This window comes from Malus sylvestris, chromosome 11 (genome assembly GCF_916048215.2).
Source record: "Malus sylvestris chromosome 11, drMalSylv7.2, whole genome shotgun sequence".
Classification (NCBI taxonomy): domain Eukaryota; kingdom Viridiplantae; phylum Streptophyta; class Magnoliopsida; order Rosales; family Rosaceae; genus Malus; species Malus sylvestris.
Genome location: NC_062270.1, coordinates 14,794,038 through 14,866,126, shown reverse-complemented (window position 1 = coordinate 14,866,126; position 72,089 = coordinate 14,794,038). Strand labels below are relative to the sequence as shown.

The window sequence follows — 72,089 nt, the reverse complement described above, 5'->3', positions numbered from 1 at the left end:
TAATATGAATTGGTAGATGATTGTTGATCCAAAGGGTTGTTGGGGCTTGATCTTAGGATGAACGATGAACGAAGAACGAAGAATGAAGAGAGCTTTCTTGATTCTTCGGAAACCTGGATGCTTGAGAGCTTCGGAGTTTCATAGCTTCAGAGCTTCAAGAATTTTGCCTAATGATTTTGGTTCCTTTCAAATGAATGAAATTGGCTTCTATTTATAGAATTTTCCAAGGCCTAATTTTGAATATAATATTCCAGATGAAATAAGTCATTTCTGCCAGGTGTTGACACGTGTCCTGTTTGATGACTTTTCCAACTTATTTCGATTTTTTGTTTAGACACATGCTACGTATAAAATTTATGTAATACATGAGCGTTGAAACTTTGATTTATCGGTCAACATTTATTTACCGAAATTTCAATGTCTACAATTATATTTATTAAAACTCATTCTAAAGTTCTGAAACTTCATCTTCTTCGTCTGTAACCCCCATTCTTCTAAATTTTAGTCATTAATTGAAAATGTCCACCACCTTCTTCACCGTCAATTCCCAATCATGTCGGTTGTGCACTCTCAAAATCCCCAAATATCACCATCTTTAGAGTCTCCATCGCCAAATCAACGACGAGATCTTGTCGTCCATCAAATTCCCCACCCTTCTCACAACCTAGAATCGACGGCATTGCATCGTCTCGTCCTTTATCGCTTTCTCTCTGTCATGTCCTTGGTCGAGTTGTCCACCATGCGTAACACCAACAAGGGCTTGAACCCAGTAAAGCAAAAGGGTTTAAATGTTTAGTAGTTGGGTGAATCTGTGAATCTACAAAGAAAGAAAATAAAAAGGGTGAACCTGTGAATCTACAAAGAAAGAAGCTGAACAGATTAAGAAATTGATGGAGTTAAAACTTTTTTTGTTCTTTTTCCAACCGTTGAAATGTTTAATTAGAAAACAAATTTGTCACATGTCAGATGTTGATTGGGTGGTACTCCAGCTGTCTGATGTATCAAGTACTTTAAAAAATTTCTCCTTGGTCAGGTAGATACATGTGGCATATCTTCATAGATCGTCGTCGGGACTCAACGATAGATGAAAACATCGCAGGTACTTCAAATATGCTCGACAAGAACTCTCAACCATGTCTTATGTGGGGTAGATCGTGGAAGCAATATAATGACAAATGGGTCATATTAGCTTTGGTTGGTGATGAGCCAAGTGACAAGTGTATTATAGCTTATTAGTGTTAACCAAAATATCCCAAAAATTAAATAGGTATGGTTATAAATCGGGAATGCCGAAAATTGGCATTAGGTCAAAAAATTGATGCAGCCCAGCATAATTGGGCTAGCTGCAGTTCACGGGTACGCCCTGCAGCACGGTTGCAAGCCTTTTGGGTCATGGGGATGCTACCGGCCTTTGGGGTGTGGGTCTGGGATGAGCCCAGAAGAAAAAGCTGTTGGAATTAGGCCAGGTGACGGGAGCAGGCTCAACATGTGGCTGGCCTGAGTGGGTGCACGACCAAGTGCAACTGAATGCTAGCTTCGATTTTGGGCCAAGGCAAGGTGAGCCTAATAGCACAGCAAGTCGAAGGCTTGTTTTAGGTGGGTCGAGGTGCAGGGTGAAGCTCAGCAAGCTTCGAGCTTGCTGCAGGCAGGCCAAGACAAAGGGACAAGCCCAACAAGCACATGCTTGTTGGTTTTAGGCTAGAGGCTCCAGTGAGAGGTCCAACAAAGGTTGCAGGCCCTTGAAAACCCTAAACCAGGCCTAGGGCCTAGCTGTCTGTGGTGTGCAGCAAGCTCAAAGGGCTTCTACATGTGGTCTAGAAGTCAGAACGACGTCGTCCAAGCACGACGTAGCTGCAGGCCAAATGACGTTCATTGGTGCCAACAGCAGCTCGGTGAGGAACCGCGGCTCAACTGCAAAAATCCTAATTTTTTAATATATATTGACAAATATATGAAACATATACAATATATATATCGGAAGGTAAATATAAATGTAGGTGGTTCATATATCATGGGAAATGTTTTCATGCTTCATGGTCGTTTCAAATAACTTACTTTATTTTATACCTAACTGATTGGCAGAAAACAATTAAAGCCTTTGAATATGTAGAAGATCTTTCTCGAAAAGCTGAAATTGCATCTTCATTGCGTTGTATCACGTTCAACACAAAAAATTAAATTGAATCAACATCATGTAGATTAATTCAATAAAATAATAAATTAATAATAATGATTAAAATATAATATTCCCTTGATTGAAGATCAAACTTTCTTTAGTGCAGCGTCAAGAGTTGATGATAACGTGTTGTAAACCTAATTTACTAAACAATATAAATGACAGAGAGAGGGGGTGCAGTGGCAACAGAAAGAGGAGAGATATGTGTAATTGTGAGATGTGTGTTATCTCATCCATTGTGCCTTTATTTATAATAGTAGGGAAAGTAAATTTTTTAGCCCAATAGGATTACAATTCTAATAGGATGATAACCAGTCTAAGAGATACGGTAGAATTTGATAAGGATATTCTAGATATGCTAAGATTTACACAATCACATTTCTAATCTAATAGGACTGCAACATCTATTTTATTTTGTATCATAACTTAAAATTTTGACATTATTTATTTATTTTTTTCTAAATGCTTTTACTTCGAACTCTTGTATAATTATAGAATTGACCATAATTCAACACGAATACATATGACATGTTTAGTTAGAAATAATTATAGGTCTTTCTCTCCAACACTGTGTTTCACGTTCTAATTTTCCCATCTTCTTTCAGTATAGCTTAACTTAAAAATATCACTTATATTTAAACGATGAATTTTAGTATCTTAAGTTATTTTTTATATATAGTATTCAAGTTAATTCCCTTTCAAAAAAGAAGATTCTTTCCCGTACATATCATGGTTAACAGAAGGGATAGTGTTAAAAAAAATTGTTAATACCCAGAGTGATGGTTAACTAATGTTCAACCCGAACGCATGACAACAAAAAACGTCAACCCAAACCACTATAAATTGCACGCTCGTCAGATATCAAACATCGCCTGCGGCCTTGGACTCAACTTTGACGGCCATGCATTAGCTAACAAAAAAAAACCAAGTGGATACTACAAATTAAATAAATAATAATTTATTATGCATGCATGTGAATACAAACACATTTTCATATACTTTACACACTAAATAGTATTCTGCATTCTATACAATTAAAAATATACGAGAAAACAAATATGTTTTAGAGTGGCCTCTTTTTGCAAAATACGACGTCCCTCTCCCTATTTCCTATGGATGCACGCCATATTTGAATGGGGAATGTTAAAGCTACCACGTAAGTGAAACTCCAAAACAAAGCAATCTGCAGGGAAAATCTGTACCTAGACAAATACTGAGCCAACTGGAAGTATCAAGTTGAAGATGATGATTCTTATTTTAAACAATAATAATATGATTAAGAGCTGTTTAGATTAATTATTAAGCAATTAAGCGGCCGCCTTGGATTCGTCCATTTGTTTGTTTAGTAGTATATAATTGTTTATAAAGTAATGCTAGGAATATTCAATTTGTAGACTAAATTTTGTAAATTAAATAACATGGAAGTTCGTGATTGGATTATTACTTAATCGTTGATAAACGTGCTCATTTTTTATTGGTGACATCTCATTTGGTTTGCTAATTTAGTCTACAAATTTAGTCTCCTTAGAGAGAGATTTTTCAGTGTGACCGGAATACGAATTGGTACATCACATGTCATTATACAAATGGTGATATATGTGTGTTAAAAAGTTAATAACTTAAATATTAAAATTTTCTACCGTTTATATAAAAACACGTGATGTACCACTCGTGTTCAGATTACAATGAAAATTTTCTCCTCTCTAACATTACTCTTGTTTGTATTTGTCAAGATTGTATTGACAAAAGGACCCCACGCAGATATGACCTTTGAAAAGGATCAAGTCGGAATCGGATGGCTATCGACGCGATATCTAGTCAAAACTATCTGGCTCGGCAAACTTGTTGCCAAATACCAATGCCCGCTCTTCTTTGTTTATTCATTTCTAGAAGGCGTTGAAACTTATCTGGCTTACCTATACATGCTTTGATTCATTCAAATCCAACGCATCTTGGTTCATATTATTAGATCATTTCACTCATAAAGTTGTATATCAACGGGGGATATTTGTTTACATGGTAATTAGTAGGTAGGCATGAAAAGCAAAGGAAACAAATATATATCAATGTGTCTTGGTCACATGATTATATGTCTAAATCATCATAAAGTTAAAAGTTCTTCACATTTAACTTGGTATTTTCTTCATAATAAACCTTTACTAAAATGGAATTTGCATTTCTTTTAGGATCTTGGCTGCTTAAAAAATCATTCTTAATTACTTGAAAATAACAAGAGTACTGGCACATTTGCATAAACTGCTAGCTTATTAAAACGTGCACAATATATAAATATATGAGTCCTAATCCAAGTCCCTTTACTTTTTGGTCAAGCAAGCCATAAATTTGGTGATGGTCAACTTCAATATCTATAAATTATTTTTAGAAAAAGAAAGGGAAATTCATGTGTAAAATAAACTTCCTAGTATTGATTGATTCATAAATCATCCCAAAGGTATTTACAACAATAAAACCACGTGACCCTTTTTCTTTCTGTACACATTATTGTTTAATTATGTCAATTGTTTTTCTTGAATTTATTTAATTTGATATACAAACAAAAAGAAGTGTGTCGGAAGCTAAAATTTGTATGTAGTTTGATATTATTTCGTGGAATCATGTCTTTTGAAAGGCCAATTTCCTCGCGGATGCGATTACTAACGCTGGTCTTAGCTTCAGCAATCTGCATGTTTGGGATAGAATGTTACTCATTTGTACTCATAAAGTTGTTCTATTTGATTCTGTAAACTCTAAACTGGTTGTATTCGTAGGCAGTCTCTTTAATTAAATGTTCTTTTCCATAAAAAAAAAATGTAATTTTTAGTTCCCTAAAATTATTTCAAAGGTCCCATCAGTATGGGATAGTGTCTTACCTTTGTGTGATTAAATACAGCAACCATGGACGGGCCAATGCATCCTGGGGGCATGTGCATCCTCTCAAACACAAACACACACACACACACACACAAAACTTTAACAAATATCATAAAATTACTCAGAGAATTTATTTATTTTTATAAAATTATTTCAAAAATTCTGAAGTTCCAACCCCACCTTTTCTTTTTTTCTTTCATTACATGTTAAAATCCCCATTCAGATGCAGATATTTTGTATGGGTATAAGATTATTTCACTTAACAAGAAAAGTAAAAGCAGAGAAAATGACCAAATTAAGTGTGATTGTGTAAATTCTAGATTAGATTTGATTCTAGTTATTCTTTCCTATATGGACTTGTATTCCTTGGGGATAAAATATTTCTTCTTCCTCTTATCACTATAAATAAAGACACCACATAGGGGGATAACATATCCTCAACACACAAATTCCCCTACGATTCTACAAACACATCTCTCCTCTCTCTCTTCCCTTGCCGCCGGCCCCTTCCCTTTAGTCAGATAAAATAAGCTACAATACGTTATCAGCATGCTTCTATTGATGCCCTTAGGAATCTGACATTGAAGCTTTTTTTTGCATCAAATCAGTTCATCCATATCATCATGCAATCATGTTCTTCCAAAACAACAATTTTTATCTCGATATTTTTTGCAACCCTGATAGCATGAACATTCATCATAATGCATGACCCAACTTTACGTTTTTCGAATTTTAGATTCTACATAAATTGTGTATGCATTATATTCATAATTGTTGAATTATGTGAATTTGATATTGCCATGAATTGTATCAAATATATGTTCATTCATTCAAATTGTATATGCATTGAATTAAATTAATTGAAAAAAAAGGGAAACAATCGGAAAACACTAGGGTTCTTCAAACCTGTGACCTCGAGCCGCTCGCCCAGGCCTGCAACCTATGTGGATAAGCAGTGTTGAGCCAAGAACCACCAAGCCATGGAGCCAGAAGCTCCGAGCTTTGCAACCCAAAAAAACCCGACAATATTGATGGTGTCCTTGTCCACGTCGACCACGGGCATGGCTTGTAGCCACTGCCCTGAACCCTTGGTTCTTGTCACCGACGACCAGCAGTCGTCCTTGACGGAAATTGGACAGAGATTCACTTGAATCTCATCGGAAATTTTCAAGAATCCGATTCAAAATTTTCTAGGGTTTGGTTGTTATAACGTTGAGATTAAACCATATTCGTTCACCACCGTGGTCGTCAACGATCACTATGACTCGTCCTGAGTCCTAACAACCCAGACATGTCACCAGAAGCAGCGGTGTCATGCACTTCTTTCGATGTGGACACCAGCACGCTGGGATTTATGTTCAATCTAACACTCGGCCCTTTGAGCCTAAATCCTTCTCGGCCTATCAGCGAAAAAAAATAATTTAGGCTTGTGAACCAAGCCCAGTTGCTGATCCCTTTGACCTACTTGTGACACTAGCTCAATTGGGCTTGGGTGTCCCCGTGTGCCCATTGCATCTTATCCATGCCCTTCAGGTGCTATCTTGGACCTCACCCAAAACGTTGGGCTTGCTCCTATAGCCTAGAAAAACCTGCAGCCTTTTTTTTGATGGCTCAGCCCATTCTATACCCAGCCAATTTTAGGCTTGGGCCACACAGTCAAAATTTACTTAGCCCACCCGTGGGCTTTGGTCCAAGTTTTTGGGCCCCGAGTTTAATTGCCTAATTATTTTAGGCTCAATAGGTTTTATATTTTAGGGTGAAGTTCTATTTGCATATTTTTCTTGTTGCATATTTCTATGTATATATTTGCGTTTCTCTGCAGGAACATATGAACCTGAAGTTCATAATTATTTCGAAACCTGAAGTTTCTAGAAACATGCCTTGTTTGAAAACCTAAAGTTTTCCTTAAAAACATCACCCATGAAAACTCGAAGTTTTTTCATGCGAATTTTAACCAATACATGTCTATTAGAACCTAAATTTTATACTCACATTTTGTCCTTTATTTTGTGATAGGAACATGTCGAATTTGAACAAACTCGACTTCACCGCTTTGGAGGTCTATAGAAGAAACTACCTCAAGTGGGTCCAAGATGTAAAACACCACCTCACTGCAAAGAATTTGCATCCCGCCATTGAAGATGAGACGGATAACCCTGTTGACAAAGCTAAGAAAGTGACTGCCATGATCTTCATCCGAAGACATATTCATGATGCACTGCAAACTGAGTATCTTGCTGAGGAGGGTCCATAAGCATTATGGGTCAATTTGGCTGATTGCTTTGATCACTAAAAGGTCATCTATTTGATTAGATAATGTTGAAGAATTCACATCTAAAACTTTTGATGACCATTGCATGTCGGTTGAGGTTGAAGTTGAACATCCAGTACCCCATGTTGACACCCAAAACGACCTGGCAGAGGCATTCATTAAGCGCTTACAAATGATTTCTCGACCGTTGGTCATACGTACCAAGCTCCCGATCGCTGCTTGGGGCTATGCAATATTGCACACAACCATGTTGGTCCGCCTGAGGCCTGTTGCGACCTAACCATATAATGCCCTTAAGTTGGTTACCGGATATGAACTCTACATATCGCATCTGCGCGTTTTTTGTTATGCGGTCTATGTGCCGATTTCGACGGTTTTACGTACAAAAATGAGGCCTCAGCGAATGATAAGAATCTATGTTGGATATTATTCTCCTTCGATTATTTGTTACTTAGAACCTTTGACAGACGATCTGTTTATTGCTCGTTTCATGATTTGTCACTTCTATGAGATAGTCTTCTCGTCGTTACGAGGAGATAAGAACGTCAATGTTCTTGAAGAATGACGCGAATTATCATGGACGACTCCCACTTTGTCTCATTTAGATCCCCATACCGCTCAGTCTGAAACTGAAGTGCAACACATATTAGATCTTCAGAGCATAGCTCAGATCATGGTAGATGCTTTCACCGATCTAGCGCGAGTGACAAGATCACATATTCCTGCTGTAAATGTGCCTGCAAATATGGATGTAGCAAATGTACGATGGATTTCCTTCCTGGAGGCCCGGGATGCCAACTTTGGTGATCCACGTACATTAGTGGCTAGCCAATCATCTACCCCTATACAAAAGCATGGCAGACCTTTTGGTTCAAAGATTCACACCCCCAGAAGAGAAAACCCATAACACATGCACCTGAAGATCTTATTATGAATCTGACTATCGTTTACTCATTCTATCCAACTCATGAGGAAATTCTAGATTACAGAAGTGTCATTGAAGAGATGAATCCTCCTCCCGAGAATTGTGAGATTTCGGTCTATTATGCTAGCTTAGATGATGTGTGGTGTAGAAATGAGATGATTATCGACGATGCATTAGCATATGCAGTAGTTACTGAGATCATGTTGAGCGATGACATTGACCATTCCGTTGATGAATGTCGACATAGAATCGATTGGTCAAACTGAAAATAAGCAATCCAAGTTGAACTCGATTCGCTTGGGAAACGTAAGGTGTTTGGACTTGTAGCTCATACTCCTTCACATGTGAAGCCCATTGGCTACAAGTGGGTTTTCATTCGAAAGTGTAATAAGAAGAACAAAATTATGCATTACAAAGCTCCTCTTGTTATGCAAGGCTTCTAACAATGCCCTGGGATTAACTATGACGAAACTTATTCACCCATTATGGATGTGATTACTTTTCGCTATCTTATCAGTTTGGTAGTTTTCGAAAAACTGAGTATGAAGCTGATGGACGTAGTAACTGCATATTTCTATGTGGATCTTGATACGGATATCTATATGAAAGTTCCCGAATGACTTACATTAATTGGATCAAATATTTCCAAACCTCGGAGCATGCTCTCATTCGGCTGAGTTGTTCACTCTACGGTTTGAAGCAATCTAGAAGAATGTGGTATAACCATCTGAGTGAGTATTTAACTAGTCAGGGATATGTGAACAATGAACTTTGCCCTTGTGTGCTTATTAAGAAGTCACATTCCGGTTTTACGATAGTTGCATTATATGTCGATGACATGAACCTTATTGAAACTTCTGAAGAGCTCGCGAGAACTGTCGCGCATCTGAATCAGAATTTGAGATAAAATATCTAGAATAGATTCGATACTATCTCGGTCTCAAGATAGAGCACTGTTCGGATGGAATCTTAGTACATCAAACAAACTACACCCAGAAGGTGTTGCGCCGCTTTAACTAGGATAAAGCGAAGCCTTCGAGTACTCCTATGGTCGTTCGATCGCTAGATGCAAAACTAGATTTTGGAGCCTGAAGTTCCTTATCCAAGTGCGATAGGTGCTATATTGTACTTAGTTCAATGCACTATACCCGACATCTCCTTTGTTTATAATCTTTTGGCAATATACAGTAATGCACCAACACGCAGACATTGGACTGGAATGAAAGACATATTTTGTTACCTTAAGGGTACTACGGATTTGGGTTTGTTCTATCTCTACGAATCCTCAAGTGATGCTGTACCCACCGTTTCTCAAGTCGATTCTCGTCTTGTTAGTTATTCCGACGCATGATACTTCTCTAATCCGCACAAGGTGCGTTCTCAAACGGGTTAGGTCTTTACCATTGGATGTACCACAATCTCTTCCAGGTTAACTAAACAAACCTTAGTTGCCACTTCGTCTAACCATGCTAAAATTCTCGCTTTACATGAAGCAACTCGGGAATGCTTTTGGTTGAGAGTAGTTGTGGGCCATATTCAAAGCTCCTGCGATCTTTACCCCGCTATGGATATCCTGACGATGATCTATGAAGACAATGCAACATGAATCGAACATCATAAGAATGGTTACATCAAATGAGACAACACCAACCACATTGCGCTGAAGTTTTTCTTCTCACATCAACAATATGAACATCAGAAGATTGAAGTCACGCATATCCGGTCACAACACAATCTGGTCGACCTCTTCACCAAATCACTACCGAAGGTGACGTTTCAGAAGCTTGTTCATGGAATTGGTATGTGTAAACTTTTGGAGTTGTAACATTGCTATTTCTTTTTTGGAATTGTATCAAACTCAGGGGGAGTATCCTCAAGAATACTTGCTTGATCTTAATGTACAATTTTTCCTTACGATTAGGAGCATTTTTTCCACTGGGTTTTTGCTACCTAACTAGGTTTTCACGAGGCAAGCATTTTGGGTTGATCATATCCCTAATGATGTCCCGTAGACGTTTCATTTGACTTTGCATTACTCACACATTTTTCCTTAGACTATGGATTTTGTCCCTACTTGGGTTTTTACCATAGCCTTAGGATTTTTTAGTGAGACTTACTTCTTTATGCAAGTTCCTACCTTATTGAGAATAACATTGTTCCCAAAATCAGTGCCGACGAGTCGACTTTGTCAACTTTTGCATGATGCTGGATCTACCTGGAGTATTTACACACTCAAGGGGGATTGTTGTAAACTTTCCTAGTTTAAGTGTGATTGTGTAAATCCTAGATTAGATTTGATTCTAGCTATTCTTTCCTATATGGACTTGTATTCCTTGGGGATGATGCATTTCTTGTTCCTCTATTTAATATAAATAAAGGCACTACGTAGGGAGGAATAACACACACATTCCCCTACAATTCTACAAACACATATCTCTCTCTTTTCTCTCCTTGCCGCCGGCTTCCTTCCCCTTGTCAGACAAAATAGGCCATAACACAAATTAGGGCACTCTAAATAATTTTTTTTCGTCATTTGTCCTTTAAAAAAGGAGTTTGAGTTTTTTGAGGTGCTATGTATATTACATTTTATAACTTATTTAATAAAAGTGAGACTTACTTGTATTGATGAGTGATACAACTGTGGTATATAATAAATGTAAGATTACTACATCTACAATCGGCAAAACTGCATAAACGGGAGAGAAATGAAAGAGGGGTTTAGGGTTTAAAAGTTATTGACTTTAAAGGTTGCTTCAAACGTTATTTTCTAATCTTTTATTATGTAGACCTCATATAGAGTTATTGACCTTAAAAGTTGCTCGACCTTAGAGATATTAAAAGGCTGACCCTATATATATATATATATGTTGTGTCCTATATTTAACTAACAAGGGAGAGGGGGCCGGCGGCATATAGAAAAAATATATATATATAAAGAGAGGGAGAGACAGAGAGAGAGAGAGAGAGAGAGAGAGAGAGAGAGAAGTATTTGTAGGGTTGTGTAGAGAATGTGTTATTCCCTATACGCAATGCCTTTATTTATAGTAATAAGGGACAAAAGAAATCCTTCTCCTCCAAGGAATATAAGTTCTAATAGGAAAGAATAACTAAAATCAAATCTAATCTAGGATTTACACAATCACACTTAAATAAGAAGTTTATAGCACTCCCCCTTGAGTGTGTAAATACTTAAGTAGATTTGGCATCATGTAGAGGTTGAGGAAGTCGACTCGTCGACATTGATTTTGGGAACACGCTATTCTTAATAAGGTAGGAACTTTCATAAGGAAGTAAGTCTCACAAAAAACTCTAAGGCTACGGTAAAAACCCAAGTAGGGACAAAATCCATAGTCTAAGGAAAAATGTGTGAATAATGCAAAGTCAAATGAAACGTCTTTGGGACATCATCAGGTATATGATCAACTTAAGGTGGGTGCCTCGTCAAAACCTCGTTAGGTAGCAAAAACCCAATGGGAAAAATGCTCCTAATTGTAGGGAAAAAGAGTACATTAAGATCAAGAAAGTATACTTCAGGTTACTCCTTATGAGTTTGACACAATTGCAAAGAGAACTAGCAATGTTACAACTCAAAAAGTTTACGTATATCAATTCCTTGAACAAGCTTCTGAAATGTCACCTTTGGTAATGATTTGCTGAAAAAGTCGGCCAGATTGTCTTGTGAACGGATGTGCATGACTTCAATCTTCTGATGTTCTTGTTGTTGATGTGAGAAGAAGAACTTCGGTGTAATGTGCTTGGTGTTGTCTCATTTGATGTGACCTTTCTTGAGCTACTCAATTCATGTTGCGTTGTCTTTATAGATCGTCGTTGGGATATCAAGGACAGGGTAAAGATCGTAGGAGTTTTGAATATGGCTCACAATTACTCTCAACCAAAAGCATTCTTGAGTTACTTCGTCTAAAGCGAGAATTTTAGCATGGTTAGACGAAGTGGCAACTAAGGTTTGTTTAGTTGACCTCTAAGAGATTGCGGTGCCTCTAACGGTAAAGACATAACCTGTTTGAAAGCGTGCCTTGTGCGGATCCGATAAGTATCCTGCGTTAGCATACCAACAAGGCGAGAATCAACTCGAAATATGGGGGTACGACATCACTCGAGGATCTGTAGGGACAGAACAAGCCCAAATCCTTAGTACCCTTAAGGTAACGGAAAATATCTTTAACACCAATCCAGTGTCCGCATGTTAGTGCATTTCTATATATAGCCAAAAGATTAACAGCGAAGGGGATGTCGGGTCTAGTGTATTGAGCTAAGTACAATAAAGCACCTATCGCACTTTCATAAGGAACTTCAGGCTCCAAAACTCTTCATCATCATTCTATGGACAAAAGGGATCTCGTTTTGCATCTAACGATTGAACGACCACATGAGTACTTGAAGGCACTTTATCCTCGTTAAAGCAACGCAACACCTTCTAGGTGTAGTTCAATTGATGTACTAAGATTCCATCCGAACAGTGCTCTATCTCGAGACAGAGATAGTATCGAGTCTTTCCTAGATCTTTCATCTCAAATTTTGACTTCAGGTGCGTGACAGTTCTCGCGAGCTCTTCAGGAGTTATGATGAGATTCATGTCGTCGACATAAACTACAACAATCACAAAACCAAAATGTGACTTCTTAATAAACACACAAAGGCATAGTTCGTTGTTCATATATCCTTGACTAGTTAAATACTCACTTAGACGGTTATACTACATTCTTCCAGATTGCTTCAAACCATAGAGTGAACGACTAAGCCGAATTGAGAGCGTGTTCCGGGGTTTAGAAATATTTGATCCAGTCAATGTAAGTCATTCGGTAACTTTCATATAAATTTTCGTATCAAGATCCCCATAAAGATACTCAGTTACTACATCCATTAGCTGCACACTTAGTTTTTCGGAAACTACCAAATGATGAGGTAGCAAAAAGTAATCACATCCATAACGGGTGAATAAGTTTCGTCATAGTCAATCTCAGGGCATTATGAGAAGCCTTATGCAACAAGACGAGCTTTGTAACGCACAATTTTGTTCTTCTCATTACGCTTTCGAACAAAAACCCACTTGGAGCTAATAGGCTTTACATGTGAAGGAGTAGGAGTTATAGGTCCAAACACCTTACGTTTCACCAGCGAATTGAGTTCAATATGGATTGCTTGTTTCTAGTTTGACCAATCAGTTCTACGTCGACATTCATCAATGGAACGGGGTTCAATGTCATCGCTCAACATGATCTCAATGGCTACTGCATATGCTAATGCATCGTTGACGATCATCTCATTTCTACACCAAACATCATCCAAGTTAGCATAATGGACCAAAATCTCCCGATTCTCAGGAAGTGGATTCGTCTCTTCAAGGACGCTTCCGTAATCTAGAATTTCCTTGTGAGTTGGATCGAATGTGTAGGAGACAGTCAGATTTACAGTAGGCTCTTCAGGTGCCTGTGCTATGTGTTTCCTCTTCCGAGGGTGTGAATCCTTTGAACTTAGAGGTCTGCCACGCTTTTTTTGTAGGGGCAGATGATTGGCTAGCCGCTAATGTACGTGGATCGACGAAAGTGGCATCCCGGGCCTCTAGGAGGGAAATCCGTCGTACATTTGCTACATCCATCTTTGCAGGCACATTCGCAGCTAGAATATGTGATCTTGCACTCGCACTGGATAGGTGAAAGCATCTGGCATGATCTAAGCTACGCTATGAAGATCTAATATGTGCTACACTTCAGTTTCAGACTGAGCGATGCACGGATATAAATGAGACAAAGTGGGAGTCGTCCATGATAATTCGCATCGTTTTTATCTCCCTCTAACAATGGGAAGTCTGTCTTATAGAAGTGACAATCCACAAAACGAGCGATAAATAGATCGCTTGTCAAAGGTTATAAGTAACGAATAATCGAAGGAGAATCATATCCGACATAGATTCCCATCATTTGCTGAGGCCCCATTTTTGTACATAAAAGCGGAGAGATTGGCACATAGACCGCATAACAAAAAATGCGTAGATACGATATGTCGGGTTCGTATCTGGTAACCAACTAAAGGGCGTTATATAGTTGGGTCGCAACATGCCTCAAGCGGACCAACATGGCTGCGTGCAATATTGCATAGCCCCAAGCAGCGATCTGGAGCTTAGTACGTATGACCAATGATCGAGCAATCATTTATAAGCGCTTAATGAATGCCTCTGCCAGGCCATTCTAGGTGTGAACATGGGATACTGGATGTTCAACTTCAACCTCAACCAACATACAATAGTCATAAAAAATTTTAGATGTGAATTCTCCAGCATTATCCAATCGAATAGATGTGATCAGATAATTAGGGTGTTGAGCCCTGAGGTTGATAACCTGAGCCAATAGTTTGGATAATGCGGCGTTCCTTATAGACAACAAGCACACGTGTGACCAATGTGTGGAAGCCTCAACCAAAACCATAAAATATCCAAACAGCGCACATGGAGGATGAATCGATCTATAAATGTCCCCCCTGAATGCTTTGTAGAAAAATAGGAGGACTAGAATGAATCTTGTCAAAAGAATGGTTAATAATAAGCTTTCTCATAGAGTAGGTTTGACATGCGATTCCTTGAATCGAACCTAAACTTCGGGTTCATGGAAGCCTGTGTGATGATTTGAGGATACGGCTCATCGGTATTCATCCAGGATGTACCAAACAATCATGACAAAGTGTAATTTCGTGTGCAGTCCCAGAGGTAGGTCCTACCACATAGTGGCTTTTTAAATGGCGTATGGTTGTAGTATACATACCACTCGAGATATGCTCCATCTTTTTTAGAATACACTTTTGGCCATATTCGTAGAAAGTGATGCATAGAAATTCAACTCCATTTTCTACATAGGTTTCAGCGTGGTAATTATTATCTCTTATATCCTTGAAACTCAACAACGTTCTTCTAGAACGCGGAGAATAGAGTGCCTCATCAATGGTCAAGATTGTACCATTGGACAACATTATACATCTCTTACCGTATCATTCGATAAGGTTGGATAAGCATGAGAGGGTTGTCAGAGGTGCATTCTTAGGTATGAAGTTAGTGAAATAGATGCGTTCACGTAAAACAGTGTGAGTGGTTGCACTATCTGCCAGACAACTAACTTTCCCACTAGTTATACCTAGAAATAAAAATTAATTTGAATCAGTCACATGCATAAAAGTTCTAAAAACAAATATCCATTCAAAATAATTTAAGTATTCAAGGATGGTAATTAATTAAAACTTAATATCCAAAAACAAATCACCAACAAATAATCCAAACATAAAGAAAACTTGTTCAAAATTAAACCAAAAAACAAGGGGGGGTCGGCCATTAGGTGCAATTCGGCCCCATTGTATAAATTTCAACTAGAAAATAGTTTATGTATAAGATTCTAATCTTCCATAAGGGTGGTATCCTCCTAAAAGTCAGAAACCTTCATCTTGGTACTCTCCAGTTCATCCATTTGCACAAAGTTTGATTCAAACTTCTTACGACTAGAATGATATTCAGTTACAAACTTATGGGGAGCTCAGAAAACACGGGACCAATGGTCATTTCAACCACAACAATAACACATGTTCACATTCATTGTTTCAAGTGCTTTGCCCTTATTCTTGAAGTTTAGGGTCCTGGGAGCGAAGGCATTTCTAGGTTCCGTTTCCTCCCATAAAACCACCCCTACCACGCATATTTTGGTGTTTTGATCATTTGTTGTGCTATAATGTGCTTCAGGCACAACAGTCGCCTAGTAGGTCGAGCTTGATGATTTTTCATCAACAATTGATTCTACTTTTCAGTGAGAAGTAAAACAGATATCAAATTCGAAAACTTAGTGAACTTCTAAGCCTTATATTATTGCTACGGGACAATATTAGTAGCAGAAAAGGTCGAATAGGTCTTCTTCAAGAGATCCTTTTCGGTCAAGGTCTCGTTACATAACTTGAGAAGTGTTCGGATTCGACAAACTTCAGAATTATATTCATTCACAGACTTAAAGTCTTCGAAGCATAAATGCTGCCAGCCATGTCTTGTTTCAGGCAAGAAGATGTCATTTTGGTGATCAAAGCGATCAGCCAAAGCAACCTAGAGTGCTCGTGGATCCTCCCCAGCAAGGTACTCGGTTTGTAATGCATTATGAATATATTTTTAGATGAAGATCATGGCAATGGCTTTCTTAGCTTTGCCAACCGGGTTGTCCATTTCATCTTCAATGGCGGGACATAAATGCTTTGCGGTGAGGTGGAGCTTTACATCTTGGACCCACTTGAGGTAGTTTCTTCCAGAGACCTCTAAAGCGGTGAAGTTGAGTTTGTTCAAATTCGACATGTTCCTATCACAAAATAAATGGACAAGATGTGGTTAGTGTAATTGAGAAAAAAAATCAATCCATTCACATAGGAGTAGAACATTCAGGTTCTAATAGACATGTATTTGTTTAAATTTGCATGAAAAAACTTCGAGTTTTCATGGGTGATGTATTTAAGGAAAACTTCAGGTTTTCAAATAAGGCATGTTTCTAAAAACTTCAGGTTTTGAAATAATTATGAATTTCAAGTTCATATGTTCCTGTAGACAAACACAAATATATATACAAAAATATGCAACAAGAAAATATGCAATAGAACTTTAGGTCTAGAATTATAATTGAATTAATTATTTGGACTTCGGGCCAAATTTAAAGTATGGGTGAAAAAATTAAAAAACTCAAATTGTTAAGCTCGAGGCCCAAAAAACATGGACCAAAGCCCACGGGTAAGCTGAGCAAGTTTGTATCGTGGTATAGGCCCAAAACTTGGGCTTAAATAGACAAGGGCTGATCAGGCCCCAAATAGAATTTGGGCTGCAAGCCCAGTAACAGAAAACGGGTTGCAAGAACCAAGTCCAAAAACAGAGGCCCAGATGGGCACTAATCAGATGCAGCGCAATGCAGGTGCACCGATGCACCGGCTGCAGGTTGGAATCTTGTGCATGCGGAACACTGATGCACCAGCACAGGGCTGGGATCCCGTGCATCATGGCTGCAAGGACACCATAGCCTTACGGGCTGGTGTCACGCTTTGGGTCGAGCCGTGGACTTTGGCTGCATCAGGCGAGCCCAATCTGAACAAATTTCCATTGCAAGTCGAGAAGGCCAACCCAATTGGGCTTGGGTTTCAGTGAAAAGAACACCCTCGCATCGTTGTGTGTGGTCACCGGGGACAAAGGCCGGCGTCACGTGCTTCATAAGGCCATGTTCTGGTCAAAATAACTCGATACGAGTCAAGGGTTTGACATGGAATTCAATGGTGTGACGGAGAAAAAAAAAAGGTGAAATCTTGATGTCTATAAACCAAAAACCCTCAGAATTCGAATTTGGGGTTTTCGAATCTTAGCCAAAATTAAAGTCAGCAACGACTGCAGGTCGTCAGGGATGGCAAGGCATGGCTGTAGGCCATGCGTGGGACATCATGAAGGGCATCGGAGTTTGGCAGGTGGACAACGTTGAAATGACGTCGTGGGTCTCGGTTCCAAAGGCGTGGAGCTTCTAGCTCCGGTGTAGGCTCGAGTAATGGGTTCAAAGAACCCTAAAAATTTACGATTTTTTTTTTCCAAATAATTCAATGTATATTTAATTAAATAATTTAATGAATGAACATATATTTGATGCAATTCATGGCAAATATCAATTCACATAATTCGACAATTATGGATATAATGAATACACAATTTATGTATAATCTAAAATTCGAAAACGTAAAGTTGGGTCATGCATTATGGTGAACGTTCATCCTATCAGGGTTGCAAAAATATCGAGATAAAAACCGTTGTTTTGAAAGAACTTGATTGTGTGATGATATTGATGAACTGATTTGATGTAGAAAACTTTCACATCAGATTCCTAAGTGCAGCAGTAGGAGCATCATGATAACGTGTTATGGCCTATATTTAACTGACAAGGAAGAGGGGGCCGGTGGCACAGAGAAAATAGAGAGAGAGAGATTTATTTGTAGGGTTGTGTAGATGATGTGTTATTCCCCTGCGCAGTGCCTTTATTTATAGTAATAAGGGAGAGAAGAAATCCTTCTCCTCCAAGGAATACAAGTCCTGATAGGAAAGAATAACTAGAATAAAATCTAATCTAGGATTTACACACACTTAAATAAGAAGTTTATAACAATATATGTGTGTGTGTGTGTATATATATATATATAATGTTATAACAAACAGAAATTAGAATCACAAGGTCATTTGGTAAAAGGCTAGCAAGTAAAGAAAGAATAGGTGAAACAAAAGGTGACAAGAGTAACTAGTAGTATAAAAGTCAGTACGCATACACTATGCAGTTCGACTTCGTACTGGCTCGTCAATGTGTAGGAGGGAATGACATAGTTCTTGATGAGTATAGTAGAAGCAATGAGATATAACTCTAGTTGCATGATATTTTCTCTACCGCTTCTTAAGTTGATGAATTTAGGCGATAAAACAGTCTTCCATCATCCAATTCACAGCTAAGAGTTTCTTCAAAAGAGCATTTCAAGATGCTTTAATGCCGGTTAAATAAAGGTCGTTGAAGCATTTGAAGGAAGGGTCGCCTGGAGCTCTTGCAGGTGAGCGAACCCTTATACCTTTTTAAAGCCTAAATGGTATCTTGATTATTGTCCTTCAAACTTATTGAACCCCAAAGCATTAAACCTTTACTTGATGCCATATCCGGATCTCCTATGCTCCAAACATGAACCTCAAAGTTGGAGTGGTTAACCTAGGTCTTGGACTCGATCCCTTGAACAGTTGATCTAAATCTTGGACTTGAGTCCTAAAACTCTAGGTATATATATATTAAACATGGAGAAAAATTGTGGGTCATACTCATGGTCTAAAATATCCATAATATCCTGATATTTCCATCGAAATTTCCGTGTTTTTGGACTACCGATATTTTTTTGGACTACCGATATTTCCGATATCATCGATATTTTAGACATTGCTAAGTCACTCATGTATCTTACCATACAATGTATAAAGCGTAAAATATTGTACTAATTCATTATATATAAACGGTTATGGTGTGTTTAAACTTATTTCATTAATTACTACATATTTTCTACACTCACAATGTTTGCCAGCTCGCTATATAATCAACTTAAATCAGTTATATCTATCATGCAATGCATTTCCTTCCAATTTTTTGTGATAAACTAATAGATAATTGACTAAATAAACATCTTGCAAAGTTTCAATAAAAATTTCCAAGTTTTTCTTACAATTTCCGTGGTTTTTATTCAATTTTTATCGATATCGATAATATCCCGATATTTCCATCGAAATTTTCGTGTTTTTGGACTACCGATGTTTCCGATATCATCGATATTTTATATGATATAAATATTTTAAGTTATATAAAAAAATTTGAAAAAAAAAAAGATTTGAATACGAAACGTGGGCAATAATCACCTACGAACAACTGTACAGTACGATGAGATGAATTTCACTAACTATTTTATTATAAGGATGGTAATTAAGATATTTTCGTTACTAATCACGTAGTAATCTCATTATTATATATCACATACAGAATTGAGAATGCTTGCCAACTTCCACACAAATTGTGGTGACTGGGTACCCTCTGCGCTGTCTTCCAATGATTAAGGGGAAGGTCACCGTTGACAGTAACCTAACAGAATATTCTCACGAGCTCAGTAATCGTTAATCGCGTGGATCCAATATCCTAACATTTTCCCACCAAGACAAGAAATAGCGTTTCATGTTATAAAATAAATTACAGACAGGAATGAGCATTTATTGTATTAATTTATTTTTTCCTCAAAGAAATGTTAATTATCGAGTACAACACTGCCTAGAATTTGTCAGCAAAATACAGCAGTTTTCCGATGTCAAAATTTACGGTCGCTGGAACATAGACTTCACACCCTCTGGTATAATGTAGCCCTACGCAAGGACCAAACACCCTCACTATAGGAAGAGAGACTCTTTTTTTGGGTTAAGGAGAAAGACTTATATGATATGACATGCATAGTTATAGCGTTTTGTGTCAATTATAATTTATATATATGTTTTTCTTCGTATAATATTGTATTATTAACAAGATGATGGTAAAAAGAGTGTTTAAGTGTAGTAGCCGATTGCCTCTCAGTACTATAGTCTGATGATATTTCTCTTCACTTGGAAGTTAAATGTCTTAGGTTCGAATCTCGTGGATAGCGAATTCGATACCAAATTAGACTATCTATTGTATGGCTTTACCGAACTCCCTCTTCTCTTAGTATAAAAATATCGATGTACTAAAAAAACAAATTGTAGTAGCCGTGACCATTTGTAAATACCTCTCAGATCACACCCCTCTGTGTTAAGTGCGTATTTGTTGAATTTTTATACCACGTCACTCTCGAATATCACCCTTTTGTGTCTAGTGCGGTATAGGTTTGAAATTTTTTAGTACAGACAACCAGACCCATCGTACAATAACATATCGTAGGCGCGAAGCATGGGATGGTGGAGTTGGTCATATCTGTGCCTCCGCACATTTGCCGAACCCAACAACGGCATGAACCGATGGAATTCGTCCGAGTTTTGACTAAGCATCCATCCTCAACCATCACAAGAAATTAAAATAATAATATTATCAATTAAAAATTAATGTAAGACAAAATACAGTTGGAGAGGGACGACTCTCTCTCTCTCTTCTTATTTGTCCTGCTGCGACTTTGCTAGTCTATATAATGCTGACCTACTTCCAATGGCAGAATTATCTCTTTTTTTCTCTCTCTCTCTCTGTCTCTCTCTCTCTCCGCATTTTTTCAAACTTCACCAAAAACCAAGAAGCAAAGTGTGAAGAGTTTTGACAAGACAAAGAATAAAAACAAAAATCCATTCGTTTATTGATCATCAAATTTTCAACTTGGTCAGTCCAAGCAACTTTGAACATAGGAGTTCAATCGGTTTTCTGAAACTGGGTTCGTCTGACTTGGTTGTGTTTGTCAAACCCAATCATTGAAATCTCGAGTTTCGAGTGATTTGGTCGTTTCCGGGAGTTAAAAAAATGGCGGCGGCGTTAGCCGGAGATGATCTGGCCAGGCAGTCGAGTCTGGCCAGGCAGTCGAGCAGCCGGCGGAGCTGGCGGTCGACTAGTGTTCGGGAAATGTGGAACGCGCCGGACGTGTTCCAGCGGAGCGGGCGGCAGCAGGCGGTGGATGAGGAGGAGGAGCTCAAGTGGGCGGCCATAGAAAGGTTGCCCACATATGATAGGATGAGGAGGGGGATGCTGAGGCAGGCCATGAGCAATGGGAGGTTTGTAACTGAAGAAGTCGACATCGCGAATCTTGGGGCGCAAGACAAGAAGCAGTTGATGGAGAGCATACTTAAGGTTGTGGAGGATGACAATGAAAGGTTCTTGCAGAGGCTCAGAGCCAGAAATGACAGGTTTGTGTTCTGTGTAGTTTGTTTGGTTGATGAGAAAATCAATAGGAAAAAAAAAAGTTGGATTTAAATTTTGGGGAAAAGGAAAAGAACTATGGTTTCGATCTGAAACTTATATTATTTTGATACAACAATATATTTACATAAGGGGTGGGGGAGTAAATTGATATCAAACTCGTTATCCATGAATTATTTTTGTAAATGTGTTTCTTGAATTTGGAAACAGGGTTGGCATTGAGGTTCCTAAGGTTGAGGTTAGATTCCAGAATATATCAATTGAGGGAGATGCATATGTTGGTACCAGAGCACTTCCAACTCTGCTCAATTCCACCTTGAACCAGCTTGAGGTATTGTCTCAAAGTCTTTTAATACCGAACCTTACTTCTTAGTATAACGCTTTGCTAGCGGATCTTAGATTTCTAAATTTGTATACTCGCGAACAGGGACTAGCTGGATTGATTGGACTCTCACAATCGAAGAAAAGAGTTGTCAAGATACTCGAAGATGTGAGCGGTGTTATTAAACCGTCAAGGTACGCTCATGTTTTGCATATCTAAAATCTTTACTGGACCGGTGTAAGTTTTATTTCATCAATGAAAGAAAAACTAGTTAATCATAAAAAACAAACTCATGTTCCTGTCAGAAGAAGACGGAAGCTTTCTTTTGGTATGCTTCTCAGGTGAAGTAGTTTTGTTTTTAAATTTCATCCCTAAGCTTATTGTTTTGTTTTACAGGATGACGCTGCTTCTTGGACCTCCGTCGTCAGGAAAAACAACACTGCTAAAAGCACTTGCTGGCAAACTCGATAAGGATCTAAGGGTTTGTCATCTTCTCTATCTCCTTACATTTGACCAGAGTTATCCAATTGATTAATGCGGGGTACATGTATACATTTTCGAATGTACTGACAAATTGTGTTATAAACAGGTAACTGGGAACGTGACCTATTGTGGCCATGAATTCCATGAATTTGTGCCTCAGAGAACTTCCGCTTATATTAGCCAACATGATCTTCATTATGGTGAGATGACAGTTCGTGAAACATTGGATTTCTCTGGACGTTGCCTGGGAGTTGGAACCAGGTATGATTTGCTGGTAGAGTTGTCTAGACGGGAGAAAGATTCAGGTATCAAACCGGATCCTGAAATTGATGCATTCATGAAAGCTACATCTATGGTTGGCCAGGAAACTAGTTTGATCACAGATTACGTTCTCAAGGTTTGTTGATTCAATCATAAGATTGCATTCTTGTTCTATCATTCTTATCGTACAAGGCTAACGTCTTTTAATTTTTCTGACAGATACTTGGACTTGATATCTGTGCTGACATTATGGTGGGTGATGACATGAGAAGGGGTATATCCGGTGGACAGAAGAAACGTGTAACTACTGGTATGTTACTGATGTCATTTGAGTTATTCCACGATATTACGCTTTCTATTTGTGTTTGGACATGTTTAAGATAACGACAGTATCATTTTTGCACGTTTAATGTTTCTAATATTTTGTATAAACTTAGGCACCAATCTGGTTTCTGTCAACTGGCACTTTTACTTTTAAGAAACTGTTGTTAGTCTTGCTTCGCATGACAGGAATGATAGTTAAGATACAAAACTATTACCTGGTATTCTAATCCGCAATGTCTATTGTGTATGCAGGAGAAATGTTGGTTGGACCTGCGAAAGCATTTTTCATGGATGAAATATCAACGGGGCTGGATAGTTCCACAACCTTTCAGATTGTCAAGTTCATGAAGCAGATGGTTCATATTATGGAAGTGTCAATGGTGATCTCTCTCTTGCAGCCTGCACCTGAGACGTATGATCTGTTTGATGACATTATGCTTCTTTCTGAGGGTCAGATTGTGTACCACGGTCCACGCGAGAATGTGCTTGAGTTCTTCGAATTTATAGGCTTCAGATGCCCTGACAGAAAAGGTGTTGCAGACTTCTTGCAAGAAGTGACATCAAAGAAGGACCAAGAGCAATACTGGTTTAAGAAGAACCAACCTTACAGATATGTTTCAGTATCTGATTTCGTTCGAGCTTTCCCCACTTTTCATGTTGGCCAACGTCTTGTGGAAGAACTAAGAGTTCCTTACGATAAAAGATCAGTCCATCCTGCTGCTCTAGTGACGGATAAGTATGGAATATCCAATATGGAGCTCTTCAAGGCATGTTTTTCAAGGGAATGGTTGCTGATGAAGCGTAACTCTTTTGTGTACATATTCAAAACTACGCAGATAACAATCATGGCTACAATTGCTCTGACGGTATTCTTAAGAACGGAAATGAAAGCTGGAAAAGCAGAAGATTCGGCAAAATTCTGGGGAGCACTGTTTTTCAGTCTCATTAACGTCATGTTTAACGGAATGGCAGAGCTTGCAATGACAGTTTTCAGGATTCCTGTGTTCTTTAAACAAAGGGATGCGTTGTTTTATCCTGGATGGGCTTTTGGCTTGCCCATTTCACTAACCAGAATCCCCATTTCACTGATGGAATCTGGGATATGGATTGTTTTAACATACTACACAATCGGGTTTGCACCTGCGGCCAGTAGGTAAGCTTCAATCTTATCAGTCATATCATTCTCGAAAGCCTTATTTTTGTGCTGCTAAATAAATTACGAAAGATATGCAATCAGGTTATTCTTCAATCTGACTTATGCATATGTGTTCAGGTTCTTCAAACAGTTTTTGGCTTTCTTCGGTGTACATCAGGTGGCACTTTCCCTTTTCCGTTTTATTGCTGCCCTTGGAAGAACAGAGGTTGTTGCAAGTACAATTGGTTCCTTTACATTGCTACTGGTGTTTGTCCTTGGAGGTTTTGTCGTCGCTAAAGGTTAGAAATCCTTCTCATTTCATTGTCGAAGTAAGCTAGGACATTTACAAATTTGATACCAGCACCGTACAGATTTCTAAATAATTGCATTGATGACTGATACCCCTTCCACGTGTTATCAAATGTTCACATGTCCCATCTCATTGTGCAGATGACATCAAGTCATGGATGATATGGGGCTACTATGTTTCACCTATGATGTATGGGCAAAATGCAATTGCTATCAATGAGTTTCTTGATAAAAGATGGAGTCAAGTAAGTTCACTGAAGCGTATATATAATTCTCACTATATCTTAATAATAATTATAACAGTTTCATATCTAAATCGAACTGGTTGAGCTTAATGAAAGTTTTAATCCCTTTGCACAGCCTGTCGTCGGTGCCTCTGAAAACACAGTTGGAAAGGTACTTCTGAGAGAAAGAGGACTGTTTACTACGGAGACATGGTATTGGACTTGTATTGGCGCGCTCTTCGGATTTACTGTTCTCTTCAATCTTCTTTTTATTGCTGCACTGACCTACTTAGATCGTAAGTTAATAATTTTCTACTGTCATGAGGTATTGATACCGAAATGGCTCAAGTGCTGATTATCTGTTTTATTATTATCTCAATTTCAGCTCTAAGTGAAACTAAAACTCTAATTGAGAATGATGAAGACTCTGAAGGGAATAAGAAGCGACGATCCAACCCAGAAGGTAAAAATATTATTTCTTGTGGATCCTAACCTGGATGTTTGTTTCTAAAAGATGGCACATGCTTTACATCTCGAAAAGTAGCCTCGCTATCAAATTATTCTCTTCATCTAATAAATAATGATCAATAACAGGTATTGATATGCAAGTAAGAAATTCTCAAGGAAATAATCAAGCCAAACGAGGAATGGTTTTACCCTTCCAGCCCCTCTCACTCGCTTTCAACCATGTGAATTACTATGTGGATATGCCTGCCGTAAGTACTTCTTTTCCTCCGAAGTTTGAAGTTCTAAACAAGCAAAGCCAGAATTTAATCATTTTCCAAAGTCATTTTGTTTAGGCTAACTTTCTTTGTGTCTTTACCAGGAAATGAAGAGCCAAGGGATTGAAGAGACCCGACTCCAACTTCTACGAGATGTCAATGGTGCATTTAGGCCTGGTGTTTTGACTGCATTAGTTGGTGTCAGCGGTGCTGGAAAGACAACCTTGATGGATGTCTTAGCTGGAAGAAAGACCGGCGGGTACATTGAAGGAAGTATTACCATCTCTGGTTACCCAAAGAACCAATCCACATTTGCTCGAGTCAGCGGTTACTGTGAACAAACTGATATTCATTCACCATTTGTTACTGTATATGAGTCTCTCCTATACTCTGCCTGGCTGCGTCTTGCTAAAGATGTCAAGACCGAAACACGAAAGGTATTTTCCTGATTTTCCATTGGTAAATACTTTTAGCAACTCTAGCATTTATTCTCTTCATAAATTGTTCCATTCCCATAAATATATGCTGAGTCTCATTTATCTATTTTCTTTCCACTCTGCAGATGTTTGTTGGTGAGGTTATGGATTTAGTTGAGCTTAACCCATTGAGAAATGCTTTAGTTGGACTTCCGGGAGTTGATGGACTTTCAACTGAACAGAGAAAGAGGCTCACTATTGCTGTAGAATTGGTTGCCAACCCTTCCATCATCTTCATGGATGAGCCGACCTCAGGTCTTGATGCTAGAGCAGCCGCCATTGTTATGCGTACTGTAAGAAACACCGTGGATACAGGACGAACTGTTGTTTGCACAATTCACCAGCCTAGCATTGACATTTTTGAAGCTTTTGATGAGGTACAAACTGATTTTTCAATCTGTGACCAGTATAATTTTTCATTATTTCTCTTACGGTATTTCACCTTGATTTCATTTTGCCTTGCAGCTTTTCTTGATGAAAAGAGGAGGGCAGGTGATTTATGCCGGTCCTCTAGGTCGCCAGTCTCACAAACTTGTTGAATACTTTGAGGTAAGTTTCTACTTGAATCACTCCGGTCAATTTCCTGTAATCCAAAATGCATTTTACTCTGCGAGATTAATTGTTTGACTAATACAAAATATCTTGCAGGCTATTCCAGGGGTTGCAAAGATCAAAGAGGGTTACAATCCAGCTACCTGGATGTTGGAGGTCAGCTCGGCTGCTGTTGAGGCTCAAAATGATGTGGACTTTGCAGAAATATTTGCGAACTCTCATCAATATAGGTAAGTTGCATGCAGCTGTGTTTTCTCTTCATTTCTATCGTTGTTATCCACTTGTCTGTGTGGACTAATTTATTTTTTTTCATCCCTTTTGTTTCGTTTGTTCAGGAGAAATCAAGAACTTATCAAGGAACTAAGCATGCCAGAACCAGGCTCCAACGATCTTTATTTCCCTACCCAATACTCCCAAAGCTTTGTAACACAATGCAAGGCATGCTTCTGGAAACAACATTGGTCGTACTGGAGAAACTCACGATACAATGCCATTAGGTTTTTCATGACAATCTGCATCGGAGTATTATTTGGTGTTATCTTCTGGGGCAAAGGAGACAAGATGTAAGTTCAAGAACTTTATTTTCAGCTTGATCTTTCTCACACATTTTTCTTTGAAATGTGATTCAGTTGCATGTTTTCTCCAAACATTGCTACTTATACAATGTTTAACTTTATATATTCTTGTGAACAGACACAAACAACAAGACTTGATCAATCTTTTGGGAGCTACCTATTCTGCCGTCCTTTTCCTTGGAGCTAGCAATGCATCTGCTGTGCAATCTGTGGTTGCAGTTGAACGAACAGTTTTCTATCGTGAAAGAGCAGCTGGAATGTATTCAGAGTTGCCTTATGCATTTGCTCAGGTAAGTTATTGAAAGCCATACATGTTTATTATGTGCTTGATTTTGTACAATCATTAGAATTTTGTATCTTTGTTATTGACATATATTGTAAATTGGTGTGTTGTAGGTGGCTATTGAGACAATTTACGTTGCAATCCAAACCTTCATCTATTCCTGCCTTCTGTTTTTCATGATCGGGTACACTTTCAAGGTGGAGAAATTTTTGTACTTCTACTACTTCGTCTTCATGTGCTTTACCTACTTCTCTATGTACGGAATGATGGTTGTTGCCCTGACTCCTGGCCATCAAATTGCTGCAATTGTTATGTCATTCTTCTTGAGTTTCTGGAACTTGTTCTCAGGCTTCCTCATTCCCAGGCCGGTACGTCATTTCAAACTCGATTGTTCTTCTCATTTCGAGTTCTTTTAAATGCTATTTACCTTGTTACAGATCATCTCTATTACTGTTGTATACCTAATATAAATCTTAATACTGCAGCTAATTCCTATCTGGTGGAGGTGGTACTACTGGGGTTCACCCGTTGCCTGGACAATTTACGGTATCTTCACATCTCAAGTTGGTGACATGAAGACCGAGGTCAGTAGTCCAATTCAAGAACAACAAAGAATTGATGTATTCCTCAAGAGCTACTTAGGTTTTGACTACGATTTTCTGATCCCTGTTGTCATCGCTCATCTTGGTTGGGTCCTCCTCTTCTTCTTCGTCTTTGCCTACGGCATCAAGTACCTTAACTTCCAAAGGAGATAAGAAATTTCACTGTAACTTCAAAATGTTAAATAGATAGTTGAGTGTACAATATTACAGTTAAAGTTAGAGAGACAAAATTTGTCCTCTCTTTTTGTCGTGTTTTTTGTTTTTGGTTTCATACATTTTGTGTAATTTTGTTTGGCTTTGGATACATTTTTCATTTTAGTTTTGTATAGCTACATTGTTTTCTTGAATATTAAATGGAAGAAGCTCTGTGATTGTTCTTTAATATTGACGTAACGAATACAAAATTTATTCAACTGAAGAACTCGATAGATGCCGAATTGAGATGAACAAGAAACAACAGATTTACAGACGATTTTGATAAACTTGAGCTTTGTAGTTGCCACTAGAAAGCAGCAATTTCAGTGCCTTCGTTTTTTGTACAATGAAAAAATAAATAATATACTTTATTTTTTTGAAAACTCAGACCATAGCCGGTATATGTTTCATAGGCTTGAGTTAGTCTGAGATTGCCACAAGACAGTAGCATCAACATTCTCATCATTGCAGTAGAGAAAAGGGTGCTGCTCAAACCCTTATTCTTTCAAAACTTGTCTCGCAAGCAACACGAGCTTTTTGTTGCTTAATTCAGCCTCCTGATCCTTCAACACCATTTGAACCTCCTTTCCTCCCCTCATCTCACACTTTGTTTTATGTCTTATTATTTCTATATAAAAAAAATCAATAAAAGATGTTGACATGACATAATTATAACCATTCAAATAGGATGTTTCGAACATGCTGAGGACTTGGGTGCCTCCAACATGCTGACTGAAATAAGGCCCAAATATATTATATGACTAGATTTTGAGAAGATATTTTCTAGGCTTTGTGTTGTGACACAAACCTTTATAAATATTTACGCACTTTGGGTGTGCTGGTTCAAGTGTGCACTTTTATTAAAAAAAAAATAAAATAAAGAGAGTTTTCAAAAGTGAGCTTTTAAAGGGACTTCTAAGAAAGTATTTTCGCAAGAGAGGAGATATTAGATTTCTCATCCCTAACATCAAAATTGGCCTCTAACTAGAGTGTGCTTGCTTATCGCTTCTCTGTCAATTTCATCACTCATCTTGTTTAGAAGGTGTAGAGAGATCGTTTGGGTAAACAACCCTGAAGGTCAAGGTAGAGCTTAAAAAGGTGATGGTCTTGTTCCTCTTATCTCCTTTTATTTGATCCGTCAGAAAATAATTTTTAAAGATTCATTGTCCGGAATTTTGATTTGTATATTTTTTTCTAAACCTCGACAGTATGAGAAGAATTTTATTGATATTGAAAAAATTGTACACCTAGTCAAGAGGGACATAAACCTAACCCCTCGTAATAGAAGAAAAAAGGATAAAAAAAATACATGAAAATGAGTGTTGTGAAATCAACGCTATGTGTGGAATAAATGAAATACGACACAATATTTACGAGGTTCCTCAACAATCAGTGCAACTGAAGTATGTCTTTGGAGCAGCAGTAGTACTTTCTTTATTATCTGGAATAATAGGAGTACAAAGATAACTCTCCTTATTCTCTCCCTATTCTTTCCCTCTTCTTCCTCTCTTTCCTTGCCTCCATAACTTCATCTTATTGATGTTTTTTTGTCATGCTTTGGCCTTCATTATATAGACAAATGAATAGGTAAAATGTCAAATCAAAATATGCCACACTTACTACATAAAGAACACCACACTTACTATTTCACCTAAAACATCCACTTTGGGTGGCACGTTTACGCATCCATATGTAGCATCCACAATTAGAATTTCATAACACTCTCCCTAGATGCCAATATATCAACAACAATTGCCTTGTTAAAATCTTGATCTGTTTGTGGATGCTCCCCCTGATTTCAAATTCTTTAGGATGATGCGTGTTGATGCAATACTTGAACTTATGTAGGCTCATCATTGATTCTTTTGCTTGAGTCTCTTACATAGCAGAAGTGGAGTGCAAACTTTGCCTTTAAATAATCTTTCAAAACATCACTTCTTAGTGGCTCATCCATGCTTGACAGCTTCAGTGTAAAAAGCCAACATCATATCAATTGTTCTGAGGTGTTTGTTGTGGAAATTTGAGACCTAACAACAGTTGAAGATGACTACTCGAGAGCAATGCAATGTTAGCAATCAGTTTCAGATCGGACATTTGATTTCAGATTCCAATCGATTGCTCTCTTTCTCCTTGTCTTGCAAGTAAGAGCAAGGGCAAAGAAAAAGATAGAGAAAAAAAATATGATACGAGATACTTTTGCTTTCAATTCTCATAATATGAGATACTTTTACTCTTGAAGAATTTGATGCTGATATAAAACTTCTCAATCAAAACTATTTTCTTGCTGAGGAAATGAGTTAAACATTTTGAAAGACTTGGTTGAAGAGGTATTACCGGAAAAGAAGAAAGCTGAGTATTCAAGAGGCTTTATTGAAGATGCATTCTCAGAGAGTAGGGATAGTGAGGCATCCTTGCAGGTTTGCCTTGCCATGAAGGACAGAGGTCGACATATATAGGGATTTCCTAATAACAGGTAATCGTGTTGTTAGGACCATTTCCTTTACGCTTGTTAGCAACAATGGTGTAGTTGAAAAAGTAAAATTCACGGATTTCAACTTTGTCAGAGATCCTTGATAAAGTTGCTCGTGATATCCAAAAAAATGAGATTGCATATGAGAAATGCAAACAAACTTTGTTCAGGAAATCTTGCTTTTGAAATTCGAAGATGGTTATACATTGCTTCTTCAAAGGCATCAATTATATCTAAAAAACACTCTCAGAAAGTTGCCTTCTTGTGAAAATTGCCTCTGAGATTTCTCTTTATCCGACCTCATTTTCTTTCATCATTTCTAAAAATGGCTTGCCTATCTTACCGTTATTTTGATTTCAATATTGTAGAAGATGCAGATATGATTTCTTAGAATAATTTCTGGCAACCATCTTCCTCTAACGGTCCTCTTACGGTTGGGGATTCTATGATGAAGAATGATATAGCCGCTAGCTAGACAAGGATAAAAGGATACTTTCAAAACAGTATGATGAATTAGCTATTTAAGACTCTCTGGCTTTCAGTATTCAGTGTGCGAGCTCTGTACCCAATATGGGTCAACGTCTATTTGCTCGAACTCACCAAGTTTAATCATTAATGGCTGAGGTGGCAAGCCTTAGACAAGAAATTTGAGGGGATCAAGCACGAGAATAGAGAGTTGCACATGCTTGCAAATAATTAATCGACGAGCATGAAAAGAAAGTTATACCAGCTGTAGGAATTTGAAAGTCAGATTCGAAGTGACCATTAGAGGTTTAAAACTTTATTCCAAAGGCACCTATCGACTCCATCATCTAGAGTTCTATCAAGTACTGAGGCTTCAAATGATCAACCTTTGATGCTTTCCCCTTTTAAGTTCCGCCACATACTGAGGCTCCACATGATTAGTATCTAGTGCCTCCCTCTTCTAGGGTTTTGCCAAGTACTGGACTTCACATGAGCAACCTTTGTGAAAGCTCATTTCCTTCTTTTTTTTTTTTTTTTTTTTTTTTTGTAGTTGTAACTCACCTTGTAAATGATAAGAGTAGTGTTGGCATATTATTCGATCTGCAACTCGAGATAATATTTCTTTTAAAACTTAAATCTTTAAAAAGATTCTTCAGGAGTCACAATCTAATATCATGAACTATTGCAAGAGATTTAGTATGTTGCAACAATATCATAATTAAAAAACTCATTAAGGCAACTTATATCATCCATTGGTATTGAGTACATAATTTGTGCTTTACCTTTCTGAAACTTACTTCAAGCAACTTGAATACTTCATGGATTCTCTACACTTCATGACACATTACCCTTTTGGAACTTATACAAAACAATTTTCTCCCATGTATACTTGAGGGAATTACTTATGGAGATATGATGTGGGCATCTCACAACCTTTCGTTTATAATTCTCCATTCATATGAACTCGTTTATAGGAGTATATCATAATTTTAGGTTTCAATTAGTAACATTGTGACATATCCTGTGAGTGTTCTCACTGTATTACAAATGCCCAAATGTAACCTTCTTGTTTCAACATACTTTGACTATTTGTATTATATATAGGTTCACTTTTCCATGTTCTTGCAAAATTGTAATGGAATTGCCCCTACATTTTTACCAATAATTTTTCCTTTCATCGACTGACAAAAGAACGTGACTCAATATCAACATACCTCATTGATGAATCTAGTATATAGTAGCTACTTGTAAATTACTATTAGTTATCATCAATCCATGATCCCATGTTCTCATATGCATGCGCATGCATAAAAGCTTTTCATTTCTTTAGATATCTATTGCCTCTTCAAGGGCATTATATTGCCTTTTCCAGGACAATCATAGTTTAGAGGATGCGAATCATAATCTCCTCTTGAGAGTTATAGAGCTTGGATTTTAATCTTCACTTCCGAGAGTTGAGTTATTGGAACCTATAACTTCGTGAATTAAAATAAGACAAGGTGGGTACATCTCCGTGAATTCTCATCGTTCTTCTGGAACAGTCTTTTATCCCCCTAATGATGGGAAATCTGTCTTATCAAAGTAACAATTCGCAAACCTAGCAGTAAACATGTCCCCATTCAAGGGTTCCAATTATCGAATGATAGATGGTGAATCAAATCTAACATAAATTCCCAGTTTGCGCTAAGGCCTCATTTTAGTACATTGTGATAGTGTAATAGGCACATAGACAACACAACCAAAAAACTCGTAAACGTGTAATGTTTGGCTAATGCCCAAACACGACTTGTACTGAGGAGTATTGATGGTTGGCAACAATTCTCAATCGAACTAATGATGCATCATGTAAAATGACATGTCCTCATGTAGAAACCTGCAATTTCATTTTCATGAGAAGAGCACGGGTAATCAATTTTAGCTGCTTAATAATTGCCTCTGCTAAACTATTTTGAGCATGGACATGAGGAACATGGTATTCAACATCAATGCCTAGATTTGCAATAATCATAAAAAGTTTGAAAAGTAAATTCTCCAGCATTATCAAGTTGAATAGGATAATCTGGGAATTGTGCTAGTAATTTAATTATCTGAGCAAGGAGTATCGCAAATGCTACATTTCGAGTAGACAATAGGCAAACATGTGACCATTGAGTAGATGCATCAACTAAGACCATAAAATATCGAAATGATTCGCATTTTGGTTGGACTAGTCCATAATTATTCATAATATCTTTAATTCATATTTTTGGAATTCATGCATGTACTCAATTGTACATGGATTATATCATCATTTATACAAATCAAGGAACTTTTGGTCCTTATTTAAAGTCTATGGACTGAGGCTCTTATGCCCTATATTACAAATAAGTTGTGGCATTGCGGCATTTCAAATCTATGGTACTTATCAGGGAACTTCATGTCCAATCTTATTGTATTCTGAGGATCAAGGGACCTTATGCCTTATTTTTTTTTTTTTTATGATGATGATGACTAAGGAACTTCAGGTCCAATCTTTTATATGATGGAACTTCAAGTCCAATCATTTTATATGATGAGGATCAAGAAACTTCAGGTTCCATATATACTCATTATAACAAAATGTAAGTACAATAAATAAATTAAAGCAATAGACAGTAATTCCAATCATGGTAAATAAATTGTCTTTAAGTAAATAAAACTTGTGACAATAGCTTTGAACCAGTACCATTCATTTAAATATGTCAAAAATAGAAAGAAAAAAAAAGTGATGATTATGTCTCCATCATTTATTCTTCTTTTCTTTTTCTTTGTATGCCACTTCCTTTGTTTCATCCCTTTTATTTTATTTTAGTTTTATTTTCACAACTCTAAGTCTTTTTAGTTACCTAGGAAGTGACAGTAACAATATGTCCCAGTTTGTGTTCCTCCTCCGGTGAGTTTCGAAGGAGTCGAAACGGTTCCCGTAAATTTTGGTGTCAAGAGTAGTGTATGCACCTTATGAGATGATCAAACTGTTAGATCTGACTCAAATTTTAGTATAATATGGACAAGAGGAAAAAGAACAACTTTTGTGAAGAAACAATTTCGAACTGAGCTATTGAAAATGGAATTTTGATACTCATAAGATGGCTGTCCAATTTTCTGCAGATTAGAAATTGGATTGGTTTTTAAACATCTGCAACGATCACACCATTTGATTTTTCTGAAATTTTGATATGTTTTAGGTACTAGGCGAATGAACAACTTTCAAGAATGATGTATTTTAATCAGATTTCTGGAAGTTGGAGTTCAGACGCTGTTTGCATGGCTGTTAGTTTTTCTACGGCTTTTGAGTCTGCTTTTTTCTTCTGTGAGATTTCAACTGACAGAGGTGAGAGGTAGGTAGTGCTTCATCGGATTTGTGGCATTGTGCTTTCCTTTGACACAAGAGCTTTTTATGCTAATAACGTGTTGTGAAATTGGCGGTATGTGTGTAGTGAAATAAATGAAATAAGACACAATATTTACGAGGTTCCCCAACAGTCAGTGTAAGTGGAGTACGTCATTGGGGCAGCAGTAGTACTTTCCTTATTATCTAGAGTAATAGGAGTATAAGGATGACTCTCTCTATTATTTCCATCTTCTTCCTCTCTTTCATTCCCTCCATAACTTCATCTTATTGATGTGTTGTTCTCATACTTTGGCCTTCATTATATAGACAAATGAATAGGCAAAATATCAAATCAAAACCTACCACACTTACTACATAATGGATTCCACACTTACTATTTCACCTAAAACATCCACTTTGGGTGGCAAGTTTATGAATCCATATATGGCATCCACAATTATAGTTTCATAATAGGGTGGACATAAACCTTACCCTTCTAGAAACAAAAACAACAAAGATACAAGGAAAATTGGGGGGGGGGGGGGGGGATGAAACCTAACCCATCTAAAGCAGAACCTGAAGTTCTAAACTTGCAAAACAGAACAAGGAACGTGAAAAAGAAAAGAAAAAAAAGAAAGTGAGACAAACCTGTATGCCAAGATGAATATTAATTTAAGAAGCGGAAACTAGGAAAGCCAACATATTATCTGAAAATAAAGCAGCACGAACCGTAATCGGAGGGGAATCATGCCATACCAAAGTTGGAGAAGACAAGCCCATGTTAGCAAAAAAAATTTGCAACTACATTTCCTTCACGATATATGTGAGTGCGGTCCAAACAAATAGATCATTGTACGAAGAGGCCAAGGAGGATCAAAATCAGTTGATTGGAAAACAGAAATAACACTAGAAAGTCACTTTCCAACCAAAGACAATGCCAACCATACTGATATGCAAACTCTACACCAATAATAACTGCTGATAATTCTGCATAAAAAGAGTTGCAGTTACCAATCCTTTGGCAGAAACCACCAAGAAACTGACCATGGCAATCCCAAAAAACTCCTTCACAAGCAAGACGACCAGGATTTCCTTTAGACAAACCATCTGTATGAAGTTTAATCCAAGGAAACCAAGAAGAAGACCAAAGCACATAAAGGATAGTTGGTGCCTTGCGAGGAATAAATTGGATTCCCAGAGAAGAAATGATACGAGTATCAAAGCCCTGATAATAACTAGGAATCAAGAATACTATAAAAGAGTTTTTGGTTTCTTTCATTCATCTAAAAGCACAAGAATAATTTGGTTTCTTTCATTCATCTAAAAACAAAAGAATAATCACACAACAAATTTTTTTTTCTTTTTTTCTAAAAAAGGACCAGCTGGTGGCGTCGCCAAGGCAATCCACACTTCAGGGGGCATGGGAAGACTCACATAGGCATTTCAACCTCCCCTGGCTACCATCGTGCGATTCACCATCCCGTCATGCTATTCGCCACCCTCGCGAATCGAATCAGGACGTGCCATGTGAAAGATGGGGTTAGAATTGGTCTCCAACCACTGGTCACATGGTGGTTTACACAACAAAATATTCTAAAGATTGTATTATAATTGAAATAATCAATTAATAAAAAAAAAGAGAATATAAATTCCAATGAAAGAGATAATCATTCCAAATAAAGATATATTATCAATCCAAATCAATGGTAGTGTTTTTAGAGCATAAATAACATGATATTTTAAATAAATATGATACTTTAAATAAAAATTCAGTACCGAAACAAGAAACTGCTTTTCTTAAATAACTCTAAAACCATCTACATTTTCTCAAAACAAAATACAAAAATATTAATTGTAAGGTTGTTCATTTGCCATGGGTGTCTAAAAATATGGCCCGATATGCCTCCAATTGTCGCCAGGATATGTGAGTTCACTTAGGGTGCGTTTGTTGCACCAGGCTATTTCGGACTGGACTAACTTCCGGGACTAAGTTGAACTGGTTTGGCTTGGACTAAACTAGATAAGGATAGTGAAGTGTCTAGACTAAACTATATACTAAATTATTTTTAGGATCCAAATTATTTTTTTATCATTTTTAATTTACTTTTATCTTGGAAAACAATAAACAAACAAATTTTATATTATAAAATATTATTTAGTAGTTATTTAATTTTTAGAAGCCTAGTTAATGTTTCACCTAAAAGTTTGCCAATTACTTTTCAGAAGATGAGAACCTAGATAATTTGCAAAGTCTCTCTCTCTGCCACTTTGCAATCTCCTTCTCTGCCTCTTTGTTTCCTAACAAATCCATTGCAATTCTTAAAATAAAACCAAAGAGCAAGAAAGAGAATGAAAATTTAGGAGTTAAGGCGGGGTGCATATGTGATTAGCTCGAAGGTGGGAGATGGGGGTTGGATCTGGTTTTGGTTTTAGGTTTTCTTAGTTTCTAGCTTTTTTGGGTTTTCTAGGTTTCTGACTTTTTTGGATTTTCTGGGTTCAAATTTTGGGAGTTGAATTTGGTTTTGAAAAGGGAGAGACTGCAAAATTCCACAAAATGGGTTTACAAAACTCCATGGAATGAATTTCTTAGAGAACGAGTTTCTGAGAGAAAATGAGTTTTCTAGGAAGAGGGGTTTTCTGGGAAATGAGTTTCTGACCACAGATCCATGGCAGCTTCGTTGAAAGATGAGTTATCTGGAAAATAAAATAAAAATAGGAGTCGGCAGATACAAAGTGGAGAACTCACGAAGGGGTGAACAGAGGAGGGGCAAAGCGGAGTTGGTCTTAGCAATCCACCCAGTTTCTAGGGAGGGGGGACGGGGCTCGCTAAGACCGCCTAGTGAGGCGTTTAGTCTGGGCGAGTCCCCTTTGGTCTCATTAAACCTAGTCCCCTTGCAAACAAACATGGGATTTCATTAATTAGTAATCCTAGCCAATCTAGTGAAACTTAACGAGGCCAAACAAACACACCCTTAAATTGTAGCATCTTTTTGCATGACATTTTGAGGATAAGTTCATCTCATATGGAAGAACACATCCCAATTAATAAACACCTAAAAATCAAACCACTTAAAATAACGTGATTTGAGTTTTTTATGATGGATATTGTGATTTTCGTGCATATATTCGTGACATACATGTAACTCAAGATTAGGATCTTACTTGGTGGAATACACCGAGTTTGCTCCTCGCCTTAAGACTACAAGCCCTCCTACATGATCCTACAAACCACGAACAAGAATGCACAAAATTAGAGCTTTCATGTACAGACTTAGGATGCCGTGCGATGAATTAGCTACATAGAGTTTCCTCTAGGTTTTCCCCATAGGTCTCCGCTTTTACTGTGATGAACTGAACGTATAAAGAGATTTTTGTGACAAGGCTACGAGGGAGAAATTCCTCTATAAATTTCGATTGCAAGGAAATGCTCTAACCCTCACGTCAAAACCTCTATTTATAGTAATCATGACAAACATATAGTGTACATAGGTTAAGCTGGTTGGTGCTCAAGTCAAGTCCATCTAGTTAGCATAATTCTTTGGATACTCCAAGGAATATGAGCACATGAGTATCTTACCTCTTACGTAATCAAGGTTATATATTATGAGAACACCTTTCATTTGGGTTGGTCTCAACTATTTAATTATATAGAAAAATTATTTCGTTTAATTAGCAAAAAAAAATTATTTCAATTGTAAGACATCAATTTTAAAAGCAAACAAGACATCAAATATGGGTAAAACTTTCGCCCCTCATCAGTTTCCATACCACATTCGTGACGAGTTCAAACGCAAAGTTAAAAGAGAAATACTAAGAAGACTCTCAAAATTGACTCTTCACCACCTTTTTTTTAGTACATCAATATTTTTACACTAATGGGAGGGAGAGTTTGGCTAAGCCACATAATGGGCAACCTAATTTGGTATCAAATTCATTATCTACGAGATTCGAACCTAAAACATTTCATTTCAAAGTGAAGAGGAATACAACCAGACTGTAGTATTGAGTGACTATGTTTTTAGTACAATGTATGTTTTTATAATGTTGGCACAAAAATTATGCCAAAAACATGAAGTGACGAAAAGTCCATTAAAAGTCCAACTTTTAAAAAGTCTCCTTAATATTTCTCAAAGTTAAAATGATATGTATAGAATCACATGCAAACCAGCAAATAGAAATACATATAGTTCCAACACCAATAATTAACCACATTGCGGCATAAAGCGGGATACTCATACTTGAAAAAGAAACTACAAAGTCTCTTGGAAAGATTAAAATACAAACCCAACAACCTCAAACTGATTTTTTTTTTTTTTATGGAACTCTAACTATGTAGCATAGTCCAATTTACTTTACCATCTACAGCTTACAACATAATTTTGTTTTTTTTTCTTTTACTTTTACTTTTTTTTCTTTTTTTTTTATATGAATTTCATGTCTACACGTTCTATAATTGATTGACAAAAATGATGTTGGCATGTGGGCACCAAAATTATTTTTCCAAAATATATGATAAACAAAACAAAGTGTTAGAAATACTAGTATTCCATCTGACAAAACAAAAATGATAAATATTACTGTTGTTGCAGTTTTGATTTAGTTAGGAATATGATTGTATAAATCTTACGAAATTTTTATGGCATTCTGTCATATTTTATAATTTTTAATAATATTTGTAATACTTATTGGGTAAAGATTTTATTTTTCCTACTAATATAAATAGACACAATAAGGTGAGAAACTACACACCTCAAAATCACATCAAACTCTGCTGCACCTCTCTTTTCTCTTTTTATATTAGTCAGTTAAATATGTCCCACAACAACTATTGTTTTTGAAATGTTTTATTCTCACGCAAAAATAAATACAAATAAAGAAATGTTCTTATTAAAATTTGCAACCCACTTTTGGCTCCCATGTTATAACAACAGAGCAGTTTTGTTCATCATTATAAATTATGATATATATTTGCAATCTTATTCATTATCGTTAGATTAGTTTAAATTTTAAAATTTATGTAACAAATAGATATAAATTTTATTCAAAATCGTTTAACAATGATAAATATAATAGCAAGTATTATCACCGTTTGAGAGCAAAGAACAAAAATACACTGATAATAATCCCTCGTGAAAGATGAGTCAGTCGAAGCTTCCAATACGTTTCCAATTTGTCGGATTAAGTGCCTCCAGCTCACACACATTATTACTTATTCTAAAGTAGGGGGGAGGGCAGGCGCTATTCACCTTTGTTTTGATTTTGCTTTATTTACGACAATGCCAGCCGAATGTGGCTGGGTTGGGGGGTGATTCTCAAAAATTCAGAGGGTGATTTTGTCTTTTGAGGTCAATTCCTCCCCCCTCGATTTTGCTTTATTTACAACAAAACCGTGGGATATGGGGCTGGGTTGGAACGTAGTTATTAAAAGTTAGGAGGGTAATTTTGTCCTGTGCATTTGAGACGGATTGGGGTGGGTTTAGGTTTTGCTGTCATTCAGTGCGGGTTTCGGGTATGGCACGCCATGCTTCCTCTGAGAGATGGATAGAGACAGACGGAGCGAGAGAGAGAGAGAGGGAGAGGAAGGAGTGGGGATCTCAGCACCCTTGCTGCAGATCCTCGATTTCATGAGAGTGGGAGAGGGGGGACAGTCAGAGAAAAGCATGGGGGGCCTTCGGGACTCGCAGACCCCGCAAGAACGACACAGACGGTCTCGCCTCCGTCGTCTTACTCCTCATTTCTCTGTCTCTGGAATCGATTGATCTATTCGAAGAGGATCGACAGTTCTGAAATGGTATTTAGATTGGTAAGGTTTGTGCGTGTGCGGTTGATGATCGTGGAAGCCAGCGACACCCAGACTGCAACATCGAATCCTCTCCGATCCTTATTCCCAAAAGCTCTCCCTCTGATTTGTCATCAGGTAAGAAGGAACCTACTGGCCTCAGATTGGATGATAAACGTGAAGAAATCACACTGACCAAACCGTGAGCATCAAAGATTGATTCTTTTTTTTCCTTCAATATAAATTTTTTCGATTTCTTCGAATTTTTATTTTATTTTTTCTAAATTTTCTGTTCATGGTTTTTTTTTTCCTTTTCTTTTCAGGAATTCAACAATCCCAGAGGTTGAAAACCACTGAGAAGAAAAGATCTCTCTCTCGATCTACTTTAAAGTGATTGAAAATTGGGTTTGGTGATTTTTCTGCTGTTTTTGTATGTTTTAGCTATTAATTGCCTTATAGAGGTTTTTTTGTTGCTGTGATATTTGTTGAACTGAAAAGGGTTTGAAGGCTGCTGCTTTACCGTTCGATTTGCAGATTCCATGTTGCATGTGCTGCTTTATTGCAATTTTTTAAATTCATGTATGAGGTACAAGGAAGATAAACGACTAAAAAACAAGTAGAGGTTGGTTACTAAGCTAAAAGAACAAGTGGTATTTTTTGGTTAATTGGTTGGGTTTTTGGATGGCTCTTCTGGGTTGTTGTTAATTGTATGTTTTCTGATTGAATTTGGCATCTATTTATCCAACGGATTAGTGAGCTAAAACTACAAGTGGGGTTGTTTTGATTTTTGGGTTGTTTAATTTTCTGTTATTTTATTGAATTGGATTTTATTCAATGGGGTTAGTGAACTAAAAGTGTAATTGAGTTTGTTTTGGTTTTGAATATCAGAGTCTTACATATTTGATTATTTATTGTATTTCTCCATCTAATGCATATGTGAAAATCATGAAGTTAGAAGATCTTGGCTTAATTCACTTTATAACTTACAGTGCATGCATGCTACCAAGGTTAGAGGTAGAACACTGGAATGTCAACTTAAATTTATATATTGCTTAATTTGATTCCTTTGTTCTGTTAAAGCTCACAGAGATGGTGGGGAGGATGAATTACTTTATTTTTATTGTATTATAAATAGTCTTTTTTTTATTTCCCCCGAAAGTCTGCTTTGCTATTTAATCCTTCTTTGCAGGCAAGGATTTTAGGTTTGAATGCAAAATGTTTCCTCAAAATAGGGGGTTGTTGTTTGATGTCAATCAAGGTTTGTGTTGCCCTTATTATTGTTCTCAAAACTGCTAATATACTGTTTCAACTTATCTTTTTAGGCTATTCTGCCAGTTTTCACCTTTGAATATGTAGCCCATTACCTATAATTTCCCAATGACTAAACTTTAGACGAAAACTTTTATAAATGGCCACTTTAACTAAATGTCGTACAACTTTTTGTTAAAAATTGTCACATTTTAGTAAGCTAATAAATTATTGGTATGCACGTATGGACCGAAAATTAGATGGAATGTGGTTGAACATGACGATTGGGGGAAATTAGGCATTTTGGTGTTTTCATTTTGTTTGTCGCATTTTGTTGTTCTTGCCTAATTGTGATTTAATTAGTTTCGATTTTTAACTTTGGATAGGTGCTGTTTCACATTTTGTGCTCATTTTGGAAGTGATTCATAGGTGCTCTGTAAAGGTTAGTCTTATACTCATTTTTTAAAAACTGTGCATAGTAGTAGGTAAATATTGTGGCGTGTTAAAATCCTTGCTTTTGTGGAGTCTCTTTTTTTTTTCTTCAGATTTTGGGGCTTTTATTTGCAGGCTTCGAAGCTCTTTGTACTCAAGTAACATTGCCCTTGAGGTGAAATCTATGAATTTGACATATTGTTACTTAAATTTAATGAAAAGAATATTATGCTTGGTCCCAATTACGATGAGGAAATTAACATGACTCTGGTTTTCCTTTATTAGCTTTTTGTTGAAAGGTTGAGTTCGATGAAGAAATATGTATTTGGATTAGGCTCTGTTCAGGTGATTTTTTGTTTCATATTCGTTTCGGCCTGGCCATTAGTAAGATTTTCTATATTATTAGTAGGGAGAAACAAGTTTCTATCAGTTTGTTAATATGGATTTTCTTTGTCATTTCAGTGTAGTCATAAGCTAGGTTTAAGCCTTGAATTGGTTTCTTTGTAGTTGGATGTGCATTTAACTGCTTAAAATCTGTTTGTTTCGTGTTGAGGACTAACTAGGTTCGCTAGATGCAAGAGTTTTATTTTTTTTACATTAGAAATTTAACCTCTGTTGCATACCTGAGGTGAGAATTTTGCTTTTATAATTTTTATTTACTACATCTAATGATCTTATTTACGAATTGCAGGAAAAAGTTGTCATGTCAAGCAAACAATTGAGCCATTTAAAAAGTTTGGTGAGTATCTTATGTCTTGGTTTGTGTTCAAGCTTGGGTTTCTTAGTTAAGCATCAGTCAGTATATTGTCATTCATTTATTTAAGATGTGGTGGTACTGTTGATGACATGGCTATAAATCACAGGATTTTTTATTTCTGGTAGAAAAAGAAATTTAAATTGAACCAATTTTTGGTTTTTTGTGTTTGTGGATGTGGTGTATTGTTATAGCTTAAGAAGAAATTAAGAAAGTTTGGTCATTTGCTTCTCGACTTAAATTGGATTGGTTTTTTTAAATTTTTATTACATGGTGTTTTTAGTGATGTTGTTGCAGCTTTGAAAAAACAAATTTGAGGTTTTTATTTAGTGAGACAAATGATTTTTTATTTGGTTAAAGAGGGGGTGGGGAAGAATAGAGAAGGAGGTAAATTGTGCTAATAGCTGCTCGAATAGGTTGTTAGTATATGGATGGTTAGATTAGGAATTTTTTTATTGCATTTTGTGATTGGGATCTAATTGCAGGTTTCATGTTGTATGTCTCAATCTTTAGATATAAATTATTTGATTAATACATGGTGTTGGCTGATTTAAGAGCGCACACACTTATAATCTCTTTTAATACCATGTTAGAATACGAACGCTACCTCAAAACCAGCAACAATAATAAGTTGACAGTTGATCGTTTCAACTTATCTGCAAGGCTTTTTACTTTACAGATTTGTAGTTCATGCTCTTAACAGCTAGCAATGTATTTAGCAGTTTTTAAACATGAAGTAAATCTCTGTGTTTGAAATTTCACACTTGACCTGATTGGAGTCTAAGGTTTACAACTATATTATTTAATTGTTGAATTTTTCTTCATGGAATACCCTGCATTTTTATGCCTTTTCTTTTTACTGATTTTTTAACCCTTTTTTTTTTCTTCATGGAATACTCACATTTTTCTGCCTCTTCTTTTTTTGCTTCGGTGGCTGAAGCACCACCTTAATGGCCACATCAAAAGCAGCTTTCACATTCAATTTTATTCTCCCAAAAGCTACAAATGTAGCTCCAATGATGGGTCGAGTAAGGTCCCTCAGTCCATGATTCACTCTCGATCATCCGTTCCCTTTTGCATGTCGGATGAGTGGCTGGATTTCGAAAGCTAAGTTCAATTTTTAATTCGATTCTTTACTGTTAGCATAGATTGTCATCATTTCTGCCTTTTTGCTGTGAATTATTTCCAGATTTTGTTGCACTGTTAGGTCAGGTTTTGAGGGTTCCTTTATTTGGTTTTGGGGGTTCCTTTATTTGTTTCGTTTTCTCTCATTTTGCGGATGCATCTCTGTGTTCTATGTATTGTTCTTAAGTACGGTCAGTTTCCTTTATTTTTTTTGGGTTTTCAGTTTGTTAATCTGTGACTCTGTGTTTAGATTTTTCGTTCGTGTATGATTAAATGGGTATTGGGTTTTGGTTGTTGAAATTATGATTTTTTTCCTGCTTAAGCTTCTTGCTCATTTTTCTGGAAATGGGAAAAATTGAGGAAATTGATAAAATGGAAATGGGAAAGATTGGTTTTTTAATTTTTGGTTTTGTGTTTCTGCAGGTGAAGTTTCTTTGCCGGGTGGGAAAACAGAGGAGGGGGACAAGGACGATGGGGACACGGCGACGAGGGAGGCGAAAGAGGAGATTGGTTTGGATCCTAAGCTAGGTATAAATGTTTGATCTTTCATCACTATTTGTTTCAAATTTAAGTTTGATTGAGCTCAAATATGTGCATTTGAGTGGACACAGAACTTGGTTAGTTGAATTATATGTTTGCGAAATTGCAGATTGATGCGTTAGTTTCTTTGTATTGGAAGGTGAAGGTTGGGAACTTGAGTTGAGTTGAGGCTAGAAAGAAAGGCTCGGGACTTATCATTTACTTTTCGTTTGCATTCGAAATGAGTTTGAATGTAAGGTTTAGGGTATTAATTTAAAAACCAAAAACTGAGTAATCATACTGGTAGATTGGAGGTGTTCTTTAAGAAGTATCTAGCCGACATGGTCATTTAGTTTGTAATGTACTCATACGTTCTTCGTGTTGTTCTGTTAAGTACACGTCCTTAATATCTACTAACTTTAATCATGTGCATCTGAGTTTTCAAGATACATCCTCGGAATCCATAATTTGTTGACGGGCTGGAGGGAGAGGATTGTTGGAATTTTTGACTCGGGTGCGGGTGGGTGTGGCTGTGGGTGATGCATCGGTCAGAGGGTTGTTGGGGGGAGGAGAAGAGGGGGACAGAGGGACTGACAGATTGGAGAGAAATGGTAGCTACGGGTTTCGACTGAGTGGGAGAGAGATTTAGCTAGGTCCTCTGCCAGGACCTATGGGATTATGTCCACTTTTAGACAAAGGCCGGCAATGGTTGGCTTGGTGTTTGTGTGCACCGAGCGCAATGTCAAGAAAGAAAGGTGAGAGATATAGTGAGTGGTGGAGAGGGGATGGGACATGACGGTGTGGCGGGTTGGTGGGTTGCCAAAGTAGCGGGTTAGGTGCTAATAGCTGCTCGAATGGGCTATTAGTATAGGGATGGTTAGATTAGGATTTTTTTTGGCATTTTGTGATTGGGATCTAATTGCAGGTTTCGTGTTTCATGTCTCCATCTTTAGATGTTAATTATTTGATTAATACATGGTGTTGGGTGGTTTAAGAGCACACACGCTTATAATCTCTTTTAATACCTTATTAGAATGTGAACATCCAGCTAAAAAACAGTAACAATCATAAGTTGAATGTTGATTGTTTAAACTTATCTGCAAGTCTTTTTACTTTATAGATTTGTAGTTCATGCTCTTAACAGTTGGCAATGTATTTGGCAGTTTTTAAACATGGAGTAAATCTCCGTGTTTGAAATCTCACACTTGACCTGATTAGAGCCTAAGGTTTACAACTATGTTATGTTTTCTTCGTTTGTGTTGTCTCATGCCTAAAAAAACCCAATATATGCAGCAGGGCTGTTAAAATTGAGCGGATTTTTTTTTCAGATTCCAATTTTAGTTGGTTTCTGTAAAGATTGTAATGGTTTCCTGTTTTTAAACTCTGAAAATTTTACTTGGTTTGTTTTTAATTTTTAGTTAGGTTCTCTAAAAAAATGTCTTTCAGTGTCCGTCCTCTGTGTGTGTTGTTAGATTGGGCTGTTTCTGGATTCTTAAATTGTGGTCATTAATGTCATTTTTAGCTTTGAATTAAGTTGGAACTACTAATTTAACTAGAGTGTTATATGCTTACGTTACAAACCAGTTTATCATTTTCATAGAAAATAACTTCAATGAGGAGCGAACTTGAAGCTGAGCTGACAGGTTTGCAGCTTCAGCATGAAGATGAGTGTGAGAAGATGCAGGATGAATTGGATCTTCAAAAGTCTAAAGTACATATCTACCATTAAGTAATTGATGCTTTTGTACCTTTTACTTACAGAATGATAATTATCGCAGGAGGAGAAGCAGAGGGCATTACTGCAAATGCAGTGGAGAGTTTTGGTAATAAGCCACAAGAGGACGAAGAAGTGAATTCAAAGAAGGTTGGCTTTATAATAGATAACTCTCTCTCTCTCTCTCTCTCACACATCCACAAACACAGATTCAATTACTATAAGTTGTTTAGTTGCAGTTGATTGGATGTATTAGTTAATCTTAATTTTAGTCCACATAAATTACCATGGCTGTGGAAATTGAACTAAAAAGTACATTTCTTTTTTAAAATTGAATTTTTTTTAATGCTACCGGGAAATAGGTGGTTGCAAATTATTTACTCCACTAATGAAGAATTTGTTAAATGCTATCTGTCTCCATCTAAAATGTGCCCTTTTTTTTCTTAGATAAACAATCTTTTCACTATCTTGCATGCTTCGGCAACAAAGATTAATAAAACTGCACATCTATTATAGACAGAGAGATGTAGGGAGAAGTTGGAATTGGAGAGAGAGAGGGTGAGGGAGGGATGGGGTTGCTTTCCGAAGATTTGTTTCGAATTGTTTCTCCAATTCTTTCTATTTGTTTGGGATTGTTTCTTTTTTACTGAATTATTTTGGTCCAAAATCTGATTTATGCTATTAATTGCTGCTTAAATGTGACTTTTGGTATTAATTTTTTACCCTTCATGTTTATGCTGTGTTTGGATTCCATTCGAATCAAATAATGTCGTTAATCTTGATATGAATTCTCTCTGCAACAATAATTAGGGACTTTAGTTTAAATTATCACTAATTTGTTCTTGCTTTGGCCTTGAATCTTGGTTAATTTGGACTGCAGGTGGTTCTGATATGGAGGAGAAGCTGCAAGAGCTTATGATCTTGCTGCACTTAAGTACGACTGTTCTTTAACTCATATAAACTTTTCGGTAGGGTTCAAACTGTTAAGAGTTTTATGATTTTGCAAAAACTTTTAGTAGGAGTAACTTGGTCTATTTGCAGTTGCATTATTACACTATACAAAGCTAGCAGCAGCTTAACCCCATTCACAAATACATATTTACTTCGTCCTTGGCGTCTACGCTTATTGCTGTCACTTCTCCTTTGTACTCTTCCTTCTTTTTGACAAAATTACAGTCTGCCCTCAGTCTCCGGCTTTCTTTTGCAGTTACACCCCTGTGCTCTCACAGAGGGAAGCTCATGGCTGACACTGTCGCTTAGGGTATATAATCTTTGGCATGCCATTGTCTTTATTTAATCATTCTTTGAATGAAATTCCGATAGACATCTACGTCGTAGTTTGACTTTGTTTTTCATTGCGCAATCTGAGTTGCCCCAATATCTTTTGTATGCAATTTGGTGTAGACAAGTGGTTTTTGATGATTTGGTATCTACAATTAATTACCCGTACAAGCATGAGTTTCGATTGCGGTCTCGATTTTTCCTTCAATCTGCAATTGATTTTTCTATTTTTTGTTTGTTGCAACTGTCGATTATATGCGCATTATTTTGCTTTTTTGAAATTTTGATTGCAGTTTGCTTTCTGCTGGACGTTAAACGTTTTTGTTCAATGATTATATATAGCTTCAGATGAGGAGACTAAAGAACGAATTTTGGATCCTAATTATGGCTGCTCTTTCCTTGGAATGGGAAGTGCTTTCGATTCTTCTTCGTTTTCTTTTCTTTTCTTATTCATGTTGTTAAGGTTGGTGCATTCAAGTCCCGCGGCATCGCGCGGGCTTATTACTAGTCTTCTCTAACGGCCAAGGATGTCCTAATATAATATTATTATCTTAAATTCCAAGCATCTGGTATCATATTCTTTTTATAACTTTGTGTAAGGCCAAACAACAGTTCACTCAGATTGTTTTCAAAAGGGGCTTTATTGCTTTTTGATGTTTTGCAACTTTATCAATTTATATTTTTTTATTTTTTAATATATAATATTTATCAATGTTGTGCAAATGTGGCCTACATATTAGTGCATATTTATCACTTTAATACCTCCTCCTCGAGTTGTAGCCCAAGTGAACTTGTTACCCAAGTAGCCCAAATCAATCAAATTACGCCGTAAGAGACGATTACGAAACCCCTCCATATGTCGCTCACAATGCAGATTATCACCTTTTTGCTCATCCGCACGAATTACTTCATTAAAATCACCAATGCAACACCAGTGTAGTGAAGAATTAGCTTAGAGTTGCCCAAGTAAATTCCAGGACCTATGTCTATCAACCTCTGCAGGGAAACCATAAAAGCAGGTGAGCCTTCACTAATTAGGCTCCCTCATTCCTCCGACATCAAAGTCCAGGTGATTATTAGAGTAAGACCGTATAGACAAATTGGCCTCCTCCTTCCACATCGCAAACAAACCACCTGAACTACCTCTATTCGGTATTGAAAACAAACAATCAAAATTTAATTGTGATTTTAATCTTTCCATATGCCCTTTCGAGCTCTTCGTTTCGCATAGAAAAATCACCATGGGGTCTTTAGCAAGGACCAGCCTATTTAGTGCACGAATTGTTTAAAGGTTCCCAAGCCCCCAGCAATTCCTACTTATGCAACTCATTGGTCTCGACAGGGATGATACATGTCAGTGTCCACCGTTGTTAAACTCATTGGTGCATTTTCAACAAAACTGTTCGTGGCAGGAATATCCGTCGAGGATGACTTCCTGGCAAACGAGCATACAGCTCCCCTGGGAGGTCGGCGCCGGTTGAGGGCTTCTGTCGGGCTTCTGCTTTCTTCTCAGGCTTAGTCGGGCAAGTCTCGTCGGGCAAGTCTTGATCGGGCAAGACTCCTCGGGTAGTGCTGAAAGAGAAGGACATAGTTAATTTGAAAGGTGCCTTTGTGGGGCCTTAGGTATAGGCCTTGAGGCTTGCAATCAAGATTAACTTTGTAGGTGCTCAGGCGTGCCACTGCCATCTTCAGTATGGCAGATGTTGAATAGATGTTAGGTTTTAGTTGTGAATATGCATATTCCCGAGAAACCGTGTTAGATATAACAGGTGCCTTTGTGGGGCCTTAGGTGTAGGCCTTGAGGCTTCCTGTCAAACTAAACCAGTGCTTGGATATATCATATTTGGTCTTTATGGTTGCTGGAGTTTTATCACTATCATACCTTTGATTACCCGAGTCCGAGAGGTAGGACGAACCCAAATGGGTGCCTTTGTGGGGCCTTAGGTGTAGGCCTTGAGGCTTCCCATCAGAGTTCATCTTTATACTCAGACTATCTAGACCGCATCATAGAGTGAATCCAAATAGATGCCTTCGTGGGGCCTTAGGTGTAGGCCTTGAGGCTTTCTATCAAAATCCACTCCATACTTAAGCTTTCTATGGCAATCAGGATATAGTAGAAACAAAACTAAGAGATACGTCGATTACTTGCACCCTAAGTAACTTCGGACTTCTCGTTTATCAAGGATTGTCGTGGATGAGTTAAGTCCACATAAAGTTCTTTTTTATGCCTTGAGGCCAAGGACTTTTAAACTGATCAAATCTACATGCCCTGCGGGCTTAGAACTTGGATCTGGTTTGAACACTGAAGATATATTCAAATCAGATCTAAGTATTGAAGACGTCTTTTCATCATGATTTTGCTAGAAACAACTTGTATATAACTAGAAATATACAACATATTACTAGGCTTTTTAAAGAAAGAAAAGACAAAGACAGAGCCACGAAGGTCGGGCAAGATTAAACCTTATCAGTTAAGGTTGATCTTCTTGCAGGTCCCTATCTTTGCAGCTTTGTCAAAGGTCTGAAAGCTTTAGGGAGAGAGAGAATAACAAAAGTGAATCGATACTACCAACAAGTTTGAACAAGGTAGCAGAGCTATTACAAAGGTTAGAAGAAAAGAGTATCCCGCGGGGGATGAAGGCTGGTCCCGAATGGGATGAAGACTTTGCTGACTACAGCTTTGTTTGGAAGGCAAATCTGGCTTTGAGCAGAGTTTTGGCTTGCATTTGTTTGTTTTTTTGAGTGTTTGTTTGAGTGTCCTGAATCCTGCCTTATCTGCTTCCTTTTATAGACAACTTTGGCTTGGGTTCCTGTAGCCACAACCTTGCCCGAATGCGGTTTGGAGGTGATGACTCATCAGTTTTTTTACATGAATGCCACCATAAAGTGCTTTATTGGGCTGTGTAGTCTGATTAGCCTACACCACTTGGCCCTTGAGTAGGTGAGCAAGTGGCCCTTTTCCTGCCCCCTAAGTTTCGTCCGGGCCTTCGGTTGGGCCGACTCCACCTTTGGGCCTATAGTTCGGTTTTAACCCAAACAGTGCCCCCTTCAATTAATGTTAAGGTTGGGATCCCAAACGCCAACATTGATTGAATATCAGCATGCGTGCCCCTTGAGCTTCTCACGACCTCCGAACTACCCTCTGGTTTTCTATAAATTCCGGCTTTGGAAATCCTTCTACCCAACCAACAAATCCTCTTCATTCTGGCCTTCGACTTCAACCCATCTTGAGCATTCTTGCCTCCTCTGAGACATGGGTTTTCTAGATTTTGAGTGGTTATTTCTAAAGCTTCCTTTTCGCGAGAAAAAGAGGCTTCACCTGATAACTGCTATCTCCAACACCCTTGGTCGATCACCCCTCTATCTCCAACACCCCTGGTCAAGCGGCCTCTTCCTGATAGCTTATCCTCCCGCAATCTGTGGTGATAAGTTGGGCTTCACCATCATATATGGTGACGGTCTCGTCGGAGGGTCCTCTACCAGGCTCATGTTGGCCGCACAACCCGATCACCTGATCGGGTTCCATCCATGAAGACATCAGGAAACCAGCTGAAGACACCACCACTTTCAAAAAGGATCAAATGTAATACATAGGCTTTGAATCTTGTAATTTCACCAATTTGTCGACATGAAATAAATACTTTTTATCAATTTCTGTCTTTCTGCCCCATTTTTTGAATGTTTGACGAACAAAATACTGCATATGACACTTCTGAAGTTCGCCTTACTCTGCCCCCTCGTCAATATAGCAATCCCTAACATCCCATAATGTAGGACAATATTTTTTCAAGAATTTCACATTAATGGGGTGTTTCTGCTCATTGCCTTCGAGGTCCGCTAGATAGTATCCTCCTTTAGTCAAAACCTGACTAATAATGAAAGGACCTTCCCATGTCGGGCTCCACTTCCCAAAGCCTCGAAGCTGAGCCCCTAGCGGGAAGATTGTTTTCCACACTAAATCTCCTTCCTTGAACGATTTTATTCTCACCTTCTTGTTATAGGCTCGGGCAACAGCTATTTTTCCCTCTTGAATTTGGTTCAAGGCTTCAATTCGGGCTGCATCCAAATCCTCAACGCCTTGACACATGGCTTCGATATATTCTGCACTATGTAACCCAAATTGGTTTTGAATTCTTACGGAACTAACGTTGATCTCCATGGGAAGTACTGCATCTTGCCCGAAAGTTAAGGCATAAGGAGTTGTGCCTGTCCCCGCTCTTTTAGAAGTCCTGTATGCCCACAACCTATTTCCCAGCATCTCGTGCCACTTCTCTGGACTATCTATCACCATCATTTTGATAATGTTGACCAAGATCTTGTTGCTAGCCTCTACTTGCCCATTTGACTGAGGATAGTATGGACTGGACTGAATCATCTTTATCTTGTACTTGCTTGCAAATTCCTCGACCTCTTTTGAAATAAAAGATGGCCCACGATCCGTTACTATAGTTTCAGGCACCCCATACCTATGTAGGATCTTGGTCTCGATAAAATTCTTGACCACTGCTGAAGTTATGGATTTCACTGCTGATGCTTCCACCCACTTGGTGAAGTAATCCGTTGCTACAATTATAAAAGTATGTCCTTTACCAGAGGCTGGATAGATTTGCCCGATGAAGTCCATTGCCCATCCTCGGAACGGCCAAGGTTTGACCACTGGATTCAAAGGCACCGACGGTACGTGCTGGAGAGATCTATGCCTCTGACATTCCTCACAACCGCGGGCATAAGACTTGCAATCCTTTTCCATGTCGGGCCAGAAATAACCGTATCTTCTGAGTATCCATCTCATCTTGGTCCCTGTTGATGTGCTCCACATATTCCTTCATGTACTTCGGCCATTACTCTCATGGATTCTTCTTGGCCTAAGCATTTTAACAATAACCCATCTGGGGTCTTCCTCAGCAGATTCTTTGTGGTGCCTGCTTAACAGGTTTATATCCCTCATTGATGGGCATTCTATGTTCCACCAAGGCTGGATCTAACCCTGGCATCTCGGTATAATGCCAAGCAAAACAGTCTTTGAACTCTTGCAAAAGACAAATAATCCTGGCCCGATCTTCAACTCCTAATAAACCACTGATCTGAATTGGTCTTGGATCTTCCTCCGTGCCTAGATCAATAACTTCCAAAGGATCCTGGACTTCTGGTGGTGGCTTATTAGGTTCTGCACACAAGAACTCAACCAATTCTGGGTTCTCGGGCAGATCGTCTGGCTCGTCTATATCATAGATGCATTCGGCCATTTGAATAGCCCTATCTAACTCTTCTTTGCAAGATTCTTCTTCCTTTCCGTGCTGGCTGGTTGAAGCTTTCTCCTGCCATTCCTGCTTTTCCTTATCTAAGAGCTCATTTTCCTGTCTTCTTCCCTTTCCATACACCAGCAGTCTTTTAATCAGGGATCTGACTGCCATGACCTGATCTCTTCTCTTTTGTTCAATCATTGATGGTGTAGGGAATTTGGTATGAGACAGGGCCTTTCCCACTCCTTCTTGGTAAGGAGCATCCCTTGTTCTAGAAGCTTTTGGGCCGTCACCTTGGTCGGGCGGCCGTTCTTATCACCTCCTGAACACTTCAAGTTTCCTACGTTGGGGTTATAGAAACTTGCTTCCGCAACATTGGCTGAGGGGAGGAATGGCCGTGATTCGGCCTCTACTATCTCCCAAAAGCCTGGTCCTTCAGCACATGCTTCATGATATATAGCCACTTGTTGATGAAGAGTGGAAGGTATGGCTAAACCTTGGTGGATCCAATCTTTTCCAAGCAAGGCCCCGTAAGTGGCGGTGCAGTCCACCACAAAGAATGCCAGCATTATCTTTTTGGACCCCAAGTCCACTTCCAAAGGCAATATCCCATGAGTCCTGGTGATAGCACCTGAGAAGCTCGAGACCGTAAGGTCTGTGGGAATAAGATCTTCTATGCCTTTCCCCATCCTCCTCATTTGTTTGGCCGGTAACACGTTAACAGCTACTCCTCCATCAATTAAAATTCTTTTGAAGGGCACGCCTTCCAGGTGAGCTGAAACGTATATAGGCTTCAGATGATTGGCCAACGAAATACTCGGGCGACTGAACACCATTTCGTCTATGTAAACCCTCAAAGGACCACCTCTGGATGCTTCTGAAAGCTCAGCCTTGCCCGAATCTTCTTCTTCAGCTACTTCCACATTGACGTGAGCCATCATGGGTTCAGTTGTTAAGTAATCACCCTCCATAGTAGCGGGCTGATCCGGCTTGGCGCCAAATGTGGCGGATAATACATACGTCATGTTGATGTGGAAGTCATTAGGTTCGAGCAAATCTTCATTCTGGCTCCCAATTTGGTCCATGAATTCGTCTAACCAGGCCATTGCATCGGCTGGAAGTAATGGTTCTGGCATTCCTTCCAGTGGTGGTTGATCTATGCCCTCATACAGCGCCTGCTTTGGAACTTCACCAAAATGATCCACCAATGGCAGAGAGGGTGGCCTCCTTTCAGGTGTGATAGTTCCCTCATGGGTAGGCTCCGGCTTCCAACCAGGGGTTGGCACCATAACCAGATCTTCTTGAGCTCTTCTCAAGATCCTATATTTCCCAGGATGTTGGCTCTGTGGCACATGATCTCCCACGCCCTCCGTTTTGCTGTTGGACTTCTCCACCTCCTTCCTACTTCGCCAATGCAGCTGGCTACTTCCTCCAGATGTTGGTCTCTCCGGCTTTTGATTTTTGGAAGTTTCAGAGGTGGTGGGGGTCTTCAGGGAATTCATGTAGGCTTTGTGCTGCCTTTGAACCCTTCTGACCATAGAGGCTCCCATTGGCTTGGTGGGCTGCCCGTCCTTTCCAACTATATACCATTTCCGCCCAAGATGTGCAGGATTTGTTTTCTTAACAGGATTAGCTATCCCATCAGCTTTGTTGATTTCCCTCCCCTTTTGGCCATTCTGAGGATAATCTGTACTTCTTCGGAGTTTGGCCTCCAAATTTTCTGCTTCGTCAGAAACTTCATGGTTTCGGAACACTTCTGACAAAAACTTGGGTTGGGAATCTCCTCCTAAACGTTGAAAAACGCTTCGGGAAGTATCCTTCCTTGTTGCCTGCTTAATCTTTTCGCGGGCTTCTCTTCTGGTATCTTCTTCTTTCCTCCTGATCAATTCGGGATCAATGAGGACTCCAGCTGGGGGAACCTCGAGCTCGCATTCACACTGGCATTTACTACACATAACCAACCCTTTGATTATGGCAGCTTTTGGATATTCGGGCAGCTTGCTTATCTCCTCCGTAGGTCTTTTAGCCAGTTTTCCTTCTTCCTTCGTAATCTTCCATTTCCCTTTTTCCGCCCATGTCATATTAAGCATATTTATGGGGGCCTCTGAGAAGGGGAATGCAGGGTTAACTACGATCATCCCATCTGTCTGGCTGGTTCTTTGTCTTTTCCCTTTGGGAGGAATCCAGTCATCATCACCTTTAGAGCCTGTGTAGGCTTTCTCCAACCTTTGCAGCATTTGACACAAAGTGGTCTGTAAATCGTCTGGCATGTTTTTATCTATCTTTTGATCAGAGGATCCCACCGGGTGTGCCAAAACTATGTTCGTGGCAGGAATATCCGTCGAGGATGACTTCCTGGCAAACGAGCACACAGCTCCCCTGGGAGGTCGGCGCCGGTTGAGGGCTTCTGTCGGGCTTCTGCTTTCTTCTCAGGCTTAGTCGGGCAAGTCTCGTCGGGCAAGTCTTGATCGGGCAAGACTCCTCGGGTAGTGTTGAAAGAGAAGGACATAGTTAATTTGAAAGGTGCCTTTGTGGGGCCTTAGGTATAGGCCTTCAGGCTCGCAATCAAGATTAACTTTGTAGGTGCTCAGGCGTGCCACTGCCATCTTCAGTATGGCAGATGTTGAATAGATGTTAGGTTTTAGTTGTGAATATGCATATTCCCGAGAAACCGTGTTAGATATAACAGGTGCCTTTGTGAGGCCTTAGGTGTAGGCCTTGAGGCTTCCTGTCAAACTAAACCAGTGCTTGGATATATCATATTTGGTCTTTATGGTTGCTGGAGTTTTATCACTATCATACCTTTGATTACCCGAGTCCGAGAGGTAGGACGAACCCAAATGGGTGCCTTTGTGGGGCCTTAGGTGTAGGCCTTGAGGCTTCCCATCAGAGTTCATCTTTATACTCGGACTATCTAGACCGCAGCATAGAGTGAATCCAAATAGATGCCTTCGTGGGGCCTTAGGTGTAGGCCTTGAGGCTTTCTATCAGAATCCACTCCATACTTAAGCTTTCTATGGCAATCAGGATATAGTAGAAACAAAACTAAAAGATAGGTCGATTACTTGCGCCCTAAGTAACTTCGGACTTCTCGTTTATCAAGGATTGTCGTGGATGAGTTAAGTCCACATAAAGTTCTTTTTTATGCCTTGAGGCCAAGGAATTTTAAACTGATCAAATCTACATGCCATGCGGGCTTAGAACTTGGATCTGGTTTGAACACTGAAGATATATTCAAATCGGATCTAAGTATTGAGGACGTCTTTTCATCATGATTTTGCTAGAAACAACTTGTATATAACTAGAAATATACAACATATTACTAGGCTTTTTAAAGAAAGAAAAGACAAAGACAGAGCCACGAAGGTCGGGCAAGATTAAACCTTATCAGTTAAGGTTGATCTTCTTGCAGGTCCCTATCTTTGCAGCTTTGTCAAAGGTCTGAAAGCTTTAGGGAGAGAGAGAATAACAAAAGTGAATCGATACTACCAACAAGTTTGAACATGGTAGCAGAGCTATTACAAAGGTTAGAAGAAAAGAGTATCCCGCGGGGGATAAAGGCTGGTCCCGAATGGGATGAAGACTTTGCTGACTACAGCTTTGTTTGGAAGGCAAATCTGGCTTTGAGCAGAGTTTTGGCTTGCATTTGTTTGTTTGTTTGAGTGTTTGTTTGAGTGTCCTGAATCCTGCCTTCTCTGCTTCCTTTTATAGACAATTTTGGTTTGGGTTCCTGTAGCCACAACCTTGCCCGAATGCGGTTTGGAGGTGATGACTCATCAGCTTTTTTACATGAATGCCACCATAAAGTGCTTTATTGGGCTGTGTAGTCTGATCAGCCTACACCACTTGGCCCTTGAGTAGGTGAGCAAGTGGCCATTTTCCTGCCCCCTAAGTTTCGTCCGGGCCTTCGGTTGGGCCGACTCCACCTTTGGGCCTATAGTTCGGTTTTAACCCAAACAAAAACACTTCCTCATTATTGGTGATTCTCTTTCCAAACCTTTATCCCGACTTGTCCTCTTACCAAGGTCTGGCAATTTATTTTTTCCTCTTTTAGAGCTTCTACTTTTCTTTCTCTGGGCCACCCCAACCTTGTGCTTCTTACCTCTTCCTGTTTCCCCATCACCATATATGAATGGTGCTAAGTCAAATGGTTTAACCCCAACGAACACACGGACATTTCAGACTAGGCTCTCCCTAAATCCACATGTCTCTGGACCCCTTAACTCTTCATTCCCCATCAAATTTGGATCCAACTACAAGGCTACATCACTCAGACCTACAAGATAGGGCCCATCATGAATCCTTTGCGGTTGGTGAGATATTTATTGCGTTAATGACATACCAAAAATCCTAACACCATTAAAAGGGATAGGGGATTGCGGTACTGAATGATGGGTTGGAATGGAAGAGTCAACCTTCTCCAAGCATTGACCTGCATAATTAAAATGTGGGGCTTCATAAGGCATAATAGCTAAGGGGTTCTCACTCAGCATCTCATCATCAATAGCCATTTCATTAAGATCCAGGAGAGATTGCCTAGAATGGCGGCCTACACTTAATGCTAGATTATTTCCAAAAACAACATCTGTATTTGCAATATCTTAGGCAACGTACACCATATCAGCGGTACCCAATTCTCCCTACCGACCCAACTCTGACGCCCTTGACTCGATCAGTTCTCATCATCTTCACCCACCTCAGACCCAGGTGCCTTCATTGACTAACCTCCTTCTTGCCCGAGACCATACTTTTTCCCAAACGGCTTTCTGTAATCCTTACCTAAACCCACCTACCATAAGGTTTAGCATGATCGTCAACATAAGCACCATTAAACCTATTGCACTGTTCCTTAACGTGATCCATCATCCCACAAAGTAAACATGTAAGGGGCAACTTCTCATAACAAATGTCAACTTCCACCACTCGTCCTTCTAGTTGAATAGCCACACACTGGCGCAAAGGCTTAGTGACATCAATCTTCACATGTATGTGCAAAATACTACCATACTGCTCATCTTTCTGGCTTTGATTTGTTAACACATACTCACCCAACAAATTTCCTAGGAATGAGCTCATTTGTCTCATCATGTAGCAGAAAGAAAGCCCTTTGATTTGCATCCAAAATTCTTGAAAACTTCAAAGCAACTGTAACCGGGAGTGTAACATCATCTGCCTCATCTAGGACTAACAAAGTTTGCTTATTGTATAACCAAAGACCTCCCTTTTGCACCATGGAACGCTCTTGCCTCGAGTTAAATCCAAAAGCAAACCTATCATTCTCACGTTCGAAGATAAGAACATTAGTTTTAGGTCTCCATAGATTCCTCATCTATCATTTGAAGTTCTCCTTGTTCATCAACTTTTATGTAAGGACCGTGCCCACAAAAAAAAACCTTATTTGACTTCAAGGCCAATGTCTTCTGTTTGTCAACAAAGATCACCTTTTGTTCATCCTCTGTTATCCCAAACCTTCCAGAAACTTGTGACAATATCGTCCATAGTAATGAGGCTACTGACCACCTAGGACCACCCTCTCACACAAAACCCACAACATTGTGCAAAGAATCTCTTGATGTTATACCACACCATAAAGTAATAGGACTCACTTAGAGCCATGTCTCACCGCAACAAGGCGACAGAGTAATCAAATTCGGCGAAATCTAGAATTTCCATTGGGAAGTTCTCATCGCTCTCCTAGGGTTTTCTTAACCTAGAGAGCCTTTTAAAAAAAATATGTTCATATGAAAACAACACTTTTATGTTGTGTTTCGACGAGGTATTATCAAAGTACAAGGGGCCGTTTGTTACACCTTCTTAGGGGTTACTGACTTAAGTTGGACTAGAATCTGATGTTTGGTAAGTCACAGGCTAACAATAAATAAGACTAAGTGCGACTCGCTCGCCTTCCGTGCCTCACTAACGCGATATAGCTAGTTTCGTGCTCCCAACGGGGTATTGCTAGTCCTACCGACGCCTCTCTTTCCATCGTCCTAATTCCAAAAGCACATTTTACATCGATCCGATTTCAAAAGAAAATTTTCTATCGCCTCTCTTCCTCCCATTTCCTCCCTCTTTTGTTCTTTCTTCATACTTCTCCCTCTTTGTCTGTTATTAGTGATGGAGCCATAAATTCATGTTATGAGGGGCACGCTTTAGATTGAAATGGGCATAATACATATAGAAACATAGTCTCGTTCTTTTGGTGACCAAGAATACATGGGTCACTACGGTTGAATTTAATATCAAGAGTTGAGAATAAAACATTAAAAGCGCATTCATTTATTGTTCATTCTTGATATTAAACTTAAATGTTAGTGATCAAGCTTTCCTTTTGTAAACACAAATGCCTACACCTTTGTTTTTTTTTTTTTGTTTTGTTTTTTTTTTAGTACATCGATATTTTTACACTAAAGGGAGGGAGAGTTCGGCTAAACCATATAATAGGTAGCCTAATTTGGTATCAAATTCACCTTCCACGAGATTCGAACCTAAGACCTCTCACTTCCAAGTGAAGATATCGTTTTTTTGAGATGACGATATTTCATGACTTATCCCCTTAATTATCGTTAATACATCGCAATAATATTATGATATGAAATCCAAAAATATTTGAAAATTTCTAAAAAGTCTCAATTTTGAGCATAGAGGGATTCGAACCCCTCCCATTTGACTCCTTCAACGCCTTAACCACCATATCACTTTTGTTTTTGTGATAATATGCTAACATATTTATATATATGGTTTTGTTTTGAATTCTTTTTACAAGAAACAAATTTGCACATATTCCAATTTTTTTGTGGTATTTTATTTTAAATTGTGTCAATTAATTACTTAGTCAATGGCAAGTGGTTTTTAATTTTTCTATTTTTTATTTGGTCACTTACATGGTAGGGCCGAAAACAATTCCCGAAAATCCCAAACCAAATCGAAAAAGTCCCAAACCCAAACTGAAAAATCCCAAACCAAAACCATCATGAAGTTCAGGAATCCCATCTCGAAAAATACCCAAATTTTCGATATGGGATTGGTTTCCAAATCTCATTTGTTTGGTAATCCCGAAATCTTGAAAAATACCGAAGTATTCGGTTTCCTATTGACTTTTGGGTTTTGGTTCTTGAAAACCATTGTCATGGTTGTTGACTACTCTTCACAATACACTTACTCTACACATAGAGATGATGAAGATACTGAAAATTTTGAACCTCATAGGAACTCTATGTGGTACTAAGTCACTCATGTATTTTACTATGCAATGTATAAAGTGTAAAATATTGTACTAATTCATTATATATAAATGATTATGGTGTGTTTAAACTTCTTTCATTAATTACTACATATTTTCTACATTCACAATGTTTGCCAGCTCGCTGTATAATCAACTTAAATCAGTTAAATCCATCATGCAATGCATTTCCTTCCAATTTTTTGTGATAAACTAATAGATAATTGACTAAATAAACATCCTGCAAAGTTTCAATAAAAATTTCCAAGTTTTTCTTACAATTTCCGTGGTTTTTATTCAATTTTTATTGATATCGATAATATCCCAATATTTCTATCGAAATTTCCGTGTTTTTGAACTACCAATATTTCCGATATCATCGATATTTTATACTTTGGTTAAAACATAAGGCATAAGAGAATTTGAAAGGTTTTTTTTTTTTATGACACAAAAATTTTTTCTCTTCTTGATTTCATAGATGATATAATAGAGAGAAATGAGAAATTAACCAAAATAATAGTCTGCAAGTAAAGGAAAAATATTATTTATAGGCATGAAACAGAGAATATGGTCAACTAATATTATTATAGAATTATAGTTTTGGACCTTAGTTCAAAAATTAAAAGCTTTATATTTGTTGGATTAAGGTTAATTTGACTAACCAATACAAAACAAATTTAAGTTAATAGTGGTATTATAAAATTGATTAATAGTAGTAGAGATTTATAAGAAAAAAGAAATTCAGGGTAGGCCCAAGCCTACCATGGCCTTAAGGTGGCTCCACCATTGTGTGCTATCTTCATGGAATCTCATCTAAATGAGCCAAGATCCAATGAATTTCTTGAGATATTGGGTTGTGATTTGCTAAGTTTGGGGATAGAGAAGATAGCCATGGCGAGTCCGAGGCATGTGTTTTGCTGGGATTTTTTTTCCATTTCTTAAAATTTGAGAGTTTTTTATTTTGTAAAAGTCAAACAGAAGTGAGTAAAAAATGCTCCCACCAATAAAACCGCAGTTAAACATACCCCAAAAATCTGAAAGGCTTACTGTTTGGACCTAAAATTACACCATCGGCCCGAACGATAGAGACCGTTTAATGAGCAGAGTTCTAGACCTTCGTGAAGTTGTTAAGGTAATTTCTTATCATTATTAAGGGATAACATTGTGGTTTTAATCATAATTATTATCTCTTAATAGTATATTAAATAATTTTAACTATATTATCTAAGATCCCAGTCGGTTTGAACGAAATGGAATAATGGGCATATCCCTTTGTCTTATTCATGTATTACTTTGGCCACGTGTAGTAATGCATCATTAGGAGATTGATTTGATAGAATATGGCAGCGATACGACTGCAATTTACAAGGCACGACATTAGATGATGAAGCATGAAAGATGGGGTAATTATCATCACCGAATATCCATGGTATTTTAATAAAATGGGATAATGCAATTGCATGCATTATCACATCTACAGGAAATAGGGATTGCATGCAAGACCTTGAGTTGAAGTGGGACTGTAGTAGGTTGTTATGAAGGAACACGAGGACTTTTTGGATGATGGTGATGATAAGATGGCAACAATCAGATAATTAACCTTTGGTTTTTATGCTAAAAGATTTAGCATATTGGCATATGCTTTTATACCGTGAGTCGGCATGAAGACCTTTATAAAGTCAGATTCACTCTGCATGAATATTGGGAACTCGTTCAGCCATGCATGTCGCGAATTGTGTTGATAAGGATTGCTTAATATGATTATCAAACATTGGTTGATTATCCTTTAGTATCAAGACGTGATTTGTTGTTCACGGCAAAGGCTGTACAAGGCGGCCATCATATGGTTTGGTATTATAAATAGAAAGATGCACTTAATGTAAAAGCCCTTTCCAATTCAACACACAAAATGCCCTGCGCAAGTTCTCGCTCTACGCAAAACATTTCAACAACCTTGAGATTTTTCATTTTCTTTTCCGCCGACACATTTTCAGTTTGGATAAATAGCACTGTGAAGGCAACCGGCGAACATCTTCAGTTTGGATAAACAGCACTGACGCTGTAGGGTCAACCGACCACAAAGCACCTTCAATTTGGACAAACAACACTGCGTCGAGGCCGATTAGTTATCTATCTAAGTCTCGGCTTAGAAGGATTTTTGAATCCTTATTGGTAGAGGTCACCTCATTAGCCTTCTCGGCGAAGTGAGGTGTTACAAATTACTAGGCTCGGCACATTGAACGCCGAGTTGTTTTATGATTAGATACTCACAAGTTGGGTTTAGAGTTCGGCATTCTGACGGCCGAACCACGTTTACCATCAAGACATATATTTGCTTTGAGTACTTATGTCCGTACAGTTTGGAGCCAGTTCGACGTGGTTATACTATCAAGAATATAATCACCGTGGCCAAACCCAGTGCCAAATATCCATGAACTTCGCAAGACTAACAACCTTGTCTTCAGGCTCTATAACCCGAAGGCTAAGAGTGTTCCTTCCTCAGCCGCAATCGCAAGATCAAGAAGTCGGCAGTGCACCGAACGCAACATCAGCATATTATACTCCTCGGCCAACGAGTTGGCACACCTGCATACAACTGAATGACATAGTTAGCTCATTAGTTACTTGGCATGTGCACCATGTAGGCTTGGTAGTTTTTAGGGTTAACATTTTGGCACACCCAGTGGGACCCAGTGCTAAAACTACGAAGTTCACATGATATATCAAAATCACAATCAAGATGAAATTCAGTGCCTATTCAAGGAAATTGTCAAGCGACAAAACTCCTTAGCTGGATCATTGAAGGAAATGAAGAAAGGTGAAGGTTCATCACAGCGTACAAGATCAATGGTTAAATGAAGATAGAGCTCGATATTACGAGTGGCTCGATAAGAAAACTCCTTTTGGGTTCAAATTAATTCCATTTGAAGAATAGTTGGCTCAAAAGGCTAGGGGCAATTTTTCGCTCCGACCACAATTAAAATTGGGCCTAAGAAAATTGTCTAAACGGCCAAAGAATAACCTAGGCCACTTGTTTGTTCAGTCGAGACTGAACGTGTGGTGGGCCTAGAAGAAAATGTTGAAGTTTATGACCCAAAAATTGACTTAGAAAATGATTCGTCATAGGAGTGTTCCAATGACGAACAAGACTGATACACGGTTTCAAACCATAAAACCACATCAATTGATATGGTAATTGGAGACATGGTCTTAGATGCCAAAACCACGCCAATCGATATGATTATTGGCGATAAAGTCGATATAGAGAAATCCCATTCAGCTGACTTGTTCGAGTTAAGAGCTGAAATTGGCGAAGTTATTATGCTTGGGGGGCTTAATAGTTGTCCAACGCATTCGACGACCGATAATGAAAAATATTTTGCCAAGTCAAAAGCATTTGGAGATGATTATTTATTCGGTCTAAAACGAAATCAAATTGAAATTTTTGATATAAAAAGATCTCGGCTCGGAATAAAGCATTGTTGGCCTCCTTCTTGTTGAAGTTTGGTCACTTTTATTTTCGTTTGCTAAAAAAATACATATATATATATATATGAATAAATTATTTTCTCGACCATTTGGCTCTTATGGGCCGATACTTGAGTAAATAAGGGGGGCCACAAGATGGTGCTCGGTAAAATTTCGGTCTGAACTATGGCATGCTCGGTTTAAAAAGTCATTCTTTAGCCGAGCCGAGACAATTTTGGACCAAGCAATGGAATTTTAATGCGGAATACATTTATTATTCGGCGGGTTCTCAGTAGTTCTCGACCACATGGCTCGGCCGATTCTCACATCACCTGAATCATGTGTTTATTTAATTATTGATTATTGGTGGTCTTTGGTAGACTACTTTCGGTCAAAACACACAACATGACTGACTAATAAGATTGGGTATCCTCAGTGGTTAAAAAGAACATTTGCAGCATGCTCTACCCATCTTCGGTCATTCTTCATTCCCATCACTCGGCCATGGGAGTTCAGTTTTTCCACGAGAAAGAGGTCGACTTTGACGGAGGATTATTTGGTTTACGTCTCTACTTATGATGACTTGGGTGTGTCAAAGACAAGTTTTGTCGCAGTGTAGTCGACGTTCTTGGACTCATGTGTGACTCCGAGGCTCACTCCTTGTGGCACTATTGACTTTAGTTCCGTTGTGTCACCGTTCAGAGTCTGGACAGCGGTCGCTTCTTATGGACCGAGAGGCTGAATCGGCAAGGTCGAGGACCTGAGTACGAACATTTACGTGTCTTTAACTGGGGACGAGAGTAGGCGAGTTAAGGTGGTCAAACACAGTGGCTGGCCGAGTTTGGTCGACGTTTCGACGATTTACTTTTATAGAAGAGGCGAGGATCATGATGTGTTTACAGGGCAATTTTACTGAGAGTAAGCAGGAAGAAATTCGGTGGAGTTGGATTTCTCATTCAGTGGGCCTGCACGACCTTGAATCTCAATGAGGTGAGATTTTTTTTTACTGGCTGATGGAAATCTTGAGGATACCTAATCAAAGACACATGCTTCAAATTTGATGCAAGCTTCAACCTACCACCCTGCATGCGCCATGCATATAAAAATGTCAGTGCATGGAGGAAATTTAAAATTAAAAAATGTTATTTTGACTTGGTGTTTCTCGGCTCCGCTTTCTTTTCCTGTTGAATGAATGGAGTGGATAGCTGAATAACATGTCGAACAGTTAAGAGCTAGGCACAAATGACTAATTTCCTTAACCATTCGGCTTACGAGCTGAAGCTCAAGGAAACTGGGGGGCAATGTCTGAACCTAAAATTACACCATTGGCCCGAACGATCGATGCCGTTGAATGAGTAGAGTTCTAGACCTTCGTGGAGTTGTTAAGGTAATTTCTTATCATTATTGAGGGATAATATTATGGTTTTAATCATAATTATTATCTCTTAATAGTATATTAAATTATTTTAACTTAATATTATCTAAGATCCCAGTCGGTTTGAACGAAATGGAATAATGGGCATATGCCTTTGTCTTATTCATGTATTACTTTGGCCACGTGGAGTAATGCATCATTAGGAGATTGATTTGATAGAATCTGGCAGCGATACGACTGCAATTTACAAGGCACGACATTAGATGATGAAGCATGAAAGATGGGGTAATTATCATCACCGAATATCCATGGTATTTTAATAAAATGGGATAATGCAATTGCATGCATTATCACATCTACAGGAAATAGGGATTGCATGCAAGACCTTGAGTTGAAGTGGGACTGTAGTAGGTTGTTATGAAGGAACACGAGGACTTTTTGGATGATGGTGATGATAAGATGGCAACAATCAGATAATTAACCTTTGGTTTTTATGCTAAAAGATTTAGCATATTGGCATATGCTTTTATACCGTGAGTCGGCATGAAGACCTTTATAAAGTCAGATTCATTCTGCATGAATATTGGGAACTCGTTCAGCCATGCATGTCGCGAATTGTGTTTATAAGGATTGCTTAATATGATTATCAAACATTGGTTGATTATCCTTTAGTATCAAGACGTGATTTGTTGTTCACGGCAATGAAGGGAAATTTATGAGATTCTAGAATGGGATTTCATAATGACTATCATGCATATACAAATCAAATTTAATATACGAAAGCAGCGGAATCATTTATAACAAATTATCAAAACTATAGTCATGCAAATCCCCTTCAAGGTTCATAGGTTTATATATAATGCATCAAAACAATTTTATAGAGAAGAACAAAGTGAAGGTTTAGTCTTATACCTCTTTATCTAGACTTGAGACCAAGGATGGACCACCTCCAAGCCCTTTGTTCCTTGAACTCCTTGAGCCTAGCTTCCCTCCTTGCCTCCTCCACTTTGTTAGAATGAGTGCTCCTAAGTTCTCTTCAAGTTTCCAAAGTAGGAAACCTCTAAAGATCCTCACCCACTAGTGTAGTGAGAAGGATGAAGGAATAATCAAAAGGGTGTAAGATATGTTAGTAAAAACACCCCTAAGGTGGCCGGCCTTTGTGGTTCAAGAGAGCTATTTTCTTTTGCCTCTTTGTTGTTCAAAACTCACAAAAAACCCTAATGAACAATATCTCTATAAAGTTCCTTAAATAGACAAAAGAAACCTAGTCAACAACTTGACTAAATATCTCACCCTTTCCCACCTAAAGTGGCCGGCCCTCTTTGTGTTGTTTGGGCTTTGGGCTTTCATTTATTTCAAGTCATCCAATGCTTGAATAAAAGCCCAATGGGTTTAGGCCCAATGGGCCCAATTAAACCTGAACGTTTCTTTAAGCCCAAAACGATCTTTATCACTTTTATGATTTCTTTAGACTTTCTAAATTAATCACAACACATAATTAATCCAATTAATTGTTTCCATCATCCATTAATTACTCATTACAATAGTGTATTGGTGAACAATCTTTTAGGTTCTAATTAGCAAGGCAGTGAGGTGATTGGCATTAATCCAATTGATTATATTTAATTCCATCACTTAGTGAATTAAAACTGCATTTTAATTCACCTTTCTTCTTTGACGACTACATTTAATCATCTAGAAGAACTCACAAGCTATGAGTGACATCTAACCATATGTCATAGCTACCCAAGCTAATGTAGAAGTTTATTCGGAGAACCTATTCAGTTGGAATTACAATGTAATTCGATCATTCTCTAAAACAATACTCTCAATCACATCATTAGGGTATGGATATATCATGTCAAACCCCTAATGTGATTATTCCTTCTTATATGATTCATTTGAGTCGTATAGGAACGCTTTCCTTTTAATACGCTCGATACTTCGGTCGAAGATTCCCGAATCATATCTTAGAGCATTCTTCCTCTCTTATCGAGGATTAGAGATTCCTTGTTGCGCATACACTTGCCTTCATGACTAAGTGGCTTAACCCCAACTATGCCGTTGACATTCTAATAGAGTGACTTTTGACATAATCAAAGATCAAGTACTTAACCACAAGACAACGATGATGCCTCAGGTCAAAGGACTACTTACATTATTCCAACCATTAGAGTTACTTGCTTGACATGTGAGTAGACCTCCATGCAAGTACTCTCGTTCGATTGTGTTCAGTGAATTCATTCCCTTAATGAGCACCTACATACTTGTCTTAGTGTCACAACACGAATGGGATGAGACTTTCCATCCTTCCATTTGAAGCAGACACAGTATGTACCGGTCTAAGCATTGTCAGTATCCCTCCGACAATCCAATGACTAGGAACCTTTTGGACATAATGGTTATGTGAAGAAGGTCTCTGTAGTCTAACATCATTAGATTACTTCTTCAATCAATCCATTGTCCATGGATACACTATTTAGGACATATATCGTTAATTGAGATAGTCCTAATTCGTGTCTTTGCCATTTGATGTATAAGAGTCATCCATACATCGATTCATTTGTCCTGAAAAGTTTCTTCCAAAGATTGACTTTCAGGGCATATTTCCAACAGGCAAAGGCTGTACAAGGCGGCCATCATATGGTTCGGTATTATAAATAGAAAGATGCACTTAATGTAAAAGCCCTTTCCAATTCAACACACAAAATGCCCTGCACAAGTTCTCGCTCTACGCAAAACATTTCAACAACCTTGAGATTTTTCATTTTCTTTTCCGCCGACACATCTTCAGTTTGAATAAACAGCACTGTGAAGGCAACCGGCGAACATCTTCAGTTTGGATAAACAACACTGCCGCCGTAGAGTCAACCGACCCCAAAACACCTTCAGTTTGGATAAATAGCACTGCGTTGAGGCCAACTGGTTATCTATCTAAGTCTCGGCTTAGAAGGATTTTCGAATCCTTATTGGTAGAGGTCACCTCATTAGCCTTCTCGGCAAAGTGAGGTGTTACAAATTACTGGGCTTGGCACATTGAACGCCGAGTTGTTTTATGATTGGATACTCACAAGTTGGGTTTAGAGTTCGGCATTCTAACGGCCGAACCACGTTTACCATCAAGACATATATTTGCTTTGAGTACTTGTGTCCGTACCGTTTGGAGCCAGTTCGGCGTGCTTATACTATCAGGAATATAATCACTGTGACCAAACCAAGTGCCAACGATCCGTGAACTTCGCAGGACTAGCAGCCTTGTCTTCAGGCTCTAAAACTCGGAGGAGAGTGTTCCTTCCTCGGCCGCAATCACAAGATCGAGAAGTCAGCAATGCACTCAACGCAACATCAGCATATTTTACTGCTCGGCCAAGTTCGGCCGACGAGTTGGTACGCTCGCATACAACCGAAGAACGTAGTTAGCTCATTAGTTACTCTGCCTGCGCGCCACGTAGGCTTGGTAGTTTTTAAGGTCAACACTTACACACAATTTATACTTTCCCCGGCGCGATCGTGATTATCGATATATTAACAAAAAAATAGAAAAACAAATTTTAGATACAAAAAAATATCTTTGTCATTAGCTTAGTCTGACACTGTACCAAATACTTCATTATTCTTATATTATTTAGTCCATGCCATACCAATTCAACTTAATCCGTTAAGCTAATCCAATTCGAAATAATCTGGTACAATAAAAGTACAAGGATTTAGCCTACATTAGTAAGAAATCGCAGGAAAATCAGCTTCATAATTGTTTGCTACATCTGTGCTCACGAGAATGAATCTTTCCTCTAAATCCTGTTATTTACTTAAGCCAACAGTAAATAAATGCATACAACCATGCCATTGAGTAACAACATTTGTATTAACTTTTGACCTTTTACTCTAACCAGAGAAGTTGAGATTGCCAAATCCATTGGTAAAACTTGGTAAAGAAATGAAATTTTACGATAAAATCAATTGATAATATAAGGAGTAACTCAACTTACTAATAATAAGCACATGCAAGGTCCCTTCTCTCATCAATGTGAGATTCATTATCAACACGCCCCTTCAAGTGTGGCGAATTTTCAAGCTTAACACGTGAACAACACAACTCGAGTGACGTGAAGCACATGTGACCGTTGGGCTTCACAGGTGAGATAACCTACTCTGATACCATAAAGAAAGTTGAAGTTCCACTATAAAAGTAATTGGCAAATAAAAAGTAATCCAATTTACTTATAAACATATACAAAGTCCATTCTCTCGTGGAATTCATTCTCAGTATTTGGAACAACATTCAGAAACGAGTACTGATGATTGCAGAAAATCACACATACAAAACAAGTGATCCTAACTTTCCTTACGACGCGCAAACATTGTGCAGATATGTGAGTGCGTGCGCGTGTTCGACCATGACAACTTACGTTAAGATATTTTTATCTCACGAGTCATGTAAAATGGGAAAGGATCCTCTACGGAACCTTTACACCAAGTTTATCAAAGCATACCATTCGAACTTTTGAAATTTAATTTAATGACTACAAATAGATATTCATTTTTAAAAATTATAATAACTTTAGTCATTATATCAAATTTCAAAATCTCAAATTGTGTACCTTTGTGGACTCGATGAAAAGAATAAGAGAGGATCCTTTCCCATGTTAAGTCACAGGTCAGACACAAAAGCATGATCGGTTTTGCCCACGACTTTTAACACCTTATTATTCAAGCCCCCCGTTCTAGAATTTTGAGTAATTTTGATTGAAGCTTTTGAATATCTTGGCAACCTCTAACTACCGTACTCAAGTCAAAAAACAACGATTACTAGAAGAAAATTGATTTAGGTACTTGTCATTATCTTAATACAGCTTTGCAGGATATTTGTATACCCTAGCAACCCTAATGGCTGACAAATTTCACTAATTTTTTTTTTGTCAGAGTTCACAGTATACTTTTCAATGTTTATTAACTTATAATTTTTTTAATTACAGAAAATTGATCTGAACTATCATAAGAGAAGTCGAACTTGAATGCAATGAGTAAAACATACTGCTTTTTAACTAAGTTGACTAAATTCAAATTTGCAGCTTATTGTTTTTAAAGTTGTAAGTTTGTAATTCAAGTAATTCAAAGTGACATTGATTTCACTAATTAACTTGTTATAGTAAACAGAAAATAAAGTTGATATTTTATAATAAGCAACTCATAAAAACTCTAAAGAAAATTATCAAAACGAAATTTCAAACTAACGAATGAAGTATTAGATTCAAGCATCCATCTCTCTTCAATCACATCCAACAGTTAAGAACGTCCAAAAGGAAGTGTGGCATTTGTCACTTTGTCTTTTTTCAAAACTTAGATATTTATTTAAGAAATCCAGCAGCCTGCTGAGTACAACACATAGATGGGGGAAAATTGACAAATATCACCTGAGATGACAATTTTTTTGAGAATTAATCAGCCAAACTCGTGATTTAGGCCCCGTTTGGGATTGAGGTGATTTTAAAAAAAGCCACTATGAAAAAAAGCTGAGGGTCATTTTTGTGTTTGGTAAACTGAAAAAAAAGGGCTTATTTTGGAAGCTGCTGTGAGAATAAGCTGAAAATCAAAGGAAAAGCTGAAGCTTCTATTTGCTGCTTTGAAAAAAAGCTAGTTTTTTCAAAGCACACTGAGCTACAGTGCTCCTTTAATGAAAAGACACACTATCATCCTGCTTTTTTTTTTTTCCAAAAGCACTTTCACAAAAAAGTTTACCAAACACTCTACTGGCTTTATTTCACAGCCGCTTATTCTCACAGCACAGCCGCTTATTCTCACAGCACAGCCGCTTATTCTCACAGCAGCTTTTTTTCAAAGCACAGCAATACCAAACCAACCCTTAGTGTAAATGTACCACCTTTATGATTTTACATCAAAAATTTATGAGACCCTTCCAAGGGTATATTTGTGACTTAAGACCCCTTGATGACTCAGTGTAAGTAATAATTCAGTTAACACATTGTGTTTCAGGTTCAAACCCTCAACCCTCCCTTAGTGCAAGTTATAGTAGTAATATCATTTGTAACAATAATAAGTAAAAAAACTCGTGGGACAATTTTTCTTCTCCTCAAAAACAAAGTTGTAGTTAACGGAGTTTCTACCTTGAATCGACGCCGGAAAAAATGTTCATGTGCATAACACATGATGAATTTTTAATGGAAATTACAGAAATGGCACATCTACACTAAAACTAGAGTCTGGATGGTAAACAGGCGAGATTTTTAGTTTTGGTCAACACCCCTAATAATCCAGTTGGTGTTTGTACTAATTTCCCTATAAACCCGTGACATCGATAGTAATAATTATACTAAAGGAAAATATTACAACTTCTCTTTACTTGTTTATAACTGAATTTCCTAAACATTTACAAAAGTCACAAATATAATAGTATTGATTTGCTAAAAGAAAGTTAGATGCAAATGTCAGAAGGGTTCTATTAAAACCTCAAATAAACTTGCTTAGTTGCAAAGTAACCCTCCCTCTTAGGTCATGATTGTGCTAATACAACTATCTATGCACCAAATTGTGGAGGACACATCCTAAAATTTAATATTTTTATAGTTGGACTAATTATTTCATAATCTCTAACAGCTATTCACTTTAATCATGGGGATTTCATTAAAAAAAGGTCAAAACATACGTCGAAGCTGTCATGTTAAACATAAATCACTTTGAACAAACTTTATGAGGATGAAACTACGTGAAGAAAACCGTAATGAAGAAAAAACAGTCACACATGCCAAATTCAACACACTATTTGAATTTAGAGAGACACAAGTGGTAGTGCAGTGGCAATGAGATGTCAACAGTGCAATTGTGCAATGCAAGTTAGGTGTCACCGCACTGCCATTTGAAGAGTCTCATTATCTAGTTCAAACAGAAATTTTTACTTTGAAGTTAAACCAATTTTAAATGGTGCTCATACCAATTTATGAGCATAGTTAAGGGCTATTTGAGACATCTTTTATAAGAAGCAATTTTCTTCATAAGCGATTATAATAGAAGTACTTTTATTACAAACAGATAGATTTATAGATATAGATTTATAGAAAATCCGAAGTGCTTTAGAGAAAAATAAACTTCAAACTGCTGCTTCAATAGCAAGTTTCCAAAAAGCAGAGTTACAACTTATAAGATCATATCCTTGCATTAAAACCTAAAATTTTCAGCTTTCTATTAAAAGCAAAAACATAGTTAGAAGTAAAGCTCGTTTGGATGTTCTTTTAAAATGATCGAATGTTTTTAGAACCAATTTTTAGTAAACATGCAAGTAAATTCTGAAAAAGCACTTAAAGTGCTTCCTAGAAGAAACACATAACTGATGCTTCTTGTAGAAAGCACTTTAAGTGCTTTTGGAACCCAAAAACATTTTCTCTAAAAGCGTTTTCAGTTATTTTAAAAGTACATCCAAACGAGCCTGTAGAGTTTCAACCAATAAGCACTTTATGTTTTTTCTACAAACGTAATTAGAAGTATTT

At 37.9% G+C, this 72,089-nt stretch overlaps 2 protein-coding genes and 1 pseudogene across 4 annotated transcripts; all 3 read left to right on the top strand.

The window, feature by feature from the left end:
* The first annotated feature begins 20,998 nt into the window (after positions 1-20,998).
* On the top strand, positions 20,999-28,330 carry LOC126590307 (pleiotropic drug resistance protein 2-like). Its single transcript, XM_050255792.1, has 20 exons — positions 20,999-21,667; positions 21,891-22,011; positions 22,108-22,196; positions 22,399-22,483; positions 22,592-22,882; positions 22,966-23,056; positions 23,323-24,223; positions 24,344-24,504; positions 24,656-24,759; positions 24,875-25,034; positions 25,124-25,201; positions 25,333-25,454; positions 25,565-25,897; positions 26,023-26,313; positions 26,402-26,485; positions 26,585-26,718; positions 26,824-27,051; positions 27,182-27,353; positions 27,460-27,714; positions 27,832-28,330. Exons 1-20 carry the CDS (start codon positions 21,288-21,290, stop codon positions 28,099-28,101), a joined length of 4,350 nt encoding a protein of 1,449 aa, XP_050111749.1. The 5' UTR covers positions 20,999-21,287; the 3' UTR covers positions 28,102-28,330.
* Positions 28,331-39,949: 11,619 nt separating this feature from the next.
* Positions 39,950-40,739, top strand: LOC126591462 (uncharacterized; annotated as a pseudogene).
* Positions 40,567-44,293, top strand: LOC126591463 (uncharacterized). 3 transcript variants are annotated; one of them, XM_050257159.1, is made up of 5 exons: positions 40,567-40,636; positions 41,396-41,464; positions 41,841-41,896; positions 42,578-42,625; positions 43,581-44,293. In XM_050257159.1, the coding sequence occupies exons 2-5, from the start codon at positions 41,422-41,424 to the stop codon at positions 43,749-43,751; spliced, it is 318 nt and encodes a 105-aa protein (XP_050113116.1). In that variant the 5' UTR covers positions 40,567-40,636; positions 41,396-41,421; the 3' UTR covers positions 43,752-44,293. The 3 variants fall into 3 exon arrangements, with proteins under 3 accessions (XP_050113116.1, XP_050113115.1, XP_050113114.1); XM_050257158.1 differs by having other exon boundaries at positions 40,572-40,616; XM_050257157.1 differs by lacking the exon at positions 40,567-40,636 and adding an exon at positions 40,741-40,828.
* Positions 44,294-72,089: the final 27,796 nt, after the last annotated feature.

Excerpts from the sequence above, each read along its gene's own strand:
- LOC126590307 (XM_050255792.1), top strand. The coding sequence starts at position 21,288 with ATGGCGGCGGCGTTAGCCGGAGATGATCTGGCCAGGCAGTCGAGTCTG. Across the intron at positions 22,012-22,107 it reads CCACCTTGAACCAGCTTGAG|GGACTAGCTGGATTGATTGG; the intron begins GTATTGTCTCAA and ends ACTCGCGAACAG. Across the intron at positions 27,354-27,459 it reads TGCCTTATGCATTTGCTCAG|GTGGCTATTGAGACAATTTA; the intron begins GTAAGTTATTGA and ends GGTGTGTTGTAG.
- LOC126591463 (XM_050257159.1), top strand. The coding sequence starts at position 41,422 with ATGTTTCCTCAAAATAGGGGGTTGTTGTTTGATGTCAATCAAG. Across the intron at positions 41,897-42,577 it reads TTCATAGGTGCTCTGTAAAG|GAAAAAGTTGTCATGTCAAG; the intron begins GTTAGTCTTATA and ends TACGAATTGCAG. Across the intron at positions 42,626-43,580 it reads TGAGCCATTTAAAAAGTTTG|CACCACCTTAATGGCCACAT; the intron begins GTGAGTATCTTA and ends CGGTGGCTGAAG.